Raw genomic sequence first — 72089 nt, 5'->3', positions numbered from 1 at the left:
ACTCAGAGAGGTAGACATGGAAGCAGATACACTAATGAGCATCAGAAAAATCAAAGCACAAAAGGGTCTGAAAAGTCAATCATAAAGAGACTTGGCAGTCTGATCAAAAGAATAAGAGAATCAAATTAAAAAACCAAAAATAGAAAGCCTTGTGCACATGATAGAACCAGAGAATGCTCAGGAGAGAAAGTTTTGGACCTAGCGGACCAGTGAACAGAAGCCTCCAGCATCAGGAACAGAAACCCTGGGCAGGACTCATGACTGTGCGCTCTGGGAACGGCCTCAGTTTCAGAGTTGGGGTGCTATACCGCCTAAAGTGAACGCAGACCAGGACTATAGCTTGCTGTGACACTGAGTCACAGACAATAGTGTTTGTCAGTTTACTTATCTCATTCAACTATAAAGTTAATGAATCACTAATCAATGATAACTGACACCATCAGTTTCCAGTCAGAGTGTGCATCTGAACCTGTTATATGATCCCCAAAAACATTTTTATACTTAAATTTATTGATGCTTAATTGAAGGGTAATTGCTTTACAATACTGTACTGCTTTCGGCTCCTTCTTCACCACCCCAACTACTACAGCACCAACTCCTGCTCAGACCAACAGGGAAAGAGAAGGCTTCCCTCCACAGGACGGATTTGATAACCTCAGGTGACTAGATCATCTCAGCATGGCTCATGTTTTTATTTAAGGAGGGTCCTGCCTGCTCCTGCTGCTGGTCATGTCAAATCTGGTCCTGTGCCAAGGCAACTTATGCCCATCCTGCAGTCCTGACACCCCCCTGAGTTCTCTTACAGACCTGCTTATCGATGCTACCTGGCTGACCCACAACTTCCATAACCTTTCCACAATGATGTTCAAAGAGTTTGTAAGTACTGTGGTGGTGGTGGTTCAGTAGCTAAATCTTGTACGACACTTACGACCCCATATACTGTAGCCCGCCAGGCTCTCGAAAGGAAATTTCACATAAGTGACTGGCCTATTCTATCCTTTAAACAAGAAGCCTGCAATAACATACTCTCTAGGTACAAGATGTCATCAGTTCATAAGAGGGTGAAATCGAAAAAAGGATGAGTTTTGTGAAATCTCAAAGATTCCTAAGAAGTGCGATGATTTTTTTCAATTTCCTTTCATTCATTTTCTTTTTTGAACATTTCCAAAATAAATGAATTTGTATTTGTCAGCCAGGAATGCCATAAGAGAATACAATAGACTCAGTGGAATAAACACCAGAAATTTATTTCCTCACAGTTCTGGGGACTTGAAGTCCCAGATCAGGGCACCAGCAAGGTGAGGTTCTGGTAGGAATTTTTTCTTCCCAGGATGGCTTCTCCGTGCATCCTCACAGAGGGTCGTGGGTGGGGAAGAGAGACAGAGGAAAGGACACACAGACACAGAGACAGAAGAGAAAATTCTCTGGTGTTTCACTTCATGGAGACACTAAACCTATTGGATGAGTGTTCCATCCTAAGAGCTCATTTAACATTAATATCGCCTGCATTAGCAGGAATGTTCTTTATTACTACCGTCTCTGGGAAGCACCAACTATTGGTACATATGTACTATATTTGGTTCAAACATTTTAAAAAAAAGGATAATAATAAACAGAGAAGGGAACATATTAAACTTAGAAGAGTTAGATATAAAATCATTTTTATAGAGACAATGTATAGAAAAAGTAGGAAAAGAATGAATTTGAAATATTGTGAAACCCCACTGTTAAAAAAATTACACATCTATCAAGCATATATATGTTCTTATAATGGGTTCATTATAAGAACTGAATGCCCAACAACCCTAACTAATTGCCTGATCACTTTTAGGATGAAAAATATGCCCAGGGCAAACAGTACCATATCAATGTCACCAACAGCTGCCACACCGATCCCCTCCATGCTCCTGAAGAAAGAGAAGAAGCCCAACAGATGAACGTGAGTCTTTCACCTGGGTTTTTCACCAGATCAATGAGACAGTACGTAGGTTACCAAGCTTCAGACTGTTAGAGGTCATGGTACCTGTACATGCAGAAAAAGGTGGAAGAACTGTAAGCCATTGAAGAGAAATTATATTATGCAGTTGATGAAGCATAAGGGATAACTAAAGATCTGTAGTAGCAAAACCAAGAACAGATGTATACACTGTCCATGCACACAACTTTAGTTCAACCAATGCATTCGACACAGGATAGCAGCTATTATTCTGTACGAAAACAGGAAATGAATGGGAACTTCCATGTGTAAAATATAAGACTGCAAAATTCATGAATATGTAAGAAACACACCCCAGTCTTGAGTACTCCCTGCTACTAGTGACGCCTACTTGGGAGTCCTATTCTGCACCACTCGAGCCAGCACGTCTGCCTTTCTAGGTTCTCCTGATTCTGCTTCTACTTCTCTGATACCTCCCTCATTCATCATTTTCAATCATTCCTCTGTCACCTTTCATTCTTAATTTGCAAGTCTCCCCCACAATGGCCCATAAAACATTGCTTTGCTTTTCATGGCTGCAACAATTGCCTCTGTTCTGAGGACAAAACTGTTTACATATCAAGCCTTAATCATTTATGGCAGCTCTAAATGTTGACCAATATAATCTCTCCTTTCTGATTTCCTGCATTATCCCTCGTCCTAACATTATTTAAAATATTTTCACATGCATTCCCCCCTTAAAATTCTATCCTCTCTCTCTACAACCTTCTTAGTGATATCAGCATTCTTTTGCTCTGTTAAGCTCATTAATAATGAGGATGATCAAGTAAAGGAAAAAGGTCAAAGAGCAAGAAGACGAGGGATTTTTCAATAACCTTGAATTTATAGTTTATTGAGAGTTACTACAGGGCCATACATTTTACTAAGCACTTTATGTGCATTATTATATTTAATCCTATTCAGCTCTATGTTCTTTACCACTAAAACAGTTCATGGATATAAAGAAATCAAGCATATTAACTAGAGATATTCAGCCCCCAGGATTTTCATGCTCAATTCTACTAGTAGTAGTGAACAAGGGGGAAAACCCTCCATTGTGAATCCCACTGATGCTGTTACTAAAGACAACACTGTGCCTTTTTCTGCCCGGACACAGGTCAACAAGACAGACTCTTCTGATACCAGCATGGGGGCTGGTGTTGGGATCAACTGAGGAAAGAAAGCCTGTTTAGGAATGTCACATCTTCCTCATTGTCTCTTTGTTGTAATATCATAAAACAAATTACCAATCAAAAATCAATACAAATGACTCATCTGATTCATTAATACGAAAGAACCACTGGGTGACAATGATGTGGGCACAGGTAGAATGCCTCTTTCCTGGGTCAGGTAATGCAGGTACATACTGGCTTGTCAAAAAATACTTAGATTTCTCTCACACAAATATACAAACATAAAAGAACTCACTGAGTGGTGGTAGAATTTCAGAGGAAAAAAGAAAATTCTTCATGTTATAAATTAGAACACATCAGAATTACTTTCTAAAATAACCTAGATTTTTAATAATTCAGTGAAGTGTGAACTAATAACTTATACTTTTGCAACTTTTACTACCTTCAAAAATCTCTGCATTCACATAGGAATAACCAGAAGTTTTTTCTAAGTCAGCTGCTCTGAGCAAAGATCATGTTACCAATACCACTGAATTATGATTATTTTAATGAGACCGTTTCTTATTGCTTAGAATGAAGACCTTAGTACGTTGATACTCAGCTTACTGTACAGCTGGAATAAACCTCTGGATCATCTAGTCAACGAGCTGCAGAGGTGGAAAGAAGTCTCACAGGCTATCCTATCAAGCGCCATAGAGAATAAGAAAATGTCAGACAAACTTCAAGCATTCATAGCAGGTCAATTCAGACAGGTGAGCATCCTGCAGAGGGCTTTCTTGCTTTGTTCATGAATAAAAGAGGTGACTTCTGTAATGCATAAGGAGTTTTGAAATATCTCAGTTTGTAAGAAAAAGATTCATGTCTTCTATATGCTAGACTGCTACTACATAAAGCAGGAGCCTAGTCATTCATAGAGATAGAGTCTACTGTAAAGGAATCAGAATTTCACTGCAATTTTTGATATGTGCAGCCTTCCCTGTATTGCACACAATTCCACCAAAAGCTTGCCTCTTCCTGGGCACAGGTGGTTGAAATATTATCAAGATTCAGAGAACTACAGAACAGAATTTGCAAGCTCAGCATTTTCCTCAAAGTATCCCAGGACATCTGCTCTTTAAGTCCACTTGTCTTCTTTCTCTGTTCTCCTCACATCAAAGGATGAGAGTGGGAAGGAAGAAAAGAGAAAGTTAAAGCTAATCTTGAATTATGTTTCTACTTTTTAGATTCCTAATAGTTTTCTCATAGGCTGGCTCCAAAATCCATATCTAGAGTGTTTTATACTTGTATGTGTTCCCCAAATCTTAATTTGATAATTAGAAGCAAAAAAGATAAGTAAGTACTAATAAAACGCAATGACTAAGAAGTCATTATCTTTTGGGTATTCAGATTATTGTTCCAGCCTATCAGAAGATACTCAAGACTCGCATTGTCTGGTCATTCTCATCCCTGACGTCCCGCAATGAAGAGAGGCGTCTTTCTGAATTTTATAAACTGTTCAAGTGCCTAAGCAGGGATTCACGTAAAGTTGACCTTTACACCAAGATCCTGGCGTGCCGAATTCACAAAACGTGCTAAATCCACATCCATCCCATCCAGCTCTGAGATGGTCATAATGATCTATCCCATAGCAAGCTCCTGTGAAATTTACAGCTTTTTAATGCATGCTCTGTGAAATGGTCTTCTCTTAAAAAAATAAACACAGACTCTTTAGAGATGTCAAAATCTAAAAGGGCAATTTGTTAACATTTCTTATATTCATTTAATAGAAAATCAAAAGAAAATCCACGACTGCAATTGAAAGAATGAAGCTCCTATTAAATTTAGTCACAAATAGAAGCTAGCATTACGAAGAAGGCCATTAAGAGATTATTTAAGAATCACAGCCAATTATTCTGTGTCAAGTTATTAGAATCAAAGAATTAGACAATTGTTCATGGTTCTGGTCATGCTACCAAAAATACTGAATTCTCAGCTTACTGAATGGAAACAAACAAATGAAGAACCTTTGAAGTTCACTGACCTTATAGATTAGTAAATCACATGTCATGGATACAATGAGGACTTAAACTGAGGTTTAAAAAAATCTCTATTTTCCAGAAGCAGGCCTTCAAGTTGTGGAGAGAGAGAGGGTGATATAAACACACAAATTGGTATGTTACATGATAGCATGAAGAAGAATAAGATGTGATGTCAACACGGTGCTACAGTAGATTGAAGTAAGGCTAGGAGCCATCTGAGGGTGTCACAGGAGTCACGAAAATGGTATGGCTTTATGATGGAGTTTTGAAAGGTTGATGGGATATTGATGCACAAAAATAGGAAAACAGTATATCTTCATTTCATTTAGGATCATCTTATGAAGTAAGGATCTCCGACATCCTAGATCGAGGCAACTGAGATAGTAATACGTATAGCATTATAAGGTATCAGTGAATAATTAAGTTTGACAAAAACACAAGAAATGTTCATTGTTTACCATACATGCTGTATCTCTCATGATTATGCTCGCATGATATGCTGTATATATTATTGTAGGGTTAGAATGGAGAAATGCTTGTATGGATTTTCATGCATTAGGGAGAATCATATATGCCAAAATAGAGAGTTTGTCTTTATTCTACAAAGCAACAGGAAACCAAGAATATTTAGTCCAAGAGAGCAGTATGTCCAGAATTAGAAAAGAGAAACTTTAATGTGGATTGAGAAGTTGTGGCAGTTGGGGCTGGTAGAGGGAAAGAAAGAGACCAGAAAAAGCTGGGAATATTATGACATGAAAAATCAAAGAGGGCTCTGCCAGGTGATAAGACACAAAGGATGTGAGAGATACAGGAAATGAAATAGACCTTGACCACATGCAAGGAATGAGGCAGACATAAGAGTCAAAAAAGGCATCCAACAATATGGGAGTGGTTGAGTCAATAAATGACTGAAAAGTAGAAAGAAGGGAGGAGAAAAATTAAGGATTTATCCAAAAGCACGTGAGCTCTATTTTCCTGTATTTCATCAACTTAGTACCAGAAATCACCAAAACATGTTAAGCTTCTGCAGCAAATGATAGAAATAAGTACTCTACAGAACCTCTGCTAGACCCTGTGGAATACCAGAACGAAATCTCGAACCACCCAGTGATAACAAGCAGTAGTCACTAGTCATTTTTAACACTTAAATAAGACATAGATTGTAAAGCATAGATGATGAATGGAAATAAATTGGAAACAACACATTTCTTTACAGAGTCAGCCTAAACAAAACCTAAAACGTAACCAAAATAGAGGTAATGGTCTCTTTATTCATGTGTCCACTTTCTCCAAGAGTTCTTCATTCCTTTTGCCTGAATCCTCCATTGTTACTAACCCTTCATTGCCTTACTCTCAGCAGATGGTCAGCTAATCACTAATCAAATAAATAATTAAACAGTGTTCATGCTTGAGATATATTTGTATTGATGGACTCTTCAAACTGAAAAGCTTTCTAATGCCCTGAAAGTAAAATACTAATACTGGAAAGAATCCTTCCTAGCCTCTTTCCAAAATGCCTTCAGTTCCATTCAGTTTAGTCGCTCAGTCATATCTGACTCTTTGCAACCCCATGAATCACAGCATGCCAGGCCTCCCTTTCCATCACCAACTCCCAGAGTTTACTCAAACTCATGCCCATCGAGTCAGTGATGCCATCCAGCCATCTCATCCTCTGTCATCCCCTTCTCCTCCTGCCCCCAATCCCTCCCAGCATCAGGGTCTTTTCCAATGAGTCAACTCTTCGCATGAGATGGCCAAAGCATTGGAGGTTCAGCTTTAGCTTCAGCCCTTCCAAAATGCCTAGTGGGCAGCAATTTCAAGTCTAGCTACTTAGACATCTTCTGCTCTAATTATTATCTGTTTGGATAGAGAAGACAGGAGGCAGATGAAGCACTGAAAGATGTCAAGAAAGAAATGCATGGACAAGTGGAAAAAATAGCGTAGGCCTTAAACACGGATCTATGCCTGCACACCATACTATGTGTGATGGGAGCCAGGTTGGCCTAATGAGGGATGGATCTTTCAAGAAAGACCCATATGAGTTGGCACTGACAAGTTTGATTCAACTCAAATGTTTCAAGATGATTTTTTGATTCTAAGACTCAAAGCCACTTGTCTCAATTAAGTGCAGTTAGTCTAAAAGGGAATATACTTATTGCCTATTTGAACACTGACAGTTCAGTTCAGTTCTGGCACTCAGTCATGTCTGACTCTTTGTGACCTCATGAATTGCAGCACACCAGGCCTCCCTGTCCATCACAAACTCCCAGAGTTTATTCAAACTTTGTCCATCGAGTCGCTGATGCCATCCAGCCAACTCATCCTGTGTCGTCCCCTTCTTCTCCTGCCCCCAATCCCTATGAGCATCAGGGTCTTTTCCAATGAGTCAACTCTTTGCATGAGGTGACCAAAGTACTGGAGTTTCAGCTTCAGCATCAGTCCTTCCAATGAACACCCAGGACTGCTGTCTTTTAGGATGAACTGGTTGGATATCCTTGCAGTACAAGGGACTCTCAAGAGTCTTCTCCAACACCACAGTTCAAAAGCATCAATTTTTTGGCACTCAGCTTTCTTCCAGATTAACTCTTACATCCATACATGAGCACTGGAAAAACCATAGCCTTGACCAGACGGACCTTTGTTGGCAAAATAATGTCTCTGCTTTTTAATATGCTATCCCTGTTGGTCATAACTTTCCTTCCAAGGAGTAAGCATCTTTTAATTGCATGGCTGCAATCACCATCTACAGTGATTTTGGAGCCCAAGAAAATATAGTCTGACACTGCTTCCACTGTTTCCCCATCTATTTCCCATAATGTACTCTGCATATAAGTTAAAAAAGCAGGGTGATAATATACAGCCTTGACGTACTTTTCCTATTTTCCTATTCATATGTACTCGTTTTCCTATTTGGTACCAGTCTGTTGTTCCATGTCCAGTTCTCACTGTTGCTTCCTGACCTACATGTAGGTTTCTCAAGAGGCAGGTCAGGTGGTCTGGTATTCCCATCTCTTTCAGAATTTTCCTCTGTTTATTGTGATCTACACAGCCAAAGCCTTTGGCATAGTCAATCAAGCAGAAATAGACCTTTTTCTGGAACTCTCTTGCTTTTTTGATGATCCAGCGGATGTTGGCAATTTGATCTCTGGTTCCTCTGCCTTTCCTAAAACCAGCTTGGACATCTGGAAGTTCACGGTTCATGTATTGCTGAAGCTTGGCTTGGAGAATTTTGAGCATTACTTTACCAGCGTGTGAGATGAGTGCAATAGTGCAGTGGTTTGAGCATTTTTTGGGGATTGCCTTTCTTTGGGATTGCAATGAAAACTGACCTTTTCCAGTCCTTTGGCCACTGCTGAGTTTTCCAAATTTGCTGGTATATTGCATGCAGCACTTTCACAACATCATCTTTCAGGATTTGAAAGAGCTCAACTGGAATTCCATCACATCCTCTAGCTTTGTTCCTAGTGATGCCTTCTAAGGCCCACTTGAGTTCACATTCAGGATGTCTGGCTCTAGGTGAGTGATCACACCATTGTGATTACCTGGGTCGTGAAAATCTTCTTTGTACAGTTCTTCTGTGTATTCTTGCCACCTCTTCTTAATATCTTCTGCTTCTGTTAGGTCCATACAATTTCTGTCCTTTATTGATCTTATCTTCACACGAAATATTCCCTTGGTATCTGCAATTTTCTTGAAGAGATCTCTATTCTTTACCATTCTGTTGTTTTCCTCGATTTCTTTGCATTGATCACTGAGGAAGGTTTTCTTATCTCTTCTTGCTTTTCTTTGGAACTCTGCATCCAAATGGGAATATCTTTCCTTTTCTCCTTTGCTTTCTGCTTCTCTTCTTCTCACAGATATTTGTAAGGCCTCCTCAGACAACCATTTTGCCTTTTTGCATTTGTTTTCTATGGGGATGATTATGAACCCTGTCTCCTGTACAATGTCATGAAACTCCATCCATAGTTCATCAGGCACTCTGTCTATCAGATCTAGTCCCTTAAATCTATTTCTCACTTCCACTGTATAATCATAAGGGATTTGATTTAGGTCATACCTGAATGGTCTAGTGGTTTTTCCTACTTTTTTTCAGTTTAATTCTGAATTTGACAATAAAGAGTTCATGATCTGAGTCACAGTCAGCTCCTGATCTTGTTTTTGCTGACTGTGTAGAGCTTCTCCATGTTTGGCTGCAAAGAATATAATCAATCTGATGTCGGTCTCGACCATCTGGTGATGTCCATGTGTAGAGTCTTCTCTTGTATTGTTGGAAGAGGGTGTTTGCTATGACCAGCGCGTTCTCTTGAAAAAACTTGATTAGCCTTTGCCCTGCTTAATTTGTACTCCAAGGCCAAATTTGCCTGTCACTACAGGTGTTTTTTGACTTCCTACTTTTGCATTCCAGTCCCCTAGAATAAAAAGGACATCTTTTTGGGTATTAGTTCTAAAAGGTCTTGTAGGTCTTCATAGAACTGTTCCACTTCAGCTTCTTCAGCGTTACTGGTTGGGGCATAGGCTTGGATTACAGTGATATTGAATGGTTTGCCTTGGAAACGCACAGAGATCATTCTGGTGTTTAAGAGATTGCCTCCAAGTACTGCATTTCAGACACTTTTGTTGACCAAGAGGGCTACTGCATTTCTTCTAAGGGATTCCTGCCCACAGTAGTAGATATAATGGTCATCTGAGTTAATTTCACCCATTCCAGTCCATTTTAGTTTCCTGATTCCTAGAATGTCAACATTCACCTCTGCCATCACCTGTTTGACCACTTCCAATTTGCCTTGATTCATGGATCTAACAGGTTCCTATGCAGTATTGCCCTTTACAGCATCAGATCTTGCTTCTATCACCAGTCACATCCACAGCTGGGTATTGGTTTTGCTGTTGTTCCTTCCCTTCATTCTTTCTGGAGTTTTTTCTCCGCTAATCTCCAGTAGCATATTGGGCTTCTACCATCCTGGGGAATTCCTCTTTCAGTAATCTATTATTTTGCCTTTTCATACTGTTCATGGGGTTCTCAAAGTAAGAATACTGAGGTGGTTGCCATTCCCTTCTTCAGTGGACCACATTCTGTCAGACCTCTTCATCATGACCCGGCTGTCTTGGGTGGCCCCACACAGCATGGCTTAGTTTAATTGAGTTAGACAAGGCTGTGGTCCTGTGATCAGATTGGCTAGATTTCTGTGGTTATGGCTTCAGTATGTCTCCCCTTTGATGCCCACTCGCAACACCTACGTCTTACTTGGGTTTCTCTTACCTTGGACGTGGGGTATCTCTTCACGGCTGCTCCAGCAAAGCGCAGCCACTGCTCCTTACCTTGGACCAGGGGTATCTCCTCACAGCTGCCCCTCCTGACCTTGAACTTGGAGTGGCTCCTCTCGGCCCTCCTCTGCCCTGCGCAGCCACCGCCCCTAACCTCGGACATTGGGTAGCTCCGCTTAGCTGCTCCTGCGCCTTGCACTCACGGTCGCCGCCCTTGACCTTTGCGAGGTGTAGCTCCTCACCTCCACACTTCTGTGTGGTCCTTAGCCAGCGCGCTTCTGCTTGGTCCATCGCAGCCACCGCGCTTCTGCCAAGAGATACTAAAAATTTACATCACAATAAAATAATTGTAACTATTTCTAATGATGGATGTTCACCAGACTTATTGTGGTGATCATTTTGCAATATATATCAAATAGTTACGTTGTACACCTGAAACCAAAATAACATTATATGTCAGTATTATCTATGTATAATGTTACCTGAAACTAAAATAGCATATTTGTCAATGTGACCTAGGTATAATGATCATATAATCATTATGTTACATACATAACACATATGCATACCTTCAGTTAAGTTCAATCAGTCATATCCAACTCTTTGAGACCCCATGGACTGACTACAGCACGTCAGGCTCCCCTGTCCTCCACCATCACCTGGGACATGCTCAAACTCATGTCCATCAACAAGGTGTTACCATCCAACCATCTCATCCTTTGCCATCTCCTTCACCTCCTGCCATCAGTCTTTCCCAGCATCAGGGTCTTTTCCAATGAGTCAATTCTTTCCATCAGGTGGCCAAAGTATTGGAACTTCAGCTTAACTATTAATCCTTTCAATGAATATTCTAGGCTGATTTCCTTTAGTATTGACCGGTTTGATCTCCTTGCAGTCCAAGGGACTCTCAAGAGTCTTCTCCAACACTGCAATTCAAAAGCATCAATTCCTCTGTGCTCAGTTTCCTTTGGTCCAGCTCTCACATCCATCCTGACTACTGGAAAAACCATAGCTTTGACTAGATGGAAATTTATTTATATATATGTACACACACATATGTAAGTAAAAGTTTTTGAAAAGGTATATAAGTCTATTTTGGATAAAGAAAACAAATAAACTAATATAATTTTTTTTTCAAATGTGCATTTTACTATCATGTTTCGTCTAAAACCTTATCTTCACATGTAGTTTATTCTTATGCTCATAAAAGAAACAGAAACATGTCTTAATCTTGTAACATTAACTGTAAAAGCTTATTTACAATAGCAAATCAAAATCACAAAAGTTTGAAACAGATGGGCCTGCCCAGTACTCTGCTATTGGTAATTTAACCAACTGATCATTGACTTAATTCCTCCTTGACTCAGAAACTCTTGCAGGTGCTTAGTTTACATCAATAAACAAAGGCAGACACTTATCCTCATGGAACAGGTTTTCCAGCTGGGGGAAGACAGATAATCTGCAATAAACATGAATCTGAGTACATTATATGGTATATTAACAGGTGATCTGTACTATGGGAAAAGTAATAGTAAAGCAGAGGATGGGATTTCAGGAATAATGGTGAAGAAAAGGAGGTGATTTAAAGAAAAAAACTTAGACCACACTAAGGGGATCAAACATGCTTTTTTTTTTTTTCTTGCATTCATGATTCAAGTTTGCCCCGGTCCAGTCCGGTCAACTTCAAAAATGTTTCCGTCTCCGAGGCTCTATGCAAACTCACGCAAACATGGATGTTCTTTTTTTCTTTTTTTTTTCCTCTCATTTATTTTTAGTAGCTGGAGGCTAATTACTTTACAATATTGTAGTGGTTTTTGTCATATATTGACATGAATTAGCCATGGATTTACATGTATTCCCCATTCCACTCCCCCCCCCACCACCTCCCTCTCTACCCGATCCCTCTGGGTCTTCCCAGTGCAGCAAGTCCGAGCACTTGTCTCATGCATCCCACCTGGGCTGGTGATCTGTTTCACCCTAGATAATATACATGTTTTGATGCTGTTCTCTTGAAACATCCTGCCCTCGCCTTCTCCCACAGAGTTCAAAAGTCTGTTCTGTACATCTGTGTCTCTTTTTCTGTTTTGCATATAGGGTTACCATTATCATCTTTCTAAATCCCATATATATGTGTTAGTATGCTGTAATGGTCTTTATCTTTCTGGCTTACTTCACTCTGTATAATGGGCTCCAGTTTCATCCATCTCATTAGGACTGATTCAAATGAATTCTTTTTAATGGCTGAGTAATATTCCATGGTGTATATGTACCACAGCTTTCTTATCCATTCATCTGCTGATGGGCATCTAGTTTGCTTCCATGTCCTGGCTATTATAAGCAGTGCTGCGATGAACATTGGGGTGCACGTGTCTCTTTCAGATCTGGTTTCCTCAATGTGTATGCCCAGAAGTGGGATTGCTGGGTCATATAGCAGTTCTATTTCCAGTTTTTTAAGAAATCTCCACACTGTTTTCCATACTGGCTGTACTAGTTTGCATTCCCACCAACAGTGTAAGAGGGTTCCCTTTTCTCCACACCCTCTCCAGCATTTATTGCCTGTAGACTTTTGGATATCAGCCATCCTGACTGGCATGTAATGGTACCTCATTGTGGATTTGATTTGCATTTCTCTGATAATGAGTGATGTTGAGCATCTTTTCATGTGTTTGAAGCCATCTGTATGTCTTCTTTGGAGAAATGTCTGTTTAGTTCTTTGGCCCATTTTTTGATTGGGTCATTTATTTTTCTGGAGTTGAGCTGCAGGAGTTGCTTGTATATTTTTGAGATTAATCCTTTGCTGCTTCATTTGCTATTATCTTCTCCCAATCTGAGGGCTGTCTTTTCACCTTGCTTATAGTTTCCTTTGTTGTGCAAAAGCTTTTAAGTTTCATTAGGTCCCATTTGTTTATTTTTGCTTTTGTTTCTAATATTCTGGGATGTGGGTCACAAAGGATCCTGCTGTGATTTATGTCAGAGAGTGTTTTGCCTATGTTCTCCTCTAGGAGTTTTATAGTTTCTGGTCTTACATTTAGATCTTTAATCCATTTTGAGTTTATTTTTGTGCATGATGTTAGAAACTGTTCTAGTTTCATTCTTTTACAAGTGGTTGACCAGTTTTCCCAGCACCACTTGTTAAAGAGGTTGTCTTTTTTCCATTGTACATCCTTGCCTCCTTTGTTGAAGATAAGGTGTCCATAGGTTCATGGATTTATCTCTGGGCTTTCTATTCTGTTCCACTGATCTATATTTCTGTCTTTGTGTCAGTACCATACTGTCTTGATGACTGTGGCTTTGTAGTAGAGTCTGAAGACAGACAGGTTGATTCCTCCAGTTCCATTCTTCTTTCTCAAGATTACTTTGGCTATTCGAGGTTTTTTTGTATTTCCATACAAATTGTGAAATTATTTGTTCTAGTTCTGTGACAAATACAGTTGGTAGCTTGATAGGGATTGCATTAAATCTATAGATTGCTTTGGGTAGTATAGCCATTTTGACAGTATTGATTCTTCCAATCCATGAACACGGTATATTTCTCCATCTGTTTGTGTCCTCTTTGATTTCTTTCACCAGTGTTTTATAGTTTTCTATGTATAGGTCTTTTGTTTCTTTAGGTAGATACACTCCTAAGTATTTTATTCTTTTTGTTGCAATGGTGAATGGTATTGTTTCCTTAATTTCTCTTTCTGTTTTCTCATTGTCAGTGTATAGGAATGCAAGGGATTTCTGTGTGTTAATTGTATATCCTGCAACTTTACTATATTCATTGATAAGCTCTAGTAATTTTCTGGTAGAGTCTTTAGGGTTTTCTATGTAGAGGATCATGTCATCTGCAAACAGTGAGAGTTTCTCTTCTTCTTTTCCTATCTGGATTCCTTTTACTTCTTTTTCTCCTCTGATTGCTGTGGCCAAAACTTCCAAAACTATGTTGAATAGTAGTGTTGAGAGTGGGCACCCTTGTCTTGTTCCTGATTTTAGGGGAAATGCTTTCAATTTTTCACCATTGAGGGTAATGCTTGCTGTGGGTTTGTCATATATAGCTTTTATTATGTTGAGGTATGTTCCTTCTATTCCTGCTTTCTGGAGAGTTTTAATCATAAATGGATGTTGAATTTTGTCAAAGGCTTTTTCTGCATCTATTGAGATAATCATACGGTTTTTATCTTTCAACTTGTTAATGTGGTGTATTACATTGATTGATTTTCAGATATTAAAGAATCCTTGCATTCCTGGGATAAAGCACACATGGTCATGGTGTATGATTTTTTTAATATGTTGTTGGATTCTGTTTGCTAGAATTTTGTTAAGGATTTTTGCACCTATGTTCATCAGTGATATTGGCCTGTAGTTTTCTTTTTTTGTGGCATCTTTGTCTGGTTTTGGAATTAGGATGATGGTGGCCTCATAGAATGAGTTTGGAAGTTTACCTTCTGCAATTTTCTGGAAGAGTTTGAGTAAGATAGGTGTTAACTCTTCTCTAAATTTTTTGTAGAATTCAGCTGTGAAGCCATCTGGTCCTGCGCTTTTGTTTGCTGGAAGATTTCTGATTACAGTTTCGATTTCCTTGCTTGTGATGGATCTGTTAAGATCTTCTATTTCTTCCTGGTTCAGTTTTGGAAAGTTGTACTTTTCTAAGAACTTGTCCATTTCTTCCAAGTTTTCCATTTTATTGGCATAGAGCTGCTGGTAGTAGTCTCTTATGATCCTTTGTATTTCAGTGTTGTATGTTATGATCTCTCCATTTTCATTTCTAATTTTGTTAATTTGGTTCTTCTCCCTTTGTTTCTTAATGAGTCTTGCTAATGGTTTGTCAATTTTGTTTATTTTTTTCAAAAAACCAGCTTTTAGCTTTGTTGATTTTTTGCTATGGTCTCTTTAGTTTCTTTTGCATTTATTTCTGCCCTAATTTTTAAGATTTCTTTCCTTCTACTAACCCTGGGGTTCTTCATTTCTTCCCTCTCTAGTTGCTTAGGTGTAGAGTTAGGTTATTTATTTGACTTTTCTCTTGTTTCTTGAGGTAGGCCTGTAATGCTATGAATCTTCCCCTTTGCACTGCTTTTACAGTGTCCCATAGGTTTTGGGTTGTTGTGTTTTCATTTTCATTCATTTCTATGCATATTTTGATTCCTTTTTTTATTTCTTCTATGATTTGTTGGTTATTCAGAAGCGTGTTGTTTAGCCTCCATATATTTGAATTTTTAATAATTTTTTCCTGTAATTGAGATCTAATCTTACTGCACTGTGGTCAGAAAAGATGATGAATGAATTCAATTTTTTTGAATTTACCAAGACTAAATTTATGGCCCAGGATGTGATCTATTCTGGAGAAGGTTCCGTGTGCACTTGAGAAAAAGGTGAAGTTGATTGTTTTGGGGTGAAACGTCCTATAGATGTCAATTAGGTCTAGCTGGTCCATTGTGTCATTTAAGTTTGTGTTTCCTTGTTAAATTTCTGTTTAGTTGGTCTATCCATAGTTGTGAGTGGGGTATTAAAGTCTCCCACTATTTATGTGTTACTATTAATTTCCTCTTTCATACTCGTTAGCATTTGCCTTACGTATTGCGGTGCTCCTATGTTGGGTGCATATATATTTATAATTGTTATATCTTCTTCAGGATAGATCCTTTGATCATTATGTAGTGTCCTTCTTTGTCTCTTTTCACAGCCTTTATTTGAAAGTCTATTTTATATGATATGAGTATTGCGACTCCTGCTTTCTTTTGGCCTCTGTTTGCGTGAAATATTTTTTCCAGCCCTTCACTTTTAGTCTGTATGTGTCCCTTGTTTTGAGGTGGGTCTCTTATAGATAGCATATATAGGGGTCTTGTTTTTATATCCATTCAGCCAGTCTTTGTCTTTTCGTTGGGTGGGGCATTCAACCCATTTACATTTGAGGTAATTGTTGACAGGTATGGTCCTGTTGCCATTTACTTTGTTGTTTTGGGTTCACGTATATACACCGTTTCTGTGTTTCCTGTCTAGAGAAAATCCTTTAAACATGGATGTATTGAACATTCTGCCTCTCTTCAGTTGAACTGGTTTCATAAAAAATTTTTGGTAAACTACCCCAAATTAAGTAACATTTTATGGAGCAAATTTTGATAATTTTCTGTTTCCTGAAGAACTAACCTCCAAATTATTTTCCATTTTTCAAAACACTGTCAGTGACCTAATTTATTGTGTAAAAATATTCTATATGCATTGCTATTCTAATATATTTGTGACATTTTAAAAATATACACAAAATATAAACTAAATGACAGTGAGATAAAAATAAATAGACATGGAATTGCTAACATTTTCTTCCCCAGGGGATGAGGCCACTCATTTTTATGGCCACTGGGTTAATGGATTCTAAATGTACAGACACAATGATATGAGTTGTTTTACTATCATAATAAAGTAATTTCTTTTACATATAGCTTCAATCAACGTTCTCAGAATACCACAAGGAGCCAAGAATAAAATTATACTTGAATAACTCTCTTCATATGCATATGTCAAATTTTGGGAGCTCAATTAAGTAATCATCTTTAGTTCTTTTGTTATTCCATCAATTCATCTACTGGTAAATAAACCAAACTCTACAATAAATATATTTTCTTCAGGGTTTAAATCTCATGTCATAATAAAAGTGGAGCAATGGCCTAGAAGAATGAATAAAATGTCATATGGATATCATTATATATATGCATTTGTAAAGAGAATTAATGAAAAAATACAGAAGACTTACAGTTTGCTGAAACTGAAAGTGTACTCACTCAGAGCTGTATATATATATATATCACCTAGAAGAAATACTTTCTCAGCTTCTGATGACTTCTAAAGAAACGGACTCCATGACTTTCATCTCCAGCCTACTGTGGACTCCTTTCCTTTTTCTTCCTCAACTTCCCTCCATGAAATCTCTTCCCTAGGTTATAAAACACTTCTTGGGCTTCTGGTTCAGACAAGATGGCCTTGATCTCTTTGTGCCCACTCCTCTGTTTGTTCTGGACAAAAGAAGAGACCACTAAAGGAGACCTTGCATATTTGGCAAGAAGAAGGGGAACTAGTTTAGGGCCTGAAGAAAGGAAGAGCAACAGAGCAGCACCTAAGAGAAGACAACCCAGGCCCAGCATTCCTGACCTCCAACTTAGCATCAGAAGGCAGCCTGAGAAGGGCTGTTCCTCCCAAGGAATAAATGTGAAGGAACAGCAGGTAGTGGTTTAGTTGCCAAGTTATGTCTGACTCTTTGTGACCCCATGGACTGTAACCCCCTGGGTTCTCTGTCCATGGAATTCTCCAGGCCAGAATCCAGATTCCCATGTCTTCCGCCAGGGGATCTTCCCAACCCAAGGACTGAATCCAAGTCTTCACAAGGCAAGTGGATTCCTTACCGCCTGAGCCACCAGGAAAGCCCAAGAAACTCAATAATGGCATGGCTATTTGGAAAATAAAAGGATAAAAACGTATGTTAATATTAGATAAAGTAGACTTGAGAGCAAAGAAATTTTCCATAGACAAAGGAATACAAGGACATTACATAAAGGAAAAAAGAGTGGAATCCATGAGTCAGGAAGATCCCCCGGAGGAGGGCATGGTAACCCACCTTAACATTCTTTCCTGGAAAATCCCCATGAACAGAGGAGTCTGGCAGGCTATATAGTCCATGGGGTCACAAAGAGTTGGACATGACTGGTCACTTAGCACGCATGTAAGAGAGGAAAACTTAAATGTCCTCACCAAAATGATCTTGAAAAGTAAATATGTGAGGAGATATTAATAGATATGTTAATTAAATCAATGAGGAAATCCATTAATAATGTATACCTATTTAAATTGTCCTGTATACTTTAAATATCTGGCTCTTTATCAGCAAAATATATTTTAAAAATACTGAAAAGAGAAAAATAGCAATAATTTCAATGCTTTTTATATAATTTTGTAGGTATTTCAGACATTACACTTGAAATGTAAAAGGGTTTCTTTTCTTTTTTTTTTTTTTATTCCAGATAATAACCAGTGGGATTCACTGGATATTCAGAAAAAGAAGAAACCTTGGAAATTATCTAGGCAATCCTCCCTTATTAAGGATATATAAGTAAATCCAAGAATGATTAAGTCACTAATTAAAACTTACAAAACAGTGCAGAAGTAGAAATAGAAACCAGGTTTCCTAGGTTTAAGCTAATCTTTACCGAATTACCCAACAAATGGAAATATCTCCTGTGCTCTGCAACTCTTGATCTTATCTCTTTCACAGAACTGATCATATTCCACCTTGTATTCACTGTCCAGTTAGCATAAGTTTTACCAAGTAAATTATATTCATTGAAGGTTCAATCCTCGTATTTTTGTTCTTCTCATTTATATTCTCACACATGGCTAAAGCTCTTTATAAATGCATTCTCCCTGGAATACCCTCTCTGTCTTACCTGATTACCTCCTCAACATCTTTCAGATCTCAGTAAAAACCACTTCCTCAAAACAGCATTTCCTGACTCTGACACAGCTCAGGTCTCCTTGTCATGTGGACATATGGAATTCCTGTGCTATTGCCTCTTGAATGTGTCCCAGTTGTGGTGCAACAATTAACTATTAAATTCACTTCATTTCTGCTTTTCTATTAAAATTTAAGTCCTAATTTACAAAGTCCACATGTATGCTCTTCACTATAGTCCATTCTTTGCATCCAACAGGATTTGTTAGGTGTTTGTTCAGTGAAACACTTCTATTCATGCAGAACAGACATACAGATGGCTAACACATGAAAAGATGCTCAAAATGTCAGTGAAGTCTTGATGCTCACAGCATACAGTGAATTAAGACCATTGAGGTCTTTTCTTCCCATCCAAACCTCATACATGATTTTTGGACATAATTACAGAACTAGAACTGTGGGGGCTTCCCTTGTGGCTCAGCTGGTAAAAAAAATCTGCCTGCAATGTGGGAGGCCTAGGTTTGATCCCTGGGTTGGGAGGGTTCCCTGGAGAAGGGAAAGGCTACCCACTCCAGTATTCTGGCCTGGAGAATTCCATGGACTACATAGTCCATGGGTTAACAAAGAGTCAGACACAACTGAGTGATTTTCACTTTCACAGAACTGTGGATGCATTTGCTTTTAATTTTTACCCTATTAGATGGAAAGCAATGGATATTCAGCCTTTTATTTCACATACACTAGCCCTCACAGTTTCCTGTCCTAAGATAATGTGATAATCGTGTCACTGACTAAAAGGCTGAATAGGACAGAACTAGACAGTGTTGTGAAAGTGCTGCATGCAATATGTCTTCAAATTTGGAAAACTCATCCGTGGCCACAGGACTGGAAAAGTTCAATTTTCATTCCAATCCCAAAGAAAGGCAATCCCAAACAATGCTCAAACTACCACACAATTGCACTCATCTCACATGCTAGTAAAGTAATGTTCAAAATTCTCCAAACCTGGCTTTATCAATATATGAACTGTGAATATCCAGATGTTCAAGCTGGTTTTAGAAAAGGCAGAAGACCAGAGATCAAATTGCCAACATCCGCTGGATCATTGAAAAAGCAAGAGAGTTCCAGAAAAACATCTATTTCTGCTTTTTTACTATGCCAAGCCATTGACCGTGTGGATCACTATAAACTGAGGAAAATTCTGAAATAGATGGGATTACCAGACCACCTGACCTACCTCTTGAGAAACCTATATGCCGGTAAGGAAGCAACAGTTAGAACTGAACATGGACCGACAACTGGTTCCAAATAGGAAAAGGAGTATGTCAAGGCTGTATATTGTCACCCTGCTTATTTAACTTATATGCAGAGTACGTCATGAGAAACGCTGTGCTGGAAGAAGCAGAAGCTGGAATCACGATTGCTGGGAGAAATATCAGTAACCTCAGATATGGAGATGACACCACCCTTATGGCAGAAATTGAAGAGGAACTAAAAATCCTCTTGATAAAAGTGAAAGGGGAGAGTGAAAAAGTTGGCCTAAAGCTCAACATTCAGAAAACTAAGATCATGGCATCTGGTCACATCACTTCACGGGAAATAGATGGCAAAACAGTGGAAGCAGTATCAGACTATATTTCTGGGGCCTCCAGAATCACTACAGATGGTGATTGTAGCCATGTAATTAAAAGACGCTTACTCCTTGGAAGGAAAATATGACCAACCTACATAGCATATTAAAAATCAGAGACATTACTTTGCCAAAAAAGGTCCGTTTAGTCAAGTTTATGGTTTCCAGTGGTCATGTATGGTGGTGAGAGTCAGATTGTGAAGAAAGCAGAGCACCAAAAAACTGATGCTTTTGAACTGTGGTGTTGGAGAAGACTCTTGAGAGTCCCTTGGATGGCAAGGAGATCCCAGCAGTCCATCCTAAAGGAGGTCAGTCCTGGGTGTTCATTGGATGGACTGATGCTGAAGCTGAAACTCCAATACTTTGGCCACCTCATGTGAAGAGTTGACTCATTAGAAAAAGCCCTGAGGCTGGGAGGGATTGGGGGCAGGAGAAGGGGACGACAGAGGATGAGATGGCTGGCTGGCATCACTGACTCGATGGGCACGAGCTTGAGTAAACTCCGGGAGTTGGTGATAGACAGGGAGGCCTGACGTGCTGCGGTTCATGTGGTCGCAAAGAGTCGGACATGACTCAGCGACAACTGACTGAGACACAGTGCCCTGAACCTGCCCTTGAGTCTCCTTTTGACCATAGGGTCTTAACTTCACTAGAGGAGTTCAGTTACTTAGCTGTACTCTCTGATCATGACAGATGAAAATACTTCAAGGAGTATCTACAAATCAAATATTCTTGCATTGTACACAAACACCTAATCTCTCTCTGAATGTACAAAAAGAATCACCTCTTTACTGAAGTGTTACCTTCTTTTCCTAGATGAAAGTACCATCTTTCTCCTTATTGCTTCCTAATTTCATTCTCACCATTTTTATCTCACTGACCACACTCTGTCTTATTGTTACTTATCTGAACAACACCAACTCCTACTGCTTTAATTCAGTTTCCTTGGATCTATAAAGGCTGCACTAACTACCCTGAAGTTACCATTTACTGAATATCAACCATGGCAGAAACTGGTATTTTTCACAGACCAGCTTATTTGTTCCTTTTGAGGCAAATATTACAATTAAAAGCAAAGTACTCAGCCTCTGATATTTTGGATATACTGACAACTGGACAAAATCTTAACTGCTATTACAGATAAAAGTTCTTTTTGTGTCTCTTTTTTTTTTCCCTTTGAGGAAAAACTTGTATTAAGATAGCTTTCAGGTGAATAAAAATGGGACCAGTATATTAAATGGGAAAAAAGAAAAAAACACTGTTGCAGGAAACAAAAGTAGACAAATAATGCATCTTCTGTATACGTGAAGACTCATTTTATTGGGAGCTGTTGGCTCAGACAGTAAAGAGTCCTCCTGAACTATAGGAAACCTGCATTCCATCCCTGGTCAGGGAGATCCCTGGAAGAGGACATGTCAAACCACTCTAGTATTCTTGCCTAGAGAATCCACATGGACAGAGGATCCTGGGGGGTTGCAGCCATTGGATCGTCAGACCATGGTGTCATAAAGCGTTGGACACGACTGAGAAATTACACATAGCAAAATTCCTCAAGGTGACATACTGACATTTAGAAACAGTTTCTCTCACTAGTATGCTTAACTACAACTCCTGCTTTTCCAAAGCAAGACCGAAGATAAATGTAACATTCCAAAACAATCAAGTAATGATTTCTATCAAGGAATTTTTCTTAAAGCTAAGTTAGAGAAATACATTGTGAGATAGAGCACATAATGAGAAGAAAAAGAGATCCAAACATGGAAGCTGCATAGCTAATCGATAATTTTCTTTTCAAGAAAAAGAATAAAACTTCAGTTTGGGTTCATGCTTGATACTGAGATTTGCATAATCTTTGGAAATGTAAAGGATTTTCTACTCTAATTTCCTTGTTTAGTTGAGAAAACCAAGGCGTAGAGAAATGAAGATAAGTTTTCTAAGTCAAAGAGCACTTATGTTAGGATTCTGATGAGAGCCCAGTGACAGGCCTTAGGGTCCAGTTGCTTCATCTTTAGGCTGACAGGCTGGCGATTGGGGTTCCAGGAATGGTCTTGTTTTCAGGCTGAATTGCTTTTACTTTGGGAAACCTCTGTCTTTGCTCTTAACACCTTCAACTGATCCCATAAAATCCACAATCTATTTGTTTACATGTTAATTACATCCAAGGAAATATCTTCCCAGGTGAGCACGTCAAAGAACTACAATTGGAAAGAAATGTACAGTTCTGTGGAGTATGTTACCTCGTGCCACAAGAATTGAATATCCATGCTACCTGTTCCAAATTCATGATCTTGGAAGGGAAAACATGATTGAGAATTTTTTTTTTCCCATTTAATCATGTCCAGTGTTTTAGTGCATGCAGGCTGCTGTTACAAAATGCCAGAGAATAGGCGGTTTACAAACCACGTTATTTTAGACTGTTCTGGAGGCTAAAAGTCCAAGATCAGGGTGCCAGCATGTTTGAGTGAGTGAGGGCCTCTTCCAGGACATATCCCTAAATAGAAGGGATGAGCAAGTATTTCAGGCCTCTTTCACAAGAGCCCTAATCCCATTCATGTGGGTGCTGCACTCATGACCTAATTATTTTCAAATGGTCCCAGCATCTAAAATCGTCACTTTTGGGATTAGGTTTTCAAAATAGGAATTTTGGGAGAACACAACCATTAGGCCATGGTACCCAAGAAGGAGACTGACTTGTCTAAGGTAACCCAGTGCCTCGTGCTACTGAATGCTCTGTGGTACTGATAGGTAGCCAAGGACTAAGGAATTGTAGATTTTTCCTGGTATATACCCAGGGGACTGCAGGGTTTTGAAAGATACAGATAAAAACCACCGAGGGTAAAAGGCATATAGGGAAGAGTCAAAGACAGTGTGAGCATGGAACTTTTGGTTTCCTCTTCCCAGGGTGTCATGGGCAGCTTTGTGTTCCCAGCACCGATGTGCCAACAATGAGCACTTGCAGACACGGGAGCTCACTCCAGGCTCTGTGTCCAGTGGTTTTACTGGGGCTCCACCTCGTAGGCATGATTAACTGTCCATACAGCTGATCTCAGCTTCAAACCCCTCTAGAGGTGCAGCTGATACTGCATGACCGAAACCCCCATCCTGAATCACATTGTTCAGGTGGCCCAAACTTTTTACTCTAAATCAGATAGTTTGCATCCGTATCAGGCTGTCCCAAGACCCTCACAAAGATAAAAGCACTTTTCTCAGTGTCAATCTTTGACACCTTTAGTCACACTTTATCAGAGAAAACAACCCTAGGGTTTAGAGAGGAGCTGCCAGGAAACAAGTACAAAGTCCAGACTTCCCTTTGGATGAGGCTGAGCCCTTCACTACACAGCTGGGTGGCTGGTTTTGCCTGAGGAGACTCCCCTGTTGTAACATCACATTAAGAAAATGTGAAGTGACAAACATTGGTCAGGCATTTATCTTCTTCTGGTCTTTCTCTGAAATGCTTTTCCTGCATTACCTTCATTAATTATTTTGCAACTCCATGAGGCGAACACCAGTTTGAATGGAATTATGGAGAGAAGTAAAATAAGGCTTGCTTAAAGATTCAGAGCTAGTGAGTGGTGGAGTGGGAGTATGTACAAAGGCTACAGGACTCCAAGGTTCATACTTAAAGTCACTATGTTGCAAAATTACCCACATTTCTTTTTTTAGCATTTTTATTTACTTGCTTGCCTTGGGCCTTAGTTGTACCACAGCCGGATCTTCCACCTCTCTTGTGGAATATGGAATCTAGATCTGTGAGCTGGATTGAACCCATGCCCCCCTTCATTGGGAGCACAGATTCTTAAGCACTGGACAGTCGGGAAAGTTCCAACACCGTTTCCATTTGTAGTAAATGTTCACATGCAAGTGCATATCCAGAAAAGATTGTTGAATCAATATTGTCCAGTCCTATCTTTCTGTTCCACAGTATATATGAAATAAGAAAGTTACAATATTAACTCTTCTTGCTATCCATTTAACAGAAATAAATAAAAGACAGAAAGACATGAAGACTTACCATAAGCTCATGATGCCATGATCAAAGAAGGCTTAGGTGACAAGAGCATTTCATATGGTCTTTTTGCGTGGCATCCCAGAAATCTGTACCCCCTGGGGCATCACACAGTAATAAGATTCCAGATAGTGAAATTCATGCCTTTCTTTATAAAACCGGACCAGGGCAATTCTGAAGTGGGAGGAGGAAAGAAGACCAGCATTTAAGCCTTCACATACTAATGTTTTCTCAGAGAGAAAAATTTAGAAAAGAATTCATATGAATGTTGAGAGTCTGAAAACTGTTTCCATTAAAACTCTCCCCATGAGCACATGACATGAAAAACTTCAAGTACCCCAGAATACCCTGGTATGTTACCACATTCTGAGTGAACATGTATTTTAATGATTTTCTTAATTTCGGGTGAAGCTTTCATTAACTTCCCATGTGACCGTGGTGTTGATAATTGATGGATCAATTGGAATGGGGTTCCTGAAAATGGAATGGACAGATGAGAAATGTAATCTGAAGTCTAAGTGAAGGGAGTTCGATACACAGAGGGAGAAAGGAATTTTAACTTTTCTGAGGAATGCTGGTTGGTGAGATGTGGTCCTCAAAGCTCAGTGTGAAAGAGCCCACTCCCTGCATCAACTGAGGACAGGGAAAAGGATGGAGTCTAAGATCTGGTGGCAAGACAGAAGTGTTTCAGCCCACAGACCTTCATTATAGAAACAGTGAGCTCTCTGAAGGCAACGGTATCCAAAATAGGATACCAGCAACAGCAATACAAATGACCAAGTGATGGAGGAGCAACACAGACCTGTTCTAATCAACCCAAGGTGTTCTTAGTGTGAAAATATTAATGGCTCCTGGCCACTTACTGTTTAGTTCTACTTTTGTCTGAGAGAAAAGTTCCTCCAAAAAAGATAGTTCACAGTCCCTCCAGGAAGCCAACTGGGGACTCTAAGCCATGGAATTACCATTTGCATCTAGAGTCACTTTCATAACAATACTGTCTCCCGCCATTCATGTGGGTGGCCTTGGAAACAGCAGTTACAATCGTGATTTTAAAGAAATATTAAATACAGATGTTCTTCTCTTGTACTGCCTGAAAACTTTAGAAACAGGTAATTGTGAAATTGTTTTTCAAAGATGGGACAGCTGCCTGCTTTTTAATTACCTTGATTACTGTAGAATATGCCCTAAGGTTAAAATTTCTTTTGCTGAGAAAAGTGACTTTTTTCCTACCACACTCAATCTGTCATCTTCACTAAAATTCTTGTAGCAATGTAAGCTCTAATATTAATTTGTTACTACCCACAGTCCCCAGGAAGCGTAGCAAAGAGTCGGACATGACTAAGTGACTGAACTGAACTGAACTGAACTGAACTGAATACCCACTGTCCACAGGAAGCAGAAGCTTTATGGACAAATGAGTACCCTGTCTTAATATAAAGTGTCCCCATATGGCTACTGTTCTTAAACACCCAGATGGCCATTCTTTCCTACCACCCACAACTTTATTCAGTGCACATTTTTTACATATATTTGTGGTTCTCTTCTTTTTCTCCAATTTCAAATTTAAGCACCTAATTTTTGTTTTAATTTTATTCCTCTACTGTGTCACTAGGCACACGATTTCTTAGTGAACATAGTAGATTCAGTGTAAATTTGAGTCATGCTCTGTGATAAAGAATGCAACTTTGAGATATAAATCAGAATCATTAAAGAAACATGGTTCAGTTCAGTTAAGTTCAGTCACTCAGTCATGTCTGACTCTTTGCCACCCCATGAATCACAGCATGCCAGGCCTCCTTGTCTATCACCAACTCCCAGCGTTTACTCAAACCCATGTCCATCAAGTCGGTGATGCCATCCAGCCATCTCATTCTCTGTCATCCCCTTCTCCTCCTACCCCCAATCCGTCCCAGCATCAGGGTCCATTCCAATGAGTCAACTCTTCGCATGAGGTGGCCAAAGTATTAGAGTTTCAGCTTCAACATCAGTCCTTCCAATGAACACTCAGGACTGATCTCCTTTAGGAGGGACTGGCTGGATCTCCTTGCAGACCAACGGAGTCTCAAGAGTCTTCGCCAACACCACAGTCCAAAGCATCAATTTTTCAGCACTCAGCTTTCTTTACAGTCCATATCTCACATTCATACATGACCACAGGAAAAACAATAGCCCTGACTAGATGGGCTTTTGTTGGCAAAGTAATGTCTCTGCTTTTTAATATGCTATCTAGTTTGGTCATAACTTTCAGTCCAAGGAGGAAGGGTCTTTTAATTTCATGGCTGCAGTCACCATCTGCAGTGATTTTGGATCCCAAGAGATAAAGTCTGACACTTTTCCCACTGTTTCCCCATCTATTTCCCATGAAGTGATGGGACCAGATGCCATGATCTTAGTTTTCTGAATGTTGAGATTTAACCCAACTTTTTCACACTCCTCTTTCACTTTCATCAAGAGGCTTTTTAGTTCCTCTACATGTTCTGCCATAAGAGTGATGTCATCTGCATATCTGAGATTATTGATATTTCTCCTGGCAATCTTGATTCCAGCTTGTGCTTCTTCCAGCACAGCGTTTCTCCTGATGTACTCTACATATAAGTTAAATAAGCAGGGTGACAATATACAGCTTTGACATACTCCTTTTCCTATTTGGAACCAGTCTGTTGTTCCATGTCCAGTTCTAACTGTTGCTTCCTAACCTGCATATAGGTTTCTCAAGAGGCAGGTCAAGTGGTCTGGGGTTCCCATCTCTTTTAGAATTTTCCACAGTTTATTGTGATCCACACAGTCGAAGGCTTTGGCATAGTCAATAAAGCAGAGATAGATGTTTATGTGAAACTCTCTTGCTTTTTCGATGATCCAGCGGATGTTGGCAATTTGATCTGTGGTTCCTCTGCCTTTTATAAAACCAGTTTGAACATCTTTAAGTTCACGGTTCACGTGTTGCTGAAGCCTGGCTTGAAGAATTTTGAGCATTACTTTACTAGCGTGTGAGATGAGTGCATTTGTGCGGTAGTTTGAGCATTCTTTGGGATTGCCTTTCTTTCAGATTGGAATAAAATTTCAATTTTTTTTTAATACCATCCCCAAAGAAAGGGAATCACAGAGAAACATAGCAATTGTTTAAAAAAGCCAAAGTGTGATTATCCTAAGGCTATGTAATTCTATAACCACATTTATCTTGATGAAAAGTTTGAGTTAGATATTTGATAGGCCTCACATATTTTATTTTCTTGGGCTCCATAATCAGTGTAGGTGATGACTGAATTAAAAGATGCTTTCTCTTTGGAAGAAAAGTTGTGAAAAAAATAGACAGCATACTAAAAAGCAGAGTGATCACTTTGTCAGACAATGACTATATATTCCAAGGTATGGTTTTTCCAGTTTCATGCAACGATATGAGTGTTGTACCATAAAGAAGTCTGAGCACTGAAGAACTGATGTTTTCGAACAGGGGTGCTGGAAGTACTCCTGAGAGTCCTTGGATTAAAGGAGATGAAACCAGTCAATTCTAAAGGAAATCAACCTTGAATATTCAAAGTACTAAAGTCAAAGGTCTAATATTTTGGCCACCCAATTCGAAGAGCTGACTCATTGTAAAAGACCCTAATGCTGAGAAAGATTGAGGGCCAGAGGAGAAGGGATGACAGAGGATAAAATGGTTGGATGTTATCACCGACACGATGGACATGAGTTTGAGCAAACTCCAGGAGATAATGAAGGACAGGAAAGCCTGGTGTGCTGCAGTCCATGGGGTCATAACAATAAGAACAAGGCCTCACGTATGGTTATGAAGTTTAATATTTATGAAATATAGGCAGTCTTACATTACGTATATAGAATAACTTCAGTAATGTGAGTTGTAATAAAGGCTAATCACAGCACAAATAAAAGGCCCAATGTCATCACAATTCTTTGATTTGTTCTTACTACCAGTTTCTAAAATGCTGTGGCTGTTTAGTTGATAAGTATGTCTGAAATTTTTGGGACCTCTTGGGCTATAGTACACCAGGCCCCTCTGTCCATGGGATTTTCCAGAAAAAAGTATTGGATTAGGTTGCCATTTGCTTCTGCAGGGGATCTTAGCTATAGAACCCAGTGCTCTCTCCCAAGGTCATGTGAGGAGGCGTGTCTCCAGGACAGACAGGAGTGGAGGGTTAGCTCCTAGACTCATGTGTCCATGTGTCTGCCCAGAAGTCCACTCATAGGAAGGACACAACTGCAGGGAGCAAGTGAGACATGTGAGTCACAGGCTACGGATCTTTTGCTGTTTCTGTCTGGCCTTCCCAAAAATAGGAGAGAGTCGATAGAATTCATCATCTTTCCCCACACCTGTGGTGCTCTTTGGATTTTAAAATCTCTCTTTATATAAGCACTTCTCCGACCTGGAGTCCCATCCCGAAATACTCCTGGGGAGCTCCTGCATATGCTATTTCACTTCCTTTTTGAAAACTCTTGTAACTTTTCCAGACAAATCAGCTCTTCTCTCCTTTGGGTTACTTTGTTAAGTTTTATTTACATTCACCAAAGAAATGAATAAACTGGACTAATTTTTTATTCACATATTTATCTCTTTCTCATGGAAAATTTGGGACCAGCAAGATTAAATTCAAACAATAACCCTTCATAATATTTAATAAATGTATTTTGAACTAATTCTCAAAATACATTATTTATTTATAAGTTGGTTATTTATGAGTTAGTATGTTCATTTCTCATGCCAAAATGCATTAGGCTATGTTTCAGGATAGTATTAAATTTTTATTAATATATAAAGGAGTAAAGTATTAAACTCAAAATCAGTTAAATATTTTGCAAATGTGAATAATTTCAAAAACTCACCTACAAATACAAATTCTTAAGAGAAAGGGATCCTTGAAAATTATTGAGTTTTTATACTTAACATTCAAAGTATCTTTTTACTCTTGATCCCCAGTGTGGCAAAAGGCAGAGCGTTTATCAGGAAAGTCCGGGGAATCTTATTTTTTGTTATCCAGGGTCAAATGCCTGTCGAGTAAGTATTACAACCTAGACTCTCTTTCTTTCCCCTCCTATGTCAGGACAATTTCAAAAGTCATCAAGTTAATAAAGGAGAAATAGGAATATGAAGGACCATAGAAAAACACATGGTCAAAGTCTAACTCTACTTTTTCCCCAAGATGGTGGTTAGTTTTTAATTGACATATAACACCACACACATTTATATATGCAACACAATGGTTTGATATTTGTATAGACTGCAAAATTATGACCACAGTAATTCTAGTGTTGATTTGCTAGTGTGATCCATCATCACACACTGCTTCAAATTTTTCTTGTGGTGAGTACTTTGAGATCAACTCTCTTAGCAACTTTCAAGTATACAGCACACTGTTATTAACCATAGTCACCACACTCTGTATTATATCCCCGTGACTTGTTTATAACGGGAAATCTGTATCCACTTCACCCATTCAGGCTCCCCCACCCAAACCCTGCCTCTGGAAAGCAACAAACTGTTCTCTGGATTTATATTTTGTTCTTTGTGGTTATTGGTTTTAGATTCCTCATTTAAGGGAGCTCATGTAGCATTTGTCTTTATCTGACTTACTTCGCATAGCATAATGCCCTCAAGGTTCCTTCATGCTATCACAGAGAGCAAGATTTCTTCATGGTAAGTCCATAACTAATACATTAAGAGTGCTTTCATAATCCTGAGAACAATGTTGGTTAGCTCCACACTCTACTCACCCCTCAAGGTGAACAAACGGTTGATAGTGGCATAATTCGTGTAATTTACTCTTTAATTGTTCCCTGTCTGTTTGCTTGACACAATTTTGCTACCTACTCCCCTGGACTTGAGTCCCAATGTCCAGTGCAATAGCAAGCATCATTTGCACCTGGCTTGAGAGTTGGAACACGGAACAGTTGCCATTCTTTGGCAAAAACCATTACGATCATATAAAAATAGAACTGGAGTAAAGCAAATATAATTTTTATTGGAGAAACTGTATAATATTTTGGATTTTAAATTAAAAAAAAATTCAGTGACTAAATTTCGTGGATTTTAATGCTTCACAATTACTTACTATTTCTTTCCTTGGCCATTTCAGTTGATGTGGAAAAAATTATTTTAAGAAATGAATACATACCACTGTTTATAAAAATACAATGCAAATCTATCCAAGATGCTATCCAACATGGGCAAAAAAAAAAAAAAAAAAGAATGAGACCCTAATAAAACATAATTAAATCATTCAATTTTGAATTGATTTCTAACTCTAACTTATTTAATGGTTCCCTTTGATGTAGTTGAAGCCCTATTAGGAAGTCTATAAATAAAGAAAATTCAGGAGTAAAACCAATATATTTAATGTATTCCTATCAATCAAAAATTCCATTTCCTTTATCCCTCGTAAATTTAAATCACCTCAGAACACTACATCTCTATTTATATTTTGCTTATATCAGAAAACACATAATAAAATAGGGCTACAAGTGCATCACTTGTAAAGTAGTTGCATCTTTAAATATAGCTCATTCATTTCACATGTTTCATTTCATTTCACTAATAATGTATAATGATATTGTCCAATTTAGAATGATAGTCAAGTACAACATATATGAGATAATGGATATTTACAAACTCCATTTTTAACATCACTCACAACCAACTATATAGATATATATGTCTTCAATACCCTTCAGAAATTATTTCTTACAGTGAGACATAGGAATTTTACTTTGTATGAAAGGCAGAATTCGGAAATAATTATCTTCTTTGGTAAAAATGCAACATATTACCATATTACTACATGGATTTGTGCACATCTATAAGGTAACCACATCTCATATTATACCACATATATTAAAATGCAAAAAAATTAATAAATAATATAAGTAAGGAAACACATCACAGAATACACAAGCGTATTCCTAGATTGCTTTACCCTGACTAAATAAGAGTGGAAAACTAAGCATTTCCTCATTGCTTGGCATATTCTCTTGTGGCTCAGCTGGTAAAGTATCCACCAGCTATGCCGGGTCCTGGGTTAGATCCCTGGGTGGGGGAGATTCCCTGGAGAAGGGAACAGCTACTCACTCCAGTATTCTGGCCTGGAGAATACAGCCCATGGAGTCAAAAAGAGTCAGAGATGACTGAGCAGCTTTCACTTTCACTTTTCACCACTGGAACAAAGGGCAGAGGATTTATCAGTAAAATCTGGGGAGTCTTATTTTCTTCTTTCTAAGGTCAAATGCCTGTTGCATGAATATTAAAACTTAGACTCTTTCTTTTCTCTCTTCTTGTCAGTAAAATTTCTCAAGTCATCATGTTCCTCAGGGCTACGTGGGCATAGATTCTTAGGACAATTAATATAGGTGAAATAAGACCATAAGAAACATAGAAATGCATATGATCAAAGTCTCTCTCTCCTGTTTTTTCATGGTGTATTTTTTAGATTGAGATATTAATATAATTGACATACAGCATCATACAAGTTTTAGATGTCCAACACAATGACTTGCTATTTGTATATACTGCAAATAGGGGCTTCCCTGGTGGTTCAGATGGAAAATAATCACCATAGTAAATCTAGTTAATATCCATCATCACACATAGTTATGATTCCTTTCTTTGTGGTGAGAACTTTTAAGATCTACTCTCTTTGCAACTTTCAAGTGAGCGATACACTATTATTAACTAGAGTCATCATGCTCTGTTTTCTACCCCCAGGATTTATATATAACTGTACATTTGTACCTTTTAACCCACTTCACCGATGTTGGCTGCCCACCCAAACCACCAATCTGTTCTTTGTATTTATGTTTTGTCCCTCGTGGTTGCTGTTTGATTCCACATTTAAGTGTGATCATACAGCATTTGACTTTCTTGGACTTATTTCATATAGCATAATGAGCTCAGGAAATGTCAATAACCTGCGATATGCAGATGACTCCACCCTTATGTGAGAAAGTGAAGAGGAACTAAAAAGCCTCTTGATAAAAGTGAAAGAAGAGAGTGAAAAAGTTGGCTTAAAGCTGAACATTCAGAAAACTAAGATCATGGCATTTGGTCCCATCACTTCATGGGAAATAGATGGGGAAACAATGGAAGCAGTGTCAGACTATATTTTTTGGGGCTCCTAAATCACTGCAGATGGTGACTGCAGCCATGAAATTAAAAGACCCTTACTCGTTGGAAGGAAAGTTATGACCAAACTAGATAGCATAGTAAAAAGCAGAGACATTACTTTGCTAACAGAAGTCTATCTAGTCAAGGCTATGGTTTTTCCAGTGGTTATGCATGGATGTGAGATTTGGACTGTGAAGAAAGCTGAGCACCAGAAAATTGATGCTTTTGAACTGTGGTGTTGGCAAAGACTCCTGAGAGTCCCTTGGACTGCAATGAGATCCAACCAGTCCATCCTAAAGGACCTCAGTCCTGGGTGTTCATTGGAAGGACTGATGCTGAAGCTGAAACTCCAATACTTCGGCTCCCTCATGCGAAGTGTTGATTCATTGGAAAAGACCCTGATGCTGGGAGGGATTGGGGGTGGGATAAGAAGGGGACGACAGAGGATGAGATGGCTGGATGGCATCACCGACTCAATGGGCATGAGTTTGAGTAAACTCCAGGAGTTGGTGATGGAAAGGGAGGCCTGGCATGCTGCGATTCATGTGGTTGCAAAGAGTCGGACACGACTGAATGACTGAACTGAACTGAACTGAATGAGCTCAAGATTCATTCATATTATCACAAATAGCAAGATTTCTTTATGGTTAGTCCAACACCAATACATTAAAAGTATCTGCATAATCCTGATGTATAAACTTGGGGTATCACCACACCCTATGCACCCTTATAGTGAATAAGTATTTGGTAGGGGTATGTGTCTCTTATTCACTCAGTCTTGTGTGACTCCTTGTGACTTCATGGCCTGTAGCCCATCAGGCTCCTCCATCCATGGAATTCTCCAGGCAAGAATACGGAACTGGGTTGCCATGCCCTCCTGCAGGATATCTTCCCAATCCAGGGATCGAACTCAGGTCTCCTTCATTGCAAGTGGATTCTTTAACATCCGGGCCACCAGGGAAGCCCTTAGATGATGATAAAATAAATAAATAAATAAAAACAAAGCAAAAAATACTTACTTTAAATTTTAACAAAAAAATCAAGATGAAAATTAAAAGTAGTTAATGATATTTTTCACATGAACTTTCTGGATTATACAACTTTAAGAAACATGTAGAAATATCACTAAGCAGGAACCTATAATTTTCAAAATACTCTTTTAAAGTATATGTTGTATTATCACAAAGATCTTAAAATTGTCCATTATAGAAAACTGGATTCAAAATACTATTCCAAGGGCAGAAAACAGGAAAAAGTATCAATGAACCTTTCCAGTCACACCAGCCCTTCCCGAAGGTAGCAGTCAAATGGAGGGAAAGCTGGACACTCTTGATAAACACATGTGGGTTCTAATCCAGGTGTGGCCAGAGGTATAACTTGTATGAATCAGGGCAGGAGATTCAACCTCTCCAGTTCTCTGTTTTCGTTAAAATCTTTATGTATTTGACAACGGTTTACTGAATACCTCCCCAGCACCAGATTCGTTATGGAAAGAAAATCCTTTGATAAATGTGACAGGTGAGGTCACTGATTGCATTAGGATTTATTCTAGTGGAAAAGATGGGTATTTGAACAAGTAGTCAGAAACATGATAAGCTATGGAAACAGGAAGGACTCACTCTGTGGGAGCAGAGAGCAAGGGAACTTGGCTCCTAGTCAAAAGGGTTAGGAGTCACTGTCCAAGGAGCTGGTGCAGAAGCTAAAAATCTAAAAGATACATGGGAGGAAGCTGAACAAACTAAGGAAAAAACATTCTAGGAAAAGCAAAGCAAGGAAGGTAGTCCAGGATCATGGTATGTTCAGGGAACTGATCAGATCTGGTGTAGCTGGACTGGAGAGAGGAGAGGACAGGGCAGGAGTGAGGCTGAAACCCAGGCAAGGGCCAGATCTAGGAGAGACCCAGGACAGTGGGAAGATGCCATCCAACCATCTCATCCTCGGTCGCCCCTTCTCCTCCTGCCTTCACCTTTCCCGCATCATGGTCTTTTCAAATGAGTCAGCTCTTCACATGAGATGGCCAAAATATTGGAGTTTCAGCTTCAACATCAGTCCCTCTAATGAACACCCAGGATTGATCTCCTTTAGGATGGACTGGTTGGATCTCCTTGCAGTCCAAGGGACTCTCAAGAGTCTTCTCCAACACCACAGTTCAAAAGCATCAATTCTTCAGCACTCAGCTTTCTTTATTGTCCAACTCTCACATCCATATATGACCACTGGAAAAATCATAGCCTTGACTAGATGGACCTTTGTTGGAAAACTAATGTTTCTGCTTTTTAATATGCTATCTAGGTTGGTCATAACTTTCCTTCCAAGGAGTAAGCGTCTTTTAATTTCATGGCTGCAATCACTATCTGCAGCAATCTTGGAGCCCAGGAAAATATAGTCAGCCACTGTTTCTAGTGTTTCCCCATCTATTTGCCATGAGGTGATGGGACCAGATGCCATGATCTTAGTTTTCTGAATGTTGAGCCTTAGGCCAACTTTTTCACTCTCCTCTTTCATTTTCATCAAGAGGCTCTTTAGTTCTTCTTCATTTTTGCCATAAGGATGGTGTCATCTGTATATCTGAGGTTATTAATTTTTCTCTCCTCATTCTTGATTCCAGCTTGTGCTTCTTCCAGCCCAGCGATTCTCATGATATACTCTGCATATAACCTAAATAAGCAGGGTGACAATATACAGCCTTGACCTATTCTTTTTCCCATTTGGAATCAGTCTATTGTTCCATGTCCAGTTCTAACTGTTGCTTCCTGACCTGCATACAGGTTTCTCAAGAGGTAGCTTAGGTGGTCTAGAATTCCCATCTCTTTCAGAATTTTCTGTAGTTTATTGTGATCCATAAGTCAAAGGCTTTGGCATAGTCAATAAAGCAGAAATAGATGTTTTTCTGGAACTCTCTTGCTTTTTCAATGATCCAGCAGATGTTGGCAATTTGATCTCTGGTTCCTCTGCCTTTCCTAAAACCAGCTTGAACATCTGGAAGTTCACTTTTCACGTACTGCTGAAGCCTGACTTAGAGAATTTTAAGCATTACTTTACTAGAGTGTAAGATGAGTGCAATTGTGTGGTAGTTTGAGCATTCTTTGGCATTGCCCTTCTTTGGGCCTGGAATCAAAACTGACCTTTTCTAGTCCTGTGGCCACTGCTGACTTTTCCAAATTGGCTGGCATATTGAGTGCAGCACTTTCACAGCGTCATCTTTTAGGATTTGAAATAGCTCAACTGGAATTCCATCACCTCCACTAGCTTTGTTCATAGTGATGCTTCCTAAGGCTCACTTGGCTTCACATTCAGGCCTCCTCAGACAGCCATTTTGCTTTTTTGCGTTTCTTTTTCTTCGTGATGGTCTTTATCCCTGTCTCCTGTACAATGTCACGTACCTTCATCCATAGTTCATGAGGCTCTCTATCAGATCTAGTCCCTTAAATCTATTTCTCCCTCCCACTGTATTGTCATAAGGGATTTGATTTAGGTCATACCTGAATGGTCTAGTGCTTTTCCCTACTTTCTTCAATTTAAGAATGAATTTGGCCATAAGGAGTTCATGATCTGAGCCACAGTCAACTCCTGGGCTTGTTTTTGCTGACTGTATAGAGCTTTTCCATCCTTGGCCTCAAAGAACATAATCAATCTGATTTCAGTCTCAACCATCTGGTGATTTCCATGTGTAGAGTCTTCTCTTGTATTGTTGGAAGAGGGTGTTTGCTATGACCAGTGTGTTCTCTTGGCAGAACTCTATTAGCCTTTGCCCTGCTCCATTCTGTACTCCAAGGCCAAATTTGCCTTTTACTCCAGGTGTCTCTTGACTTCCTACTTTTGCATTCCAGTCACCTATAATGAAAAGGACATCTTTTGTAGGTTAGGCATCCAGCGCCCTTTATTTTTCTACTGACTACAAAAGAGTAGGCAGGAAAACATCCCAAGTTAGCCTGCTTTCTTACACCACTCAGTCACTGAGCAATACAAGAAGTAGCCCTTTTAGGGGTTGCAATTTCATTCTGCAAAGTGTTGGGAAGTTCCCCTTGGTCTATAAACTGAGTACAAGGGGATTGCTGCTGCTGCTGCTAAGTCACTTCAGTCATGTCCAACTCTGTGCATCCCTATAGATGGTAGCCCACCAGGCTCTGCCGTCCCTGGGATTCTCCAGGCAAGAACACTGGAGTGGGCTGCCATTTCCTTCTCCAATACATGAAAGTGAAGAGTGAAAGTGAAGTCGCTCAGTCCTGTCTGACTCTTTGCGACCCCATGGACTGCAGCCCACCAGGTTGCTCTGCCCATGGGATTTTCCAGGCAAAAGTACGGGAGTGAGTTGCCATCGCCTTCTCTGCTAAGGGGATTAACTAAAAGTAAAGTCAAAAAAACCTGATCAAAATCTCTGAAGCACTTTTCGGATTTTAAGTAGAAATGAAATGCAGGTCTGGTAACAAAGATTCAGTCACAGATGAGTCAGATCCAGAACCAGTTTAAACAAATATCTGTGTATCATATCTGCTCAATCAGAAGTCTTCCCATTTTCCAAACAAATGCTCTGTAGTATCATGTAAGATTCAGCATTCAGTTTTCCTCTCAGTCTACATATGAATTTTGACATGTTAGCACTGTGTTGAAAAGAGGGTGCAAACAAGTAGATGTATCAGAGGTTGAGAAGCAAAATAAGAGCTACTATTGTGGAAGGAAAAATATCGCCTTGCCCAACTGCTGACATAGTGTCTAACGCGTTAAGGCAAAGTTAAGGAACTGATCAGACCTCAAGATTCAATCTTTGAGTCTCATGTTTTGAGCTGTACATTCTGAACATAGACTTCCACAATATTATAGTTCACCATCATCATTTCAGGAAAGAATATGGGGAAAGAAAGAGTTGTCAGGAGATTTCATTTTCATCACAATATGGTTAATATTTAGTTTCTGGCAAATCAGATAATGTATGCAAGGTACCTATGTCAAGTAAGTACTGATATAATATGCTAAAACGTTTGCATGCATAGGTGCACACAGAAGACTTTTTCTAATGTTATCATAAAGCATGTTGAACATGCAAAGATAAAAATAAAGAGCCTTATGCCTAAAATGTTGTGTAATCTAAAGATACAATTACACTGTACCTAGGAGAATGGCAGACATCCATAAGATGGGTACTCAAAAAATACTATAACAACAACAGAAACAGATCCTATGAACACAACTGATTTCCTGTGAATAAAGGTATCTAAGGGGCTAATCCACATTATCTCTGTTTCTCATTTTAAATTCTTCCCTAAAATGCTATTCTTTCAATAAAGTGCAACTAATCTGCTTTCAAAAAGAGTGAGGTAGATAAAAGTTTGTCACCCTTGTAAACTAAGTGTACAAGATTATCACAGGTACAGGCAATTAATAAGCAGATCACCCTATACGCAGAGTCCCTGGGGACCCGTCACTAGCAGTAAAGGGATAGTTGAGATTTCATCTCAGTTACAAACAGAATTAGGCAGAGAAAACTTATACACCCTGTTCTCATGTTCTCCATTTTCATTTGAAATTGAGAATACACTTGAGATACTTTGAAGTGATATTATTGACTTGCATAACATTTTCTTTTTGTTCTCCAATGTGAATGTGCATTTTTCAAATAGCAAGCCTTCGATCTGAGTTGCTCCACCAGAACACTCTATAGAGACTGGAAACCATTTCTATACAAGGGTTTACTATGCTGAGAGGAAGACTACTCTAGCTTGGAAGAGGTTGGAAATATCCCATCTTGAACCTTCTTTCAGTCCTCCTCAGCCTAAACACGTTACTGAGAGGGGTCAAAAGTCACCAATTGCTCAAACAAAACCCAAATTATGCAGTGCTTCCATAAGGAAGCTAAGCTAAATGGAAACTCAGAGGTCACCAACTGGACTCCTAAATGCAGCAAGGGACAAACAGTAAAAATGCCTTTAAAGAGCAATAGATACATTCTTCTAAGTTCTACTGATTTTTACAAGTTGTCCAATAAGTTTAAATGACTAGCTTCTTAGGTATCAATGTAGAAACTAAATTGAACTATTAAAGAACGAGGAGGGAGTGGTAGCAGTAGTGGTGTGGTCAGTCCAAACTTTGAACTCTCAAAGCATCCAGCCTGCAAACCTGAAGCAACAGATGGTTTTATAAACCTGAACGTCCATAAATCTTCCCTTAAATTTTCCAAAAAAAAGGTTGTTTTCTTTGTGGGATTGGGGAAAATTTTTGCCATTGGGTATCTGAGCCCCCCAAATCCTAATAGATTTTTAAGTTTTCCTGCTCCGCATGCAGGAGACATGGGGGACAGAGGCCAAGAGAACAAGCTCAGAGCACAGCGTCATCTGGCAGCTGTCTTGCTGGGGAGAGAAGGCTGAGCTTCTATTTCTCAACCTTGACTGTCTCACTGTAGTCATCGCAACTTAATGAAGTTCTAAGATTTTAAGCATTCATGGACTGAGTTTAGAGATTCCACCTTCAATTGGAAAATTAGTATATATTTCTGATTTTCAATTACAACTCCAAATCTCCAGTTTTTAAATCATATTCAGCAGTGGCCAGAAAGAGGGAATGATGGGGGAAAGACTTCCCTGATTTTGTTCTTTAGTCACTGATTTGTGCCTGATTCTTTTTGAAACCTCATGGACGGTCACCAACCAGGCTCCTCTGTCCGTGGGGTTTCCCTGGCATGAACACTGGAGTCGCTGCCGTTTCCTGGTCCGGGGGATCTTCACCGCTCAGGAAACCGACCCGGGTCTCCTGTTGGCAGCTGGGTTCTTTACTGCTGAGCCAGCAGGGTACCTTTAATTTGTAACGGAGTCAACTTTATCCCTACAACTTTTAATGTGTGTGTTTGAGCTACCCATTTCCCACATCCTACCCGGAAGATCATGCAGGAAGAGTAGAGAAAATTGGAGGGAAAGAGGGGCAGACCAAAGAGCGATTGGTGGCCAAAATGAAAATCGGCTCATTTCACTTGTCAAGGTCTTTGTACACACCCTATGTGAAGGGCATCTGTGTGCCAACTTTGTCAGGATGGGATTCAATCAGGCAAGAGTCTGCAAAAATATGAGGCTTTGATTTTGCGTCAAAAATTAGTGAATCAGAAAAGGGCAACTGTTCTTGGCAGACGCAGCTATATTACATAGTTTGGCCAATGAAATACGTAAGCATCCCATTATTTCCTGTTCTTACATCCATTTCCTGCTCTATTCAACCCTTCGTTTCACATCACCTTATCTTCCTTCCTTTCTTCCCAGATTTCTTTCTTCCTTAAGTGCATGAAACCCTTATCTCCTTGTTTATCACAATGAGACTAAGACCAGCATGGATATAAAAATTGCTTTGTAAATAATGAAGCTTTGAAACAATCTCAATCATGATTATTTTTCTAATGCCCCAATATACAAAAGATAGAGTGCAACGGAAGACATGAGAAATGCTAAATGCTTAAGATGGCTTACCTTTAGAATATTATGTTCAAGATCATGTAATAATCACATCAAAGTGTATTAGGAATTGTTAGTCTAGAGAGGTTTCAAATTCCATAGAAAATGGAAAACAAAACATGGAATGACTTCAAGCTTCAAGGTATATATAACAAGAAATTTCAACAATCTGAGCTGTTGAGTCCTGGGGTGGATGGATCATTAAAGGAGACTGTGGACTGACTTCCCAGGAATTGTATAAGGAGCAGAATGGTGACCATCTGATGTGGATCCCACTCTGTAACCAAAAGGGCTGAGAGAAATCAGATCACCCCGATCCTATTTTCTAGTTCCAAAATTTAATCAAATCATTAAGTTTTAAAGACTGTTATGCAAAGTTCCTATAACTTTAACACAAACCCTCAGATTTAAAAATGGAAATCTTCCTACAGAATGGAAAAGTAGTGAAAATTCCAGCTGTTATGGTAACAAATAATAAAAATATATTTTCAAATGCAACAGATGGACATTTTAACAGAAGCCAGTTCAGATGAGACTTCTGTTTATAAGACACCCCCAGAAGTTCAAAAATCTGAGGTGGTGATAGGAAAACAAGAGCAAGATTCTCAGTTTTTGCATGTAGCCCCACAAAGGCTGTATGATATGAAGTGTCCAGAAAAAAATATATTTCAGCCACATGAAAAATGTCAAATATCAGGGATTGGTCATCATAAACACTGTTACAGACCATCCACACCAAAGTTAATGACATCCTTGTTAGAAGATCTTTCAGCTACTGTTTATGTATATCTATATGAATATACTGATGTCTATGTATTTATTTTTATTTGAATATTTTTATTTTAAGAAAATGCAGGAGGAATGTTAAAATTCTCTTCTGATTTGAAGGTTTTGTGTGGGATTTTCAGTTTTTTCATTTATATATTACTCTGAAGATAAGAGAATTAGGGCAGCCTGTTAAGGCCAAATTTTTTATCTTCAGTCACTGGAAAATGGGAACAAGACTTTCTTTGCATGCCAGTCATTTATTATGTGGGGAGTGAGTGTGTGTGTGTGTGTGTGTGTGTGTGTGTGTGTGTGTGTGTGTGTGTGTGATGGGTATATGTATACAAGCATAAGACAGCCACTGATGCTCAAGTAGCTTGAAAAATTTCATATACCACCAATCTAATCCTGACAAGAGGAGTCCAGCCTGGAAAACAAAACCTCTCCCACAGTGATACCTACCCTCAGCCTTTTGGATCTACTTTAAAAACACAAATGATACAGGCGGAGGCTTTCATTTCACACAAGAAGCATCAGGTGATAAGGGACTTTGTCACCTTTGGGGACTAAGAACCCAGTTATAACATTTCTATGGAAGCTGACTTGTTAAATTTGCCCTCAAAGATAAGGATCCTACCAAAGCACTAGAAAGAGGAGAAGCAGGGTCCAGTTAAATGTGAGGCCAGAGACTGAGGGCTATTCATCCACTGATAACAACTTAATTATTAATCCTTTTGCTTAAGTGATATTTAAGCATCGAAAAAGTCTCCATTTTGCCTTTCTCAGTAGACAGTACAAAGTTCTTCATTTTCGTTTGTAGACACCAACATATATAAATCAAATGCCATGATTAGTGACTAGCAAGCAGAGTATTGTTTGAGACAGAATTGGCAAATAAAACTGTAAGATATTTAAATATATTCTATAAGAATATGATAGATGTATATATTATTTTTTAAATTGACTTTTAACTGGAGTACAATTCTTTCCAATGTGTTGGTTTCTGCTTTACAATGATGTGAGTCAGCCATAAGTGTACATATACCCCCTCCCCCTTGAGTCCCCCACTCGCACCCCGTCCCGCTTCTCCAGGTGGTCACACAGACGGGGTGAGCTTCCTGTGGCATACAGCCACTGCCCACCAGCTGTCTGTTAACATTTTACAGATGGTAATGTACTGTGTTTCATTGCTACTCTCAATTCAACTTGCCCTCTCCTTCCCGCATTGTATGCACAAACCTGTTCTCTGTCTGTGTCTCTCTTTCTGCCCTGAAAACAGGTTAATCAGTGCCATTTTTCTAGATTCCATATATACTCATTAATATACAACATTTCGTTTTCTCTTTCTGACTTACTTCACTCTCCATAACAACTGTACGTTCATCTACCTCAGCTCGTGACCCAAATTCAGTTCTCTTTAAGGTAAATTAAAATTCCCTTGTATAGATGCACCACAACTTCTTTATCCATTCCTCTCTCAGTTCACATCTAGATTGCTTCCATGTCCTGGCTATTGTAAACACTTTTGCAATGAATTTTGGGGTACATGTGTCTGTTTGAATTATGGTTTTCTCTGGGTATATGCCCAATAGTAGAATTTCTAGGACATATCGTAGTATTGTTAGGACTTCCCTGATGACTCAGCTGCTAAAGAATCTGCCTGCAATGAGGGAGACACAGACGATGGTTCAATCCCTAAGTCGGGAAGCTTTGCTGGAGGAGGAAATGGCAACCCACTCCAGTATACTTGCCATTTCCACCTACCCCTCTGCCATAATGCTGACCCACATATACATATGTATTAGAAAGATCTTCCCTTTCTATTAAGTTAACATACCTATCATCTGACATGTTTACTTTTTACTTTTTGAAGAGAACACAGGCAAGTTCCACTCTCTTAGACAGCATCAATTATACAACACAATTTTATCAGTTATAGCCATCATGCTATACATTAGATCCTCAGACCTTATAATTTTAATATGTTAAAATGTATAACTTTTTACAAACCCGTCCCTATTTCCCCCACCCTTGAGACCTTGGCAATCACTTTCCTACTCTGTTTCTGAGTTCCATTTTTTTTTTTTTCTAATTCTTTACAATTGACATCATACAGTATCCGTCTTTCGCTAACTTATTTCACTTAGAATAAGGCCCTCCAATTTCATCCATGCTGCCAAATATGGAAGAATTTCTTTCTTCCTTAATGGTCAAATAAAATTCACATATATATATCACATCACATTGTTTTAATCTCTTCACCTGCTGACAGATACGTAGATTGTTCCCGTAATAGTTTGTTTCTAGGCTACTGTGAATATAGATGCAATGAATATGGGAGTACAGATTTCTCTTTGAGATAATTATTTCATTTCCTTTCAATATATATTCAGAAGTGAATATATATCCAGAAGTGGAATTAATGGCCACATAACAGTTCTTTTTGAAATTTCGTGAGAAACTTCCAGAAGGTATTCCATGGAAGTTGCACCAATATACATTCCTACCAATAATGCATTAAGACCCCCATTTTCTACACATCCTCAATCACACTTATTTCTTACTTTTTGGTGAAAGCCATTTAAATAGGAATGATCTGGTATATGTTGTATTTTTGATTTGCACTTCCCTGATAGTGATATTGAGCATTTTGTCATATAATTCTTGGGCATTCTGTATGTCTTATTGAGGTGAGGGAAATGTCTCCCTTAAAAAATAGCATGCATTTTGTATACTGTATTTGAATATATAAACTCATTTACCTAGCCATATACAAAAACAAATTACAGAAATACAAATAATCCCATTTACAATTGCATCAAAAAAATACATAGAAATATATTTAAGCAAGGTGTTGAAAGATCTATGTATGAAAACATTCAAGAGACGCATGAAAGAAATGCTTATAAGACACAAAAGGAAACATATTTCATATTTATTGACTGGAAGAATTAATATTGTTAATACATCCATACTAGCCAAATCTATCTACATATAAACTGCAGTCTCTTTCAAAATTCCATGGCACTTTTCACCAAATTGAAAAAAAAAAAAAAATTCTACAACTTGTATAATAATGTTGTTCTTGCTGTTCACTTGCCAGGTCATGTCTGACTCTTTAAGACTCCAGGGACTGCAGTATGCCAGACTTCCCTGTCCCTTACCATCTCCTAGAATTTGCCCAAGTTGATGCCGTTTGAATTGGTGATGCCAGTCAACCATCTCATCCTCTGTCAACCTCTTTTTCTTCTGCATTCAATATTTCCCAGCATCAGGATCTTTTCCAGTGAGTCAGCTTTTCACATTAGGTGGCCAAAGTATTGGGGCTTCAGCTTCAGCATCAGTCCTTCCAAAGAGTATGCAGGGCTGATTTCCTTTAAAGTTGACTGGTTTGATCTCCGTGCTATCCAAGGGACTCTCAAGAGTCTTCTACAGCACCACAGTGCGTAAACATAAGTTCTTCAGTACTCTTCCTTCTTTATTGTCTGTCCAGCTCTTACATGCATACACGACTACTGGAAAGAGTATAGCCTTGACTGTACAGACTTCTGTCGGCAAAGTGATGTTTTTGCTTTTAACACACTGTCTAGGTTTCTCATAGCTTTCCTGGCAAGAAGGAATCGTCTTCTAATTTCATGGCTGCAGTCACAATCCACAGTGATTTTAGAGGCTAAGAAGAGGAAATCTGTCACTGCTTCCATCTTTTCCCCTTCTATTTGCCATGGAAGTGATGGGACCAGATGCCATGATCTTCACTTTTTTGATATCGAGTTTTAAGCCAGCTTTTTCACTCTCCTTTTTCACCCCATCAAGAGGCTCTTTAGCTCCTCTTCCCTTTCTGCCATTAGAGTGGTATCATTCACATATCTAGGGTTGTTGATATTTCTCCCAGCAATCTTGATTCCAGCCTTTAGGACTCATCTCGTCCAGCATTTCGCATATGCTCTGCATATAAGCTAAATCAGCAGGGTGACAATATACAGCGTTGACGAACTCCTTCACCAATTTAGAGCCAGTTTATTGTTCCTTGTCTGTTTCTCACTGTTGCTTTTTGAACTGCATACAGGTTTCTCAGAAGACAGGTAAGTTTGGTCTTGTATTCCCATCTCCGTAAGAGTTTTCCACTTTGTTGTGATCCACATAGTTTGGTGAGGTCAATGAAGCAGATGATTTTCTGGAATTCCCTTGCTTTTTCTATGTTCCAGCAAATGTTGGCAATTTGATCTCTGGGTCCTCTGCCTTTGCTAAACCGAGCTTGAACATCTGGAATTTCTATGTTCAGACAATGCGGAAGCCTAGCCTGGAGGAATTTAACATAACCTTACTAGGATGGCAGATGAATAAAACTGTTCAGCGGCTTGAACATTCTTTAGTACTGCCCTTCTTGGGAACTGGGATGAGGAATGACCTCTTCCTGTCCTCTGGTCCCTACTGGTTTTTCCAAATTTTCTGACATATTGAGCGGAGCACTTTACTAGCATCATCTTTTAGGATTTTAAATAGATTTGCTGGCATTCTATCACCTCCACTAGCTTTATGGGCAGCAGTGCTTCTTAAGACCCACTTGACTTCACATTCCAGAACATCTGGCTCTGAGTGAGAAAATACACCATTGTGATGATCTGGGTCATTAAGATTTATTTATTTATTTATTTTTGTATAGTTCTTCTGTGTACCTTTTCCATCTTTTCGTGGTCTATTCTGCTATATTAAATCACAAAATACCAAAGAGTCAAAGTGATCTTGGGAAAGAACAACAACGTTCGAGACTAGGGTTGCTGATTTCAAATTGTATTAGAAAGCTATAGTAATCAAAACAGAATGATTTGCTTCTGGCACGAAAGCAGACACATAGATCAACAGAGCAGAACAGAGAAGCAAGAAAGAAACACACACCCATATATTGTAAGTTAGCTTATGAAGAAGGAGTCAAGACTATCAAGTGGGAAAAGGAGAAGCTTTTCAAATATTGCACTGGGAAAACTGGATAATGCTATGAAAAAAATGAAACTGTGCCCCTGTCTTTTACCATACACAAAAATCAACTAAACAGGGATTAAAAAGATGAACATAAAACTTGAAGCGATTAAACCCCTAGAAGAAAACATTGAGGCAATCTTACTGCCTTCTGTCTTTTAAATGAGCTTTTGGGTTTCACACCAAAATCCAAGGCAACAAGGCAACCACTGCAAAAACAAACAAGTGACACCACATCAAACTTCAAACAAAGGAACGTCAACAAAATCAAATGGCAATTCACAGATTGACAGAAGGTATTTCCAAATCATATATTTCAGTTCAGTTCAGTTCAGTCGCTCAGTCGTGTCCGACTCTTTGCGACCCCATGAATCGCAGCATGCCAGGCCTCCCTGTCCATCACAAGCTCTCGGAGTTTACTCAAAATCATGTCCATCGAGTCGGTGATGCCATCCAGCCATCTCATCCTTTGTCTCCCCTTCTCCTCCTGCCCCCATATATTTGATAAGAGCTTAATATCCAAAAATACATGAGACATACAACTCAAGGGCAAAAAACACCAAATAATCCAAAATTTTAATGGAGCTTTAGAAAATTAAGAGTTTCAATAAATCTGAAGATTAGACTGTAGATGAGAGACACAGCAAGGTTTTCCCTCTAGAACAACAAAAGCCTGTGCCTTGTTGTTATTACTTTATTCATCTCCACTCATTTGTTTGACAATTACAGTTCAAAGTGTACATTCTTCAGTCAATAGAAATCACCCCACACTGAGCTATAATATGTACTAAGAACAGCCACACTGGGAAAAAAACAAACTAATATTTGCATACCTACTGAGACATATAAAAAGCAAGGTAATCTCCAGAGTCGACCACTCCATTGTTTTCTATATTTCATTTCAAAATTGAGCCACTAAGTAAGGAAAATGAGTTAAGAGACCTCAATGATATAGAGAGAAAATCAGTTTCAAATGGGAGCATTAATGGATTATAATTTGGAGGTACTTTATTACTAGTGTTGTAACTGTAGTCCTATTGATTCTCTAATGCATCAGGGTAATACTTCATTATAAATGTTAATACCAACATAGGGACACATACCACTAAAGTGACAGTGAATAGAGAAAGACATAGAATATAGTAGGCAAGAAGTGAAAGTATGGGAAGTCAGCAATGGTAGAAATGTAAAGGGCACTATTGCCTTGAGAGGAAGGAAGGTTCTCAAAGTTTCTTCAAACACCAAGAATGAGCCAGATGTGAGGAATTAGCTTAATTTGAAACCCAGAAACTCTGCCAGAAGAAATTTAAGTTCATAAAAATATTGTGATTCTAAAAACCACAATTTAGACAGAGAATAGGGTAGGGTAGGGTATATAGACATTCAAAACTCTCCATTGCTTAGTGCATCAGGCACTCAAGGAACACCCTCACTGATGTCTTTCTCTATTGCTCAACCTACAGGTACCACCATGCAGAAAGAGATAGCTCTACTCCACAGGCAGTTGAACCCTACTTTTATGGCCTCGTGGCTTTCCTTAAGAAGCATTCGATGCAGCAGATTTCCTCCATCCCATCCCATCCGGCTGACTCCCCACGGTCAACAGGAGTCCTCACCCTGGGATCATTCCGCAGTCCCAATGGCTCCAGCTCCCAGCTTCCGTGGACACCAGTGGACTTACAACCCTGTCCGAGGTATGAAAGGCAGCAGGATGGCTTGTCTATGTGGTTCTCACTCCGTTCAGACGGTCACAGGTTTGTTAGTTCACTCCGCAACAGCTTCAAATGACTCCCCCATTCCAGTGGATGGCCATGGAAGCGGGGATCTCACCCCTGCGCATCAGCTCTCTCACCCCCAGGCGAAGGCTTGTCCCACTTGCTCTCCTGCTTCTTTCCCCTTCCTCCTTGTCCATTTTTTCCTTTGTCCTACTGAGTTCTGTATGGATCCGGATATTCCTCCTCATTGTCCAGTTGGTTGATACCATCCAGCCATCACATCCTCTGTCGTCCTCTTCTCCTCCATAATAAGGAATAAGGAAAACAATCCCACTTACTATTGCATCACAAAAAGATAAAATACTTAGAAATAAACTTAAGCAAGGTGTTGAAAGATGTTATACAAACCCTCTAAGACATTGATAAGAGAAATTTAAAAAGCATTAAAAATATGTAAAGTTAGCTGGTCGTTTCAATGTGTTTCTTGAGGTAGGATTTGTATTACTTTAAACTTCCCTCTTAGAACTGCTTATGTTGAATCGTATAGGTTTTAGATCATCATGTTTTCATTGTTCTTTCTTTCTAAGACTGTTTCAATTTCCTTTATTTCTTCAGTAACATGTTCATTATTTAGAAATGTTTTGTTTAATCTCCATGTGTTTTTGGTCTTTAAATTTTTTTTTTTATTCCTGTAGTCATTATCTAGTCTCACAGTGTTGTGCTCAGAGAAAATGCTTGATAAAATTTCAATTTCCTTAAATTTACTGAGGTTTGATTTGTGACCCAAGATGAGAAAAATGTTCCACGTTCACCTGAGAAGAAAGTGTATTCTGCATTTGGATGGAATGTGCTGAAGATATCTATTAGGTCTGTTTGCTCTAATAGATCCCTTTAGGCTTATGTTTCCTTATTTTTTTCTGTTTTGATGATCTACCCATTGGTAGAGGTGGGGTGTTAACATGCCCTACTATTATTGTGTTATTGTCAATTTCCCATTTTATGTCAGTTAGCGTTCACCTTGTATATGGAAGTGCTCCTATGTTGGGTACATAAATATTTAAAATTGTTTTGTCTTTTTCTTGGACTGATCCCTTGATCATTTTGCAGTGTTCTTCTTTATCCCTTGTAATAGATTTTATTTTAAGGTCTATTTTTTCTGATATGAAAATTGCCAATCTGGTTTTCTTTGGATTTCCATTTGCATGGAATATCTTTTTCCATCCTCTCACTTTCATTCTGTATGAGTCTCTAGGACTGAAGTGGGCCTCTGGTAGACAGCATATATACAGGTCTTGTTTTTGTATCCATTCAGCCACTTTGTGTCTTTTGGTAAGAATGGGAGAAGATAATAGCAAATAAAACAACTGATAAAGGACTGCATTCTGGAATACAAGTAGCTCAAACAAGTCAGTCATCAAAAGCAAAGGCAAGAGCTGCAAAAATAAATAGTGAGACCACATCAAACTCAAAATCTTCTGCATAGTAAAAGAAGTCATCAATAAAATATAGTGGCAACCTATGGAAAAAAAATAATTGCAAATCACATATTTCATAAGGGCTTCATATCCAGGTATATATAAGAGACTCATGCAACTCAATAGTAGAAGAAATCAAACAACCCAAATTATTAAATGGGTAAGGAAGAATAAGTTTTTTGAAAAATCTGAAGATTAGACTGTAGATGACAGACACTGTTAGTTATTCCTTCCAAAATAGAAGCCTGTGTCTTCCTGACATTGCTTTCTTTATTTCCAGTCTCCTGTTTAGTGATTGCACTTCACAGTATGCATCCTTTACTCAATAGCAATCACCCTACAATGAGTTATATGTGCTAAGAATAGCCCCACTAACTATAAAAAACTAATAATTACATACTTAACCTTGAGGCATCAAAAATCCAAGGTGATTTTCAGAATTTTCCACTCCATTGTTTTCTACATTCTTTTTCAAAATTGAAACAACTAGTAAGGGCAAATGAGTAGGGGACCTCAATAATACATGGATTGTGTCATTTAAAACTGGGAGCATTCCTGGATTATAATTGGGGGGAATGTATTATTACTAATACTATTGTAATTTTATTCCCTTTAATTCTCTAGTATACTAGGTTGACATTTATTTGAAATAATAATACAGTCACTATGGAGAACAGGGTGGAGATTCCTTAAAACACTGGAAATAGAACTGCCATATGACTGAGCAATCCCACTGCTGAGCAAACACACTGAGGAAACCATAATAGAAAGACACATCTACCCGAATGTTCATCACAGCACTGTTTATAATAGCCAGCACATGGAAGCAACATAGATGCCCATCAGCAGATGAAAGTATGAGAAAGCTGAGGTACATATACACAGTGGAATATTACTCAGCCATGAAAAAGAATACATTTGAATCAGTTCTAATGAGGTGGATGAAATGGAACCTATTATACAGAGTGAAGTAAGCCAGAAAGGAAAACACCAATACAGTATACTAACGTATATATATGGACTTTAGAAAGATGTTAAGGATAACCCTGTATGTGAGACAGAAAAAGACATGAAGATGTATGGAACAGTCTTTTGGATTCTGTGGGAGAGGGTGAGGGTGGGCTGACTTGAGAGAATGGCCCTGAACCATGTATATTATCACAAGTGATATGAATCACTAGTCCAGGTTCGATGCATGATCCAGGGTGCTCGGGGCTGGTGCACTGGGATGACCCAGAAGGATGAGATGGGGAGGAGGTGGGAGGGGGGTCAGGAAGGGGAACACATCTACACCCATGGCGGATTCCTGTCAATGTATGGAAAACCACTACAATATTGTGAAGTAATTAGCCTCCAATTAAAATTAACAAAATGAAATAAACTAGTAATACCAGCATAGAAACACTTAGTACTCGAGTTACAGTAGATTGAGAAAGACAAAGCTTATGAGGCAGTGAAATCACAGAAAATTAGCAATGGTATCAAAAGAAGGGGCAGTATTGCCTAGAAAGAAAGCAGAGTCCTCTAATTTTTTTGGAGACAACACAAACAAGCCAGGTGGGAGCCAATCAGCTTAAGCTGTATACCAGAAACTTCACCAGAAGGAAAATGAAGTTCATAAAAGTATGCTGATGCTAAACACCAAAATCCAGACACTAAGCAAATACGGTAGGGTATACGTAGATACTGAAAACTACTCAGAAATGTAGACATGGAAGCAAATACACTAATGAGCATCAGAAAAATCAAAGCACAAAAGGGTCTGAAAAGTCAATCGTAAAGAGACTTGGCAGTCTGATCAAAAGAATAAGAGAATCAAATTAAAAAACCAAAATAGAAAGACTTGTGCACATGATAGAACCGGAGAATGCTCAGGAGAGAAAGTTTCGGACCTAGTGGACCAGCGCACAGAAGCCTCCAGCATCAGGAACAGAAACCCTGGGCAGGATTCATGACTGTGCGCTCTGGGAACGGCCTCAGTTTCAAAGTCTGGGCGCTATACTGCCTAAAGTGAACGCAGACCAGGACTATAGCTTGTTGTGACACTGAGTCACAGACAATAGTGTTTGTTAGCTTACTTATCTCATTCAACTATAAAGTTAATGAATCACTAACCAATGATAACTGACACCATCAGTTTCTAGTCAGATTCTCTTTAGGCATACAATGTACATCTGAACCTGTTATATGATCCCCAAAAACATTTTTATACTTAAATTTATTGATGTTTAATTGAAGGGTAATTGCTTTACAATACTGTACTGCTTTCGGCCAAACATCAACATGAATCAGCCACAGTTTTACCTATGTCCCCTCACTCTTGAACCTCCTTCCCGCCTTCCTTCCCATCCAACCCGTCGAAGTTGTTACAGAAAAATATGGAAGGCTTCACAAATTGGCCTGTCATCCTTGGGCAGGGGCCATGCTAATCTTCTCAGTATTATTCTAGTTTTTTAATATAGGTGCTACCAAAGCAAACACACAAATAACTCTTTAACAGAAAAAAAAAATCATATACTTAGTCATATACCAATACATGATCAATTACCTTAGGAATTAGGATATTCTGCTATATTTACTGTCTCTTATAAATTCGAATTTTATAAGCTCCAAAGTTCCATGAAGGAATTAAACATATAATTATGCATAACACATATATACATGCACAGAAAAATATGCACACAAATATGTCTATATTATATAAGCTCTTATTCTCCTAGCCTGTCATAATAAGCCCTTTAGTTGATAAGAGAGATAGTCCAAAATTTCTCCAATTTATATGTCTCCTTTTTGAGAACCACTTCTTTGATTTTCATCACCTAATTTTAAATAACCATTTTATTCTTAGATACTAGGCCTATTTAAACTAAGAGCAGAGAAAACCTAGTAAATGCTGATATCTTATCCTTAATTAAATTATCACTCTTGTGGTAAATTGGAAAAAGAATCATGTTCATTCAGATCTCGTTCAGGAGGATAAAATCTATTTTATCTGTTCTCTTGTCCAAACTGAATTCTTGCTTACTTCAGTCTTAAATTCTGCTTACGTACAAAGGACAGACAGGAAAAGTAATATTAAAATCATGCTTGCAAGAGTGTATGATTTTATGCTTCTGTTGGCCAAAGGTAGGGCTAGGAATAATTTCTGAAATATTGCAATACATCATGAAAACATGAAGATCTGGTTCTACTATCAAAGAGGAGATTCTTGACGATGATTCAAAAACTCAGCCCCATGGCAGTCAGGATGTGCTCCCGACTAGATAGATGGATTTTCTCCCTAAAACATCAAAGTCAGGAAAGGCCAGACCGTGTCTGCAGAGACAGTGATGGGATCCTGGGGGCTGAGAGGTAATATTCTTGTATTACCATTTGGAGATTTATTTGCTATTTTCTCGAAGAAACAAATGTAACGAGAATACTAAGGATACATAAAAGTAGAAGAGTTGTCAAGGTGCCTAGAAGCAAGGAGAACCAGGCTCCCACACTGATACTTGTCAAAAGATTTTAACAGTGAGTGTTTTATAGACAGAGCAGAACAAGTGGATAAAACCAATGTTCTAGGGTCACTGCTGCTTTGCAGTCAAAGACAAAATATTTTTCTCTGCAAGCAGAGTCATCTCAGCTCCTGATGTGGTCCTGGTTACACACATGCAGACCGAGAGCCCACAGGCATGTGTGATGTGACATCAGGAAGTGAACAGATGACTGCTTGGTGCCCAGTCACCTCCATCTGCTAATAATGGGACCTGGGGAAAATTACTTGCCCTCTCCAAGGCATTGCATCTTCATTAACATAACTTGATGATCATAGTGAAGATGAAGGCTATCTCACAATGTTACTGTGAAACACAAAATTTAAGATGTTTTAAAGCTTTTGGGAAAGTATCAAAGACATGCATGCGGTTATGAAGGTGAGTTAGCAGATCCAAGGTACAGTATCCTTTTTGTCATAGTATTCTCTTTGTACTCAATAGTAGGGATCAGTCAGTCACATGTTTACTCTTATCCCAGAGTGCAGCGAACCAGACAGATCAACTGTACACTTCTTGTCATTTCAGTGTCTAAAATTCAAGGATTAGTGATGTAGAGTGAAAAAATTACAAACTCGTAGAGGGCCTCGCTGCTCAGAGTCTGCAGAGTCCCAAAATTAAACTGTTTTGAAAGAATGGCCTAAACACTCTGGCTCAGAATTAAGTTCCAAATGTTTGCAGAGCACAGAAGTACTTCTGGGAGCAATACAAAAATGCAGGGAGTGACCTACTTCTCCGACCATCTATCTGTGCAAATATCGTCATCCATCTATATTTACGCAGAAGGTGCTCCTTCTTCACCATCCCAGCTACTAGAGCACCAACTTCTGCTCAGAGCCACAGGGAAAGAGAAGGCTTCCCTCCATAGGATGGATTTGATAACCTCGGGTGACTAGATCATCAGAATGGCTCATGTTTTTATTTTAGCAGGGTCCTGCCTGCTCCTGCTGCTGGTCATGTCAAATTTGCTCCTGTGCCAAGGCAACATATGCCCTTCCTGCGGTCCTGACACCCCCCTGAGATCCCTTACAGACCTGTTTATGGATGCTGCCTGGCTGTCCCACTACTTCCATAACCTTTCCGCAATAATGTTCAAAGAGTTTGTAAGTACTGTGGTGGTGGTGGTTTAGTTGCTAAATCGTATCCATCACTTGTGACCCCATGGACTGTGGCCCGCCAGGCTCTCGAAAGGAAACTTCATATAAGTGACTGGCCTATACTATCCTTTAAACAAGAAGGCTGCAATAACATACTCTCTAGGTCAAGGAAGTCATCAGTTCATAAGATGGTGAAATCAAAAAAAGGATCAGTTTTGTGAAATCTCAAAGATTCCTTAGAAGTGCAATAATTTTTTCAATCTCCTTTCATTCATTTTCTTTTTTTAAAATGTCTAAAATAAATGAATTTGTATTTGTCAGCCAGGAATGCCGTAAGAGAATACAATAGACTCAGTGGAATAAGCACCAGAAATTTATTACCTTACAGCTCTGGGGGCTAGAAGTCCCAGATCAGGGCACCAGCAAGGTGAGGTTCTGGTAAGAACTCTTTCTTCCCAGGATGGCTTCTCCATGTGTCCTCACACAGGGTGGGGGTGGGGAAGACAGACAGAGGAAAGGACACACAGACACAGAGACAGAAGAGAAAATTCTCTGGTGTTTCGCTTCATGAAGACCCTAAACCTATTGGATGAGTGTTCCACCCTAAGAGCTCATTTAACATTAATATCTCCTGCATTAGCAGGAATGTTCTTTATCACTACCGTCTCTGGGAAGCACCAAATATTGGCACATATGCACTATATTTGGTTAAATAGTAAAAAAAAAAAAAAAGGGGGGGGATAATAATAAACAGAGAAGGGAAAAGGTTAAACTTAGAAAAGTTAGATGTAAAATCACTTTTATAGAGACAATGTCTAGAAAAAGTAGGAAAAGAATGAATTTCAAATTTTGTGATGCTCCCTTGTTAAAAAAATTACATGTCTATCAAACATATAAATGTTCTTGTAATGGGTTCATCTACTGAATGCCCAACAACCCTAACTAATTGCCTGATCACTTTTAGGATGAAAAATATGCCCAGGGCAAACAGTACCATATCAATGCCACCAACAGCTGCCACACCAATCCCCTCCATGCACCTGAAGAAAGAGAAAACGCCCAACAGTTGAACGTGAGTCTTTCACCTGGGTTTTTCACCAGATCAATGAGACAATACGTAGGTTACCAGGCTTCAGACTATTAGAGGTCATGGTACCTGTACATGCAGAAAAAGGTGGAGGAACCGTAAGCCATTGAAGAGAAATTATATTATGCAGTTGATGAAGCATGAGTGAAATCAAGGGATAACTAAAGATCTGTAGTAGCAAAAACAAGAACAGATCTATAAATTGTACATGCAGACAACTTTAGTTCAACCCATGCACTCGACACAGGATTGCAGCTATTATTCTGTATGAAAACAGGTAATGGCTGAGTAATATTCCATATTAGCCTCCAACTAATAAAAACAAATGAAAAAAAAAAAAAAGAAAACAGGAAATGAATGGGAACTTCCATGTGTAAAATATGATTGCAAAATTCAGGAATATGTAAGAAACACACCCCAGTCTTGAGTACTCCCTGTTACTAGTGACACACAGGGAGTCCTATTCTGCACCACTGAGCCAGCGCATCTGCCTTTCTAGGCTCTACTGATTCTGCTTCTTCTTCTCTGATGCCTTCTTCATTCATCATTCTCAATCATTCCTCTGTCACCTTTCATTCTTAATTTGCAAGTCTCCCTCAAATGGCCTATAAAACATTGCTTTGCTTTTCATGGCAGCAACAATTGCCTCTGTTCTGAGGACAAAACTGTTTACATATCAAGCCTCAATCATTTATGGCAGCTCTAAATGTTGACCATTATAATCTCTCCTTTCTGATTTCCTGCATTATCCCTCGTCCTCTATTTTTTAAAATATTTTCACATGCATCCCCCCTTAAAATTCTATCCTCTCTGTCTACAACCTTCTTAGTGATATCAGCATTCTTTTGCTCTGTTAAGCTCATTAGTAATGAGGATGATCAAGTAAAGGAAAAATGTCAATGAGGAAGAAGACGAGGGATTTTTCAATAGCCTTGAATTTAAAGTTTATTGAGAGTTACTACGTGGCCATACATTTTACTAAGCACTTTATGTGCTTAGTACTATTCCTAGCACATTACTATATTTAATCCTACTCAGTTCTATGTTCTTTACCACTAAAACAGTTCATGGATGTAAAGAAATCAAGCATATTAACTAGAGATATTCAGCCCCCGGTATTTTCATGCTCAATTCTACTAGTAGTAGTGAACTAGGGGGGAAAACCCTCCATTGTGAATCCCACCGATGCTGTTACTAAAGACAACGCTGTGCCATTTTCTGGCCGGACACATGTCAACAAGACAGACTCTTCTGATACCAGCATGGGGGCTGGTGTTGGGATCAACTGAGGAAAGAAAGCCTGTTTAGGAATGTCATGTCTTCTTCATTGTCTCTTTGTTGTAATATCATAAAACAAATTACCAATCGAAAATCAATATGAATGATTCATCTGATTCATTAATATGAAAGAATCACTGGGTGACAATGATGTGGGCACAGGTAGAATGCCTTTTTCTTGGGTCAGGTATGGCAGGCACATACTGACTTGTCATAAAATACTTAGATTTCTCTCACACAAATGTACAAACATAAAAGAACTCACTGAGTGGTGGTAGAATTTCAGAGGAAAAAAGAAAATCCTTCATGTTATAAATTAGAATGCATGAGAAGAATTAGTTTCTAAAATAACCTAGATTTTTAATAATTCATTGAAGTGTGAACTAATAGCTTACATTTATACTTTTGCAACTTTTACTTCTTTCAAAAATCTCTGCATACACATACGTATAACTAAAAGTTTTTTTTTAGGTCAGCTGCTCTGAGCAGAGATAACATGTTACCAAAACCACTGAATTGTGATTATTTTAATGAGACCATTTCTTATGGTTGCTTAGAATGAAGACCTTAGTAAGCTGATACTCTTCTTACTGTACACCTGGAATAAACCTCTGCATCATCTTACCAACGAGCTGCAGAGTTTGAAAGAAGTCTCACAGACGATCCTAACAAGAGCCACAGAGAGTGAGGAAATGTCAGACAGACTTCAAGCATTCATAGAGAGTCAATTCAGACAGGTGAGCATCCTGCAGAGGGCTTTCTTGCTTTGTTCATGAATGAAAGAGGTAACCTCTGTAATGCATAAGGAGTTTTGAAATATCTCAGTTTGTGAGAAAAAGTTTCATGTCTTCTATATGCTAGACTGCTACTACATAAAGCAGGAGCCTAGTCATTCATAGAGATAGATTCTACTGTAAAGGAATCAGAATTTCACTGCAATTTGTGATATGTGAAGCCTTCCCTGTATTGCACCCAATTCCACCAAAAGCTTGCCTCTTCCTGGGCACAGATGGTTGACATATTTTCAAGATTAGGAGTACTAGAGTACAGAATTTTCAAGCTCAGCATTTTCTTCAAAGTATCCCAGGACATCTGCTATTGAAGTTCCACTTGTCTTCTTTCTCTGTTCTACTCAAATCAAAGAATGAGAGTGCGAAGGAAGAAAAGAGAAAGTTAAAACTAAACTAAAGTTATGATTTTACATTTTAGATTCCTAATTATTTTCTCATAGGCTGGCTCCAAAATCCATATCTAGAGTGTTTTATATTTGTATGTGTTCCCCATATCTTCATTTGATAATTGGAAGCAAAAAAGATAAGCAAATACTAATAAAACTCATACGAAGCCATTATCTTTTGGGTATTCAGGTTATTGTTCCAGTCTTGCAGAAGATGCTCGAGACTCGCATTACCTGGTCAGGACTCTCATCCCTGACATCCAGCGATGAAGATAGGCGTCATTCTGAATTTTATAACCTGTTCAAGTGCCTGCGCAGGGATTCACGTGAAGTTGACATTTACATCAAGATCCTGGCGTGCCGAATGCGCAAAAGGTGCTAAATCCACATCATCCCATCCAGCTCTGAGATGGTCATAATGATCTACCCCATAGCAAGTTTCTGTGAAATTACAGCTTTTTAATGCATGCGCTGAGAAATGGGTCTTCTCTAAAAATAAACACAGACTCTTTAGAGATGTCAAAATCTAAAACGGCAATATGTTAACATTTCTTATATTCATTTAATAGAAAATCAAAAGAAAATCCACCCCTATAATTGAGAGAATGAAGCTCCTGTTATGATTAGTCACAAATAGCAGAAGCTGGCATTACGAAGAAGACCATTAAGAGATTACTTAAGAATCACAGCCAATTATTTTGTGTCAAGTTATGAGAATCAAAGAATTAAACAAATGTTCATGGTTCTGGTCATGCTACCAAGAAGACTGAATTCTCAGGTTACGGAATGGAAACAAACAAATGAAGAACCTTTGAAGTTCACTGACCTTATAGGTTAGTAAATCACATGTCATGGATACAGTGAGGACTTAAACTGAGGTTTAAAAAAATCTCTATTTTGCAGAATCAGGCCTTCAATTTGTGGAGAAAGAGGGTGTGATATAAACGCACAAATTGCTATATTACATGGTAGAATGAAGAAAAATAAGATGTGATGTCAACACAGTGCTACAGTAGATTGAAGTAAAGCTAGGAGCCATCTGAGTGTGCCGTAGGAGTGACGAAAATGATGGAGTTTTGATGGAGTTTTGAAAGGTTAATGGGATATTGTACAAAAATAGGAAAACAGTATATCTGTCAATTCATTTAGGGTCATCTTATGAAGTAAGGATCTCCGACATCCCAGACCAAGGCAACTGAGATAGTAATACATATAGAATTATAAGGTATCAGTGAATAATTAAGTTTGACAAAAACACAAGAAATGTTCATTTGTAACCATACATGCTGTATCTCTCATGATTATGCTCGCATGATATGCTGTATATATTATTGTAGGGTTAGAATGGAGAAATGCTTGTATGGATTTTTACACATTAGGGAGAATCATATATGCCAAAACGGAGAGTTTGTCTTTATTCTACAAAGCAACAGGAAACCAAGAACATTTAGCCAAAGAGAGCAGTATGTCCAGAATTAGAAAAGAGAAACTTTAATGTGGATTGAGAAGTTGTGGCTGTTGGGGCTGATAGAGAGAAAGAAAGAGACCAGAAAGAGCTGGGAATATTATGACAGGAAAAAATCAAAGAGGGCTCTGCCAAGTGATAAGACGCAAACAATGTGAGAGATACAGGAAAAGAAATAGGCTATGATCACATGCAAGGAATGAGGCAGACATGAGTCAGAAAAGGCATCCAACAGTATGGGACTAGTTGAATCAATAAATGACTGAAAAGTCAGAGAGAAGCGAGGAGATAAATTAAGGTTTTATCCAAAGCCTCTGATTTTTATTTTACTGTATTTCATCAACTTAGTACCAGAAATTACCAAAACATGGTAAGGTTCTGCAGCAAATGATAGAAATAAGTACTCTACAGAACCTCTGCTAGACCCTGTGGAATACCAGAACCAAATCACGGACTACCCAGCGATAACAAGCAGTAGTCACTAGTCACTTTAACACTTAAATAAGACATAGATTGTAAAGCATAGATGATGAATGGAAATAAATTGGAAACAACACATTTCTTTACAGAGTCAGCCTAAACAAAACCTAAAACTTAACCAAAATAGAGGTAATGGTCCCCTTATTCATGTGTCCACTTTCTCCAAGAGTTCTCCATTCCTTTTGCCTGAATCCTCCATTGTTTACTAACCCTTCATTGCCTTACTCTCAGCAGATGGTCAGCTAATCACTAATCAAATAAATAATTAAACAGTGTTCACGCTTGAGATATACTTGTATTGATGGACTCTTCAAACTGAAAAGCTTTCTAATGCCCTGAAAGTAAAATACTAATACTGGAAAGAATCCTTCCTAGACTCTTTCCAAAAAGCCTTCAGTTCAATTCAGTTCAGTCGTTCAGTCCTGTCCGACTCTTTGCGACCCCATGAATCGCAGCACGCCAGGCCTCCCTATCCATCACCAACTCCCGGAGTTTACTCAAACTCATTCCCATCAAGTCGGTGATGCCATCCAGCCATCTCATCCTCTGTCATCCCCTTCTCCTCCTGCCCCCAATCCCTCCCAGCATCAGGGTCTTTTCCAATGAGTCAGCTCTTTACATGAAATTGCCAAAGCATTGGAGTTTCAGCTTTAGCTTCAGTCCTTCCAAAAGGCCTAGTGGGCAGCAATTGCAAGTCTAGCTACTTAGACATCTTCTGCTATAATTATAACTTATTTGGATAGTGAAGACAGGAGACAGATGAAGCACTGAAAGATGTCGAGAAAGAAATGCATGGACAAATGGAAAAAATAGTGTAAGCCTTAAACACAGATCTTTGCCTGCACACCATACTATGTGTGATGGGAACCAGGTTGGCCTAATGAGGGATGGATTTTTCAAGAAAGCTCCATATGAGTTAGCACTGAGAAGTTTGATTCAACTCAAATGTTTTGAGATGATTTTTTGATTCTAAGACTCAAAGCCACTTATCTCACATGAGTGCACTTAGTCAAAAAGGGAATATACTTATTGCCTATTTGAACACTGACAGTTCAGTTCAGTTCAGTCACTCAGTCATGATGTCTGACTCTGTGACCTCATGAATTGTAGCACGCCAGGCCTCCCTGCCCATCACAAACTCCCAGAGTTTACTCAAACTTTGCCCATCGAGTTGCTGATGCCATCCAGCCATCTCATCCTCTGTGGTCCACTTCTTCTCCTGCCCCCAATCCCTCCCAGCCTCAGGGTCTTTTCCAATGAGTCAACTCTTTGCATGAGGTGACCAAAGTACTGGAGTTTCAGCTTCAGCATAAGTCCTTCCAATGAACTCCCAGGACTGATATCCTTTAGGATGAACTGGTTGGATCTCCTTGCAGTCCAAGCGACTCTCAGGAGTCTTCTCCAACACCACAGTTCAAAAGCATCAATTTTTCGGCACTCAGCTTTCTTCCAGATCAACTCTCACATCCATACATGACCACTGGAAAAACCATAACTTTGACCAGACAGACCTTTGTTGGCAAAATAATGTCTCTGCTTTTTAATATGCTATCTATGTTGGTCATAACTTTCCCTCCAAGGAGCAAGCATCTTTTAATTTCATGGCTGCAATCACCATCTGCAGTGATTTTGGAGACCAAAAAAAATATAGTCTGACACTGCTTGAACTGTTTCCCCATCTGTTTCCCATAATGTACTCTGCATATAAGTTAAATAAGCAGGGTGATAGTATACAGCCTTGACATACTCCTTTTCCTATTTGGTAACAGTCTGTTGTTCCATCTCCAGTTCTCACTTTGCTTCCTGACCTGTATATAGGTTTCTCAAGGGGCAGGTCAGGTGGTCTGGTATTCCCATCTCTTTCAGAATTCTCCTCAGTTTATTGTGATCCACACAGCCGAAGTCTTTGGCATAGTCATTAAAGCAGAAATAGATGTTTTTCTGGAACTCTCTTGCTTTTTTGATGATCCAGCGGATGTTGGCAATTTGATTTCTGGTTCCTCTGCCTTTCCAAAACCAGCTTGGACATCTGGAAGTTCGCGGTTCATGTATTGCTGAAGCCTGGCTTTCAGAATTTTGAGCATTACTTTACCAGCGTGTGAGATGAGTGCAATAGTGCGGTAGTTTGAGCAATTTTTGGGGTTGCCTTTCTTTGGGATTGGAATGAAAACTTAACTTTTCCAGTACTATGGCCAATGCTGAGTTTTCCAAATTTGCTGGTATATTGCATGCAGCACTTTCACAGCATCATCTTTCAGGATTTGAAAGAGCTCAACTGGAATTCCATCACATCCTCTAGCTTTGTTCCTAGTGATGCCTTCTAAGGCCCACTTGAGTTCACATTCAGGATGTCTGGCTCTAGGTGAGTGATCACACCATTGTGATTACCTGGGTCGTGAAAATCTTCTTTGTACAGTTCTTCTGTGTATTCTTGCCACCTCTTCTTAATATCTTCTGCTTCTGTTAGGTCCATACAATTTCTGTCCTTTATCGATCTTATCTTCGCACGAAATATTCCCTTGGTATCTGCAATTTTCTTGAAGAGATCTCTATTCTTTACCATTTTGTTGCTTTCCTCGATTTCTTTGCATTGATCACTGAGGAAGGCTTTCTTATCTCTCCTTGCTATTCTTTGGAACTCTGCATTCAAATGGGAATATCTTTCCTTTTCTCCGTTTCTTTTTACTTCTCTTCTTTTCACAGCTATTTGTAAGGCCTCCTCAGACAACCATTTTGCCTTTTGGCACTTCTTTTCCATGAGGATGTTTTTCAAGCATGTCTCCTGTACAATGTCATGAAACTCCATCCATAGTTCATCAGGCACTCTGTCTATCAGATCTAGTCCCTTAAATCTATTTCTCATTTCCACTGTATTGTCATAAGGGATTTGATTTAGGTCATACCTGAATGGTCTAGTGGTTTTCCCTACTTTTTTCAGTTTAACTCTGAATTTGACAATAAGGAGTTCATGATATGAGTCACAGTCAGCACCTGGTCTCGTTTTTGCTGACTGTGTAGAGCTTCTCCATCTTTGGCTGCAAAGAATATAATCAGTCAGATTACGGTCTCGACCATCTGGTGATATCCATGTGTAGAGTCTGTTCTTGTGTTGTTTGAAGAGGGTGTTTGCTATGACCAGTGCATTCTCTTGGCAAAACTCTATTAGCCTTTGCCCTGCTTCATTTGTACTCTTAGGCCAAATTTGCCTCTCACTCCAGGTGATTTTTGACTTCCTACTTTTGCATTCCAGTCCCCTAGAATAAAAAGGACATCTTTTTGGGTATTAGTTCTAAAAGGTCTTGTAAGTCTTCATAGAACTGTTCAACTTCAGCTTCTTCAGTGTTATTGGTTGGGGCATAGGCTTGGATTACCGTGATATTGAATGGTTTGCCTTGGAAACGAACAGAGATCATTCTGTCACTTTTGTATTGCATCCAATTACTGTATTTCAAACTCTTTTGTTGACCATGATCGCTACTGCATTTCTTCTAATGGATTCCTGCTCACAGTAGCAGATATAATGGTCATCTGAGTCAACTTCACCCATTCCAGTCCATTTTAGTTCCCTGATTCCTAGAATGTCAACATTCACTCTTGCCATCACCTGTTTGACCACTTCCTATTTGCCTTGATTCATGGACCTTACATTCCAGGCTCCTATGCAATATTGCTCTTTACAGCATAGGACCTTGCTTCTATCACCAGTTGCATCCACAGCTGGGTATTGGTTTTGCTTTTGCTCCATCCCTTCATTCTTTCTGGAGTTATTTCTCCACTGATCTCCAATAGCATATTGGGCTCCTACCACCCTGGGGAATTTCTCTTTCAGTAACCTATCATTTTGCCTTTTCTTACTGTTCATGGGGTTCTCAAAGCAAGAATACTGAAGTGGTTTGCCATTCCCTTCTTCAGTGGACCACATTCTGTCAGACCTCTCCACCATGACCCGGCTGTCTTGGGTGGCCCCACACGGCATGGCTTAGTTTCATGAGTTAGATAAGACTGTGGTTCTGTGATCAGATTGGCTAGCTTTCTGTGATTATGGTTTCAGTATGTCTGCCCTTTGATGCCTTCTTGCAACACCTATGTCTTACTTGGGTTTCTCTTACCTTGGACGTGGGGTATCTCTTAACGGCTGCTCCAGCAAAGCGCAGCCACTGCTCCTTACCTTGGACGAGGGGTATCTCCTCACAGCTGCCCCTCCTGACTTCGAACGTGGAGTAGCTCCTCTCGGCCCTCCTCTGCCCTGCGCAGCCACTTCCCCTAACCTCGGACGTGGGGTAGCTCCGCTCGGCCGCCCCTGCGCCTTTGCAATCTAGCACTCACGGTCGCTACCCCTGACCTTGGTGAGGGGTAGCTCCTCACCGCCACGCTTCTGCTTGGTCCATCACAGCCACCGTGCTTCTGCAAAGAGATAGTTAAAATTTCATCACATAAAATAATTGTAACTATTTCTAATGATGGATGTTCACTAGACTTATTGTGGTGATCATTTTGAAATATATATCAAATAGTTACGTTGTATACCTGAAACCAAAATAACATTATATGTCAATATTATCTATGTATAATGTTACCTGAAACTAAAATAGCATATTTGTCAATGTGACCTATGTATATTGATCATATAATCATTATGTTACATACATAACACATATGCATACCTTCAGTTAAGTTCAATCAGTCATATCCAACTCTTTGAGACCCATGGAATGACTAGAGCACATCAGGCTCCCATGTCCTCCACCATCACCTGGGACTTGCTCAAACTCATGTTCATCGATAAGGTGATACCATCCAACCATCTCATCCATCTTCACCTCCTGCCATCAATCTTTCCCAGCATCAGGGTCTTTTCCAATGAGTCAATTCTTTCCATCAGGTGGCCAAAGTATTGGAACTTCAGCTTAACTATCCATCTTTTCAATGAATATTCAGGGTTGATTTCCTTTAGTATTGACTGGTTTGATCTCCTTGCAGTCCAAGGGACTCTCAAGAGTCTTCTCCAACACTGCAATTCAAAAGCATCAATTCCTCTGTGCTCAGTTTCCTTTGGTCCAGCTCTCACATCCATCCTGACTACTGGAAAAACCATAGCTTTGACTAGATGGAAATTTATTTATATATATGTACACGCACCTATGTAAGTAAAAGTTTTTGAAAAGGAATATGTCTATTTTGGATAAAAAAAGCAAATAAACTAATTTTTTTTTTCAAATGTGCATTTTGGCTAGCATGTTTCATCTAAAACCTTATCTTCAAATGTAGTTTATTTTTATGCTCATAAAAGAAACAGAAACTTGTCTTAATCTTGTACCATTAACTGTAACAGCTTATTTACAATAGCAAATCAAAATCACGAAAGTTTGAAACAGATGGGCCTGCCCAGTACTCTGCTATTGGTCATTTAACCAACTGATCATTGACTTAATTCCTCCTTGACTCAGAAACTCTTACAGGTGCTTAGTTTACATCAATAAACAAAGGCAGACACTTATCCTCATGGAACAGGTTTTCCAGCTGGGGGAAGACAGATAATCTGCAATAAACATGAATCCAAGTACTTTATATGGTATATTAACAGGTGATCTGTACTATGGGAAAGAAATAGTAAAGCAGAGTATGGGGTTTTGGGGAAAATGGTGAAGAAAGGGAGGTGATTTAAAGAAAAACAACTTAGACCACAATGAGGGGAGCAAACACGCTTTCTTGCATTTGAGATTCAAGTTTTCCCCTGTCCAGTCAGGCCTCTTGGTCTTCTACCCAACTTCAAAACTGTTTCTGTCTCTGAGGCTCTATGCAAACTCATGCAAACATGGATGTTCTGAACATTCTGCCTCTCTTCAGTTGAACTGGTTTCATAAAAAATTTTTGGTAAATTACCCCAAATTAAGTAACATTTTATGCAGCAAATGTTGATAATTTTCTGTTTCCTGAAGAACTAACCTCCAAATTATTTTCCATTTTTCAACACACTGTCAGTGACTTAATTTTATGATGTAAAAACATTCTATATGCATTGCTATTCTAATATATTTCTGACATTTTAAAAATATACACAAAATATAAACTAAATGACAGTGAGATAAAAATAAATAGACATGGAATTGCTAACATTTTCTTCCCCAGGGGATGAGGCCACTCATTTTTATGGCCACTGGGTTAATGGATTCTAAATGTACAGACACAATGATATGAGTTGTTTAACTATCATAATAAAGTAATTTCTTTTACATATAGCTTCAATCAACATTCTCAGAATACCACAAGGAGCCAAGAATAAAATTATATGTGAATAACTCTCTTCATATGCATATGTCAAATTTTGGGAGCTCAATTAAGTAATCATCTTTAGTTCTTTTGTTATTCCATCAATTCATCTACTAGTAAATAATCCAAACTCTACAATAGATATCTTTTTTTCAGGGTTTAAATCTCATGTCATAATAAAAGTGGAGCAATGGCCTAGAAGAATGAATAAAATGTCATATGGATATCATTATATATATGCATTTGTAAAGAGAATTAATGAAAAAATACAGAAGACTTACAGTTTGCTGAAACTGAAAGTGTACTCACTCAGAGCTGTATATATATATATATCACCTAGAAGAAATACTTTCTCAGCTTCTGATGACTTCTAAAGAAACGGACTCCATGACTTTCATCTCCAGCCTACTCTGGACTCCTTTCCACTTTCTTCCTCAACTTCCCTCCATGAAATCTCTTCCCTAGGTTATAAAACACTTCTTGGGCTTCTGGTTCAGACAAGATGGCCTTGATCTCTTTGTGCCCACTCCTCTGTTTGTTCTGGACAAAAGAAGAGACCACTAAAGGAGACCTTGCATATTTGGCAAGAAGAAGGGGAACTAGTTTAGGGCCTGAAGAAAGGAAGAGCAACAGAGCAGCACCTAAGAGAAGACAACCCAGGCCCAGCATTCCTGACCTCCAACTTAGCATCAGAAGGCAGCCTGAGAAGGGCTGTTCCTCCCAAGGAATAAATGTGAAGGAACAGCAGGTAATGGTTTAGTTATGTCTGACTCTTTGTGACCCCAAGGACTGTAACCCCCTGGGTTCTCTGTCCATGGAATTCTCCAGGCCAGAATCCAGATTCCCATGTCTTCCGCCAGGGGATCTTCCCAACCCAAGGACTGAATCCAAGTCTTCACAAGGCAAGTGGATTCCTTACCGCCTGAGCCACCAGGAAAGCCCAAGAAACTCAATAATGGCATGGCTATTTGGAAAATAAAAGGATAAAAACATATGTTAATATTAAATAAAGTCGACTTGAGAGCAAAGAAAATTTCCATAGACAAAGAAATACAAGGACATTACATAAAGGAAAAAAGAGTGGAATCCCTGGGTCAGGGAGATCCCCTGGAGGAGGGCATGGCAACCCACCTTAACATTCTTTCCTGGAGAATCCCCATGGACAGAGGAGTCTGGCAGGCTATATAGTCCATGGGGTCACAAAGAGTTGAACATGACTGAAGTCACTTAGCACACATGTAAGGGAGGAAAAGTTAAATGTCCTCACCAAAATGATCTTGAAAAGTAAATATGTGAGAAGATATTAATAGATATGTTAATTAAATCAATGAGGAAATCCAAAATAATCTATACCTATTTAAATTGTCCTGTATACTTTAAATATCTTGCATTTTTTTTCGTTTATTTTTATTAGTTGGAGGCTAATTACTTTACAATATTGTAGTGGGTTTAGTCATACATTGACACGAATCAGCCATGGATTTACATGTATTCCCCATCCCGACCCCACTCCCACCTCCCTCTCTACCCGATCCCTCTGGGTCTTCCCAGTGCACCAGGCTTGAGCACTTGTCTCATGCATCCAACCTGGGCTGGTGATCTGCTTCACCATAGATAATATACATGTTTTGAAGCTGTTCTCTCGAGACATCCCACCCTCTCCTTCTCCCACAGAGTCCAAAAGTCTGTTCTGTACATCTGTGTCTCTTTTTCTGTTTTGCATGGAGGGTTATCATTACCATCTTTCTAAAGTCCATCAGCAGATGAATGGATAAGAAAGCTGTGGTACATATACACCATGGAATATTACTCAACCATTAAGGAGAATTCATTTGAATCCGTTCTAATGAGATGGATGAAACTGGAGCCCATTATAGAGAGTGAAGTAAGCCAGAAAGATAAAGAACATTACAGCATACTAACACATAAATATCTTGCATTTTATCAGGAAAATATATTTTTGAAAAGCTGAAAAGAGAAAAATAGCAAAAATTTCAATGCTTTTTATATAATTTTGTAGGTATTTCAGACATTACACTTGATATGTAAAAGGGTTTTTTTTCTTTTTCTTTATTCCAGATGATAACCAGTAGGATTCACTGGATATTCAGAAAAGGAAGAAACCTTGGAAATTATCTAGGCAATCCTCCCATATTAAGGATATATAAGTAAATCCAGGAATGATTAAGTCACTTATCTAACCTTATAAAACTGAGTGCAAAAATAGCAATAGAAACCAGGTTTCCTAGGTTTAAGTGAATCTTTACCGAATTACCCAGCAAATGGAAATATCTCCTGTGCTTTGCAAAACTTGATCTTATCTCTTTCACAGAACTGATCATATTCCACCTTGTATTCACTGTCCAGTTAGCATAAGTTTTATCAAGTTATATCAAGTTTTACCAAATTATATTCGTTGAAGGATCAATCTTGGCATTTTTGTTCTTCTCATTTATATTATCATACATGGCTAAAGCTCTTTATAAATGCATTCTCCCTGGAATACCCTCTCTGTCTTACCTGATTACCTCCTCAACATCTTTCAGATCTCAGTAAAAACCACTTCCTCAAAACAGCACTTCCTAACTCTGACACAGCTCAGGTCTCCTTGTTATGTGGACATATGGAATTCCTGTGCTATTGCCTCTCAAACATGCCCCAGTTGTGGTGCAACATTTAACTTTAAATTAACCTCATTTCTGCTTTTCTATTAAAATTTAAGTCCTAATTGACAAAGTCCGCATGTATGCTCTTCCCTATAGTCCATTCTTTGCATCCAACAGGATTTGTTAGGTGTTTGTTCAGTGAAACACTTCTATTCATGCAGAATAAAATGTCAATGAAGTTTTGATGCTCACAGCATACAGTGAACTAAAACTTTGAGGTCTTTTCTTCCAAACCAAAACCTCATACATGATTTTTGGACATAATTACAGAACTAGAAATGTGGGGGCTTCCCTTGTGTCTCAACTGGTAAAAAATCTGCTTGCAATGTGGGAGGCCTAGGTTTGATCCCTGGGTTGGGAGGATTCCCTAGAGAAGGGAAAGGCTACCCACTCCAGTATTCTGGGCTGGAGAATTCCATGGACTGCATAGTCCATGGGGTAACAAAGAGTCAGACATGACTGAGCAACTTTCACTTTCACAGAACTATAGATGCATTTGCTTTTAATTATTACCCTATTAGATGGAAAGCAATGGATGTTCAGCCTTTTATTACACATACACTAGCCCTCACAGGTTGCTGTCCTAAGATAATGTGATAATCGTGTCACTGACTAAAAGGCTGAATAGGACAGAACTAGACACAGTGTTGTGAAAGTGCTGTATGCAATATGTCATCAAATTTGGAAAACTCAGCAGTGGCCACAGGACTGGAAATGGTCAATTTTCATTCCAATCCCAAAGAAAGGCAATCCCAAACAATGCTCAAACTACCACTCAATTGCACTCATCTCACATGCTAGTAAAGTAATGCTCAAAATTCTCCAAGCCTGGCTTCATCAATATATGAACTGTGAACATCCAGATGTTCAAGCTGGTTTTAGAAAAGGCAGAGGACCAGAGATCAAATTGCCAACATCTGCTGGATCATCAAAAAAGCAAAAGAGTTCCAGAAAAACATCTATTTCTGCTTTATTGACTATGCCAAAGCCTTTGACTGTGTCGATCACTATAAACTGGGGAAAATTCTGAAAGAGACGAAATTACCAGACCACCTGACCTACCTCTTGAGAAACCTATATGTAGGTAAGGAAGCAACAGTTAGAACTGAACATGGACCAACAACTGGTTCCAAATAAGAAAAGGAGTACATCAAGTATGTATATTGTCACCATGCTTATTTAACTTATATGCAGTGTATGTCATGCGAAACGCTGGGCTGGAAGAAGCACAAGGTGGAATCAAGATTGCAGGGAGAAATATCAATAAACTCAGATATGTAGATGACACTACCCTTATGGTAGAAAGTGAAGAGGAACTAAGAAACCCTCTTGATAAAAGTGAAAGAGGAGTGTGAAAACGTTGGTTTAAAACTCAACATTCAGAAAACTAAGATCATGGCATTGGTCGCATCACTTCATGGGAAATAAATGGGGAAACAGTGGAAACAGTGTCAGACTTTATTTTGGGGGGCTGCAGAATCACTGCAGATGGCGATTGCAGCCATGAAATTATATGACGCTTACTCCTTGGAAGGAAAGTTATCACCAACCTACATAGCATATTAAAAATCAGAGACATTACTCTGCCAAAAAAGGTCCATCTAGTCAAGTTTATGGTTTCCAGTGGTCATGTATGATGGTGAGAGTCAGACTGTGAAGAAAGCTGAGCACCGAAAAATTGATGCTTTTGAACTGTGGTGTTGGAGAAGACCCTTGAGAGTCCCTTGGACTGCAAGGAGATCCCAGCAGTCCATCCTAAAGGAGATCAGTCCTGGGTGTTCATTGGAAGGACTGATGCTGAAGCTGAAACTCCAATACTTTGGCCACCTCATGCAAAGAGTTGACTCATTGGAAAAGACCCTGATGCTGGGAGGGATTGGGGTCAGGAGGTGAAGGGGATGACAGAGCATGAGATGGCTGGATGGCATCACCGACTCTATGGGCATGAGCTTGAGTAATCTCTGGGAGTTGGTGATAGACAGGGAGGCCTGGCATGCTGCGGTTCATGTGGTCGCAAAGAGTTGGACACGGCTGAGCAACTGAACTGACTGAGACACAGTGCCCTAAACCTGCCCTTGAGTCTCCTTTTGACCATAGGGTCTTAACTTCACTAGAGGAGTTCAGTTACTTAGCTGTACTTTCTGATGAAAATACTTCAAGGAGTATCTACAAATCAAATATTCTTAAATAGTACACAAACGCCTAATCTCTCTTTGAATGTACAAAAATAATTCACCTCTTTACTGAAGTGTTACCTTCTTTTCCTAGATGAAAGTACCATCTTTCTCCTTATTGCTTCCTAATTTCATTCTCACCATTTATATCTCACTGACCACACTCTGTCTTATAGTTACTTATCTGAACAACATCAATTCCCACTGCTTTAATTCAGTTTCCTTGGATCTATAAAGGCTGCACCAACTACCCTTGTGAGGCAAGCAGAAGTAACGCCATGGCAGGCAGCTTAGATTAGGAGTAGGCCTTCCTACTTCTGGGTGGTAAGATTATCAGGCCACCTGGATAAAACCAATTAGCTTTCGCTTAACACTGAACGCTGTTTGCCAATTAGGAAATTAGGAACGGGGTGGAAACCCCTGGGAAAGTCCTGCGCGTGCGAAAGTTTTGACCCAATGAAATTGCTTTGCAAACTTGTAACCAATCCGCTTAAACCAACCACCAATGGCCTGTGCTCACCCTATAAATTTGTGTAACAGCTTGGACTCGGGGCTCTCTGACCCGGCACCACTGCGTTGGTTGTGGCAGAAGCCCTGGCTCGAGTCAGTAATAAACTTCCGTTTTTGCGAGTTGCATTGCCTTGGAAGCCTTCTCTATTCCCGCTCGGGGATTTGGACATTGGGCATAACACCCTGAAGTTACCATTTACTGAATATCAACCATGGCAGAAACTCGTATTTTTCACAGACCATCTTATTTGTTCCTTTTGAGGTAAATATTACAATTAAAAGCAAAGTACTCAGCCTCTGGTATTTTGGATAAACTGACAACTGGACAAAATCTTAACCGCTATTACAGATGAAAGTTCCTTTTGTGTTATTTTTTTTTCCTTGGAGGAAAAACTTGTATTAAGATAGCTTTCAGGTGAATAGATACGGGACCAGCATATTAATTGGGGGAAAAAAAAAAAACACTGTTGCAGGAAACAAAAGTAGACAAATAATGCATCTTCTGTATACGTGAAGACTCATTTTATTGGGAGCTTTTGGCTCAGACATTAAGAGTCCGCCTGCACTATAGGAAACCTGGATTCCATCCCTGGTCAGGAAGATTCCTGGAAGAGGGCATGTGAAACCACTCTAGTATTCTTGCCTAGAGAATCCCCATGGACAGAGGATCCTGGTGGGTTGCAGTCCATGGGGTCGTCAGACCATGGTGTCATAAAGCGTTGGACACGACTGAGAAATTGCACATAGCAAAATTCCTCAAGGTGACATACTGACATTTAGAAACAGTTTTTCTCACGAGTATGCTTAACTACAACTCCTGCTTTTCAAAGAAAGACCGAAGATAAATGTAGTATTCCAAAACAATCAAGTAATGATTTCTATCAAGGAATTTTTCTTAAAGCTAAGTTAGAGAAATATATTGTGAGATAGAGCACATAATGAGAAGTAGAAGAGATCCAAACACGGAAGCTGCATAACTAATCGATAATTTTCTTTTCAAGAAAAAGAATAAAACCTCAGTTTGGGTTCATGCTTTATACTGAGATTTGCATAATCTTTGGAAATGTAAAGGATTTTCTACTCTGATTTCCTTGTTTAGTTGAGAAAACCAAGGCGTAGAGAAGTAAAGATAAGTTTTCTAAGTCAAAGAGCAGTTATGTTAGGATTCTGATGAGAGCCCAGGCCTTAGGGTCCAGTTGCTTCATCTTTAGGCTGACAGGCTGGCGATTGGGGTTCCAGGAATGGTCTTGTTTTCAGGCTGAATTGCTTTTACTTTGGGAAACCTCTGTCTTTGCTCTTAACACCTTCAACTGATCCCATAAAATCCACAATCTATTTGTTTACATGTTAATTACATCCAAGGAAATATCTTCCCAGGTGAGCATGTCAAAGAACTACAATTGGAAAGAAATGTACAGTTCTGTGGAGTAT

General features: G+C 39.0%; 2 protein-coding genes, 2 long non-coding RNA genes and 1 other non-coding gene across 5 annotated transcripts in view; 4 read left to right on the top strand and 1 right to left on the bottom strand.

Annotated features, from left to right (window-relative positions):
- LOC122697822 (chorionic somatomammotropin hormone 2-like) overlaps positions 1-4683 on the top strand; it is a 22530-nt gene extending 17847 nt beyond the window's left edge. The window contains exons 2-5 of the mRNA XM_043908818.1: positions 704-876; positions 1832-1939; positions 3681-3860; positions 4495-4683. Of these exons, the coding sequence (XP_043764753.1) occupies positions 704-876; positions 1832-1939; positions 3681-3860; positions 4495-4683 (650 nt within the window). The remainder of the gene's footprint in view (positions 1-703; positions 877-1831; positions 1940-3680; positions 3861-4494) is intronic.
- Positions 4684-18033: 13350 nt separating this feature from the next.
- On the top strand, positions 18034-32473 carry LOC122697821. The gene is made up of 3 exons (XR_006342179.1): positions 18034-18068; positions 24971-24973; positions 32347-32473. It is a non-coding gene; the product is annotated as an uncharacterized LOC122697821 (long non-coding RNA).
- Positions 32474-47316: 14843 nt separating this feature from the next.
- LOC122697820 (placental prolactin-related protein 1-like) lies at positions 47317-57621 on the top strand. Its single transcript, XM_043908817.1, has 5 exons — positions 47317-47425; positions 53385-53557; positions 54516-54623; positions 56474-56653; positions 57284-57621. Exons 1-5 carry the CDS (start codon positions 47371-47373, stop codon positions 57473-57475), a joined length of 708 nt encoding a protein of 235 aa, XP_043764752.1. The 5' UTR covers positions 47317-47370; the 3' UTR covers positions 57476-57621.
- Positions 51294-51402, bottom strand: LOC122697874. The gene has a single exon (XR_006342206.1). It is a non-coding gene; the product is annotated as a U6 spliceosomal RNA (small nuclear RNA).
- Positions 57622-69180: 11559 nt separating the features above from the next.
- Positions 69181-72089, top strand: part of LOC122697819 — a 12761-nt gene continuing 9852 nt past the window's right edge. The window contains exon 1 of the long non-coding RNA XR_006342178.1: positions 69181-69272. This is a non-coding gene — a long non-coding RNA (uncharacterized LOC122697819). The remainder of the gene's footprint in view (positions 69273-72089) is intronic.

This window comes from Cervus elaphus, chromosome 7, assembly GCF_910594005.1.
Source record: "Cervus elaphus chromosome 7, mCerEla1.1, whole genome shotgun sequence".
In the NCBI taxonomy this organism is placed as follows: Eukaryota; Metazoa; Chordata; class Mammalia; order Artiodactyla; family Cervidae; genus Cervus; species Cervus elaphus.
The sequence above is the reverse complement of the archived record's forward strand: the minus strand, read 5'-3'. Positions and strand labels throughout refer to the sequence as shown.

What these genes read in the sequence shown, in the direction of transcription:
- LOC122697820 (XM_043908817.1), top strand. Translation starts at nt 47,371, where the DNA reads ATGGCTCCAGCTCCCAGCTTCCGTGGACACCAGTGGACTTACAACCCT. An exon ending in CAATAATGTTCAAAGAGTTT is followed by an intron (nt 53,558 to 54,515) that starts GTAAGTACTGTG and finishes GATCACTTTTAG; the next exon opens with GATGAAAAATATGCCCAGGG. An exon ending in TAGAGAGTCAATTCAGACAG is followed by an intron (nt 56,654 to 57,283) that starts GTGAGCATCCTG and finishes TTGGGTATTCAG; the next exon opens with GTTATTGTTCCAGTCTTGCA.